At 44.8% G+C, this 71504-nt stretch overlaps 5 protein-coding genes and 5 pseudogenes across 5 annotated transcripts; 8 read left to right on the top strand and 2 right to left on the bottom strand.

The window, feature by feature from the left end:
* The first annotated feature begins 29450 nt into the window (after window positions 1-29450).
* LOC147609289 (uncharacterized) lies at window positions 29451-30068 on the top strand. Its single transcript, XM_086787580.1, has one exon. It carries the CDS (start codon window positions 29451-29453, stop codon window positions 30063-30065), a length of 615 nt encoding a protein of 204 aa, XP_086643706.1. The 3' UTR covers window positions 30066-30068.
* Window positions 30068-33424, top strand: LOC147609288 (uncharacterized; annotated as a pseudogene).
* A 120-nt stretch (window positions 33425-33544) lies between these two features.
* Window positions 33545-34729, top strand: LOC147609287 (uncharacterized; annotated as a pseudogene).
* Window positions 34730-38311: 3582 nt separating this feature from the next.
* Window positions 38312-40603, top strand: LOC147609286 (uncharacterized; annotated as a pseudogene).
* Window positions 40604-42178: 1575 nt separating this feature from the next.
* On the top strand, window positions 42179-43509 carry LOC147609285 (uncharacterized). Its single transcript, XM_086787672.1, has 2 exons — window positions 42179-42834; window positions 42943-43509. The coding sequence occupies exons 1-2, from the start codon at window positions 42179-42181 to the stop codon at window positions 43181-43183; spliced, it is 897 nt and encodes a 298-aa protein (XP_086643798.1). The 3' UTR covers window positions 43184-43509.
* Window positions 43510-51870: 8361 nt separating this feature from the next.
* Window positions 51871-53295, bottom strand: LOC147609284 (uncharacterized). Its single transcript, XM_086788039.1, has one exon. The coding sequence runs from the start codon at window positions 52912-52914 to the stop codon at window positions 52240-52242; it is 675 nt and encodes a 224-aa protein (XP_086644165.1). The 5' UTR covers window positions 52915-53295; the 3' UTR covers window positions 51871-52239.
* Window positions 53296-53548: 253 nt separating this feature from the next.
* On the top strand, window positions 53549-54172 carry LOC147609283 (uncharacterized). The gene has a single exon (XM_086787671.1). The coding sequence runs from the start codon at window positions 53549-53551 to the stop codon at window positions 54170-54172; it is 624 nt and encodes a 207-aa protein (XP_086643797.1).
* A 9534-nt stretch (window positions 54173-63706) lies between these two features.
* LOC147609282 (uncharacterized) lies at window positions 63707-64700 on the bottom strand (annotated as a pseudogene).
* LOC147609281 (uncharacterized) lies at window positions 63849-67284 on the top strand. Its single transcript, XM_086787739.1, has 2 exons — window positions 63849-66669; window positions 66743-67284. The coding sequence occupies exons 1-2, from the start codon at window positions 66132-66134 to the stop codon at window positions 66907-66909; spliced, it is 705 nt and encodes a 234-aa protein (XP_086643865.1). The 5' UTR covers window positions 63849-66131; the 3' UTR covers window positions 66910-67284.
* A 138-nt stretch (window positions 67285-67422) lies between these two features.
* LOC147609280 (uncharacterized) lies at window positions 67423-70469 on the top strand (annotated as a pseudogene).
* The last annotated feature ends 1035 nt before the right edge of the window (window positions 70470-71504 follow it).

The following is a 71504-nucleotide window of genomic DNA, read 5'->3' as shown; positions in this document are numbered from 1 at the left end:
TTTAGTCGATGTCAAACCAAAGGAGAGTAAGATGCATTTGTGAGGAGGTTTGGCTTTGGTGTAGGCACTCCTATAATATCAATGAAGCCATCCCAAATCTTGAGATATATAATAGCTTTTCCAAGGCTCCAAGATAATATATTGCAGTGTATGAGGCCAAAAGCAATGTGCTAAAATTGTTTTGACTTTGTAAGTCAACCCAATATGAATGACATCCAATAGATTTGTCGATGAAGCGCAAGTCCAGTGCAATGCATGTGCACAGGTTGGAACAATAAAGAGTGCCTAGTGTATACACTTGAAAGATATAGGTTATAACAATAAAGAGTGCCTAGTGTATACACTTGAAAGATATAGGTGCCAAAATGCTTCATGAAATTCAAAAAATATGCTATGTGAGAGAAGCATTTGTAGGGTAATCCAGGCGATGGGTCGTACCATATGCCCCCCCATCCAAAGATGTACCTGGATGGCATTCGTTGTAGAGGCATCTACCCTATGAATTGTGTGCATTGTGCATGTATATAGTTGCCGCCGTTGTTATTTTAATTTTATGATTTTATGATTTTTATGTTTTGACAAGATGCACTATTGAGAAAAGATGCAATAATGGAAATGCTCATGCATGACACTTTGAAAGACTATGCCTTTGACCAGAAATTCTTAGGCAACAATTTGACTCTTATGCAATCCTAGTTGGCGACTCTTCTAGCATACAAAAATATGTATAGCTGAATGATGATGCATTCAGCGCAAGACTATGCTAATGGCCAAAAAACCAGTTAAAGAAAAGAAAGATTAACTGGCAACACAAATTTGAACTCTTATGCCTATAGTTTTTAGGTTAGGCGACACAGGACTTACAAAAACTTTTGAGTAGCATGTTGCAAGTGTAACTATCATCGCAACTCCAATGAGTACTGAGTCCTCTTGAAGGCTTTGCATGGATTAACAGAAAGGATTCTAGGTGAATGATAGTAGGCATAAGAATAGCGATCCACCTTTAAGTAACTTTTCCTCCACTCTGCTGGTGTGTGCCCTCCCATCATGCAGCCCTTTCATTATACCTTGGTGGTATTGTATAACCTCCCTTCTTTCCACTGGATTCTCGTGTTTCCATTTGTCAAATGAATATTCTATATTAAGAAAGCAACACTATGTACATCCAACAGGTTAGCAAGGTGAGGGTTTTTAAATTGAGTGCTCCTTACTATACAGGCTCCCACAAATCTTTGTCTTTCCATCTATTTCTTTGTCTTTCCATCTATTTCTTTTAAAATGCTCAACCATGTCCCCCCCTCTAGGGAGGATAGGCCAAATATGGTCTTTTTGCATCATTTCTACTGTGGGTGTTTGAACTCCCAGAGTAGGGTCATATGGGCCTTTAGGATCAAAAGTGGTTACTTGCATAAGTGCTTCAAAGAACAGCTATGGCTATAACCAAGTATTGCCCTCTTTTATTACCTCTAGGTAGATTTGCTCATCCATGAGTTTGAATGTATCCTCCTCTGCAAACATTTCTACAGTTGTGTCTTGATTAGGTTGCTCAGAATGAAAGATGTTATGCATTGGTAGATCTTCAGGTGCTTCCTAGCCTTCATTAAGATCTAGGGGTTCTACCTATTCACCATCTGGTCCCTGTGCTTCCTCTTGCCACCACGCTGATGCATCATCTTTGTGCTGCCAAGTATTGTCTTCTTTCAAGAGGGGTCTTTCATAAGGCACAATCTATAATCCTCTTGTGTTCTAGGCTAAGCATCAAAGTTGCTACTTATTGCAAAGCATTGGTAAGTAATCTTTGTTAGTTTATCGTCATCCTCATGATGTTCTTGCCTTAGTTCCCAGATCCTGTTGTATATGTTTGTTAAGTTCTCCACCTCTACGGCATCAACCCTTGGGTAAATGATGAGATCCACTATCCAATATAAACCTCGGGCAACTTCTGTGAGCATCCCTTTGAGAAAATGATAGATTTCATAAAACAATTTGTTGACTACCCCCAAGGGGTGGTAGAGATCACATTGGGCATACCTAAGATGATTAAACACTTGCTTGACTTCCTGCACACCATACACCTCCAGCCACCATACACTATCTTGCATTCATTCTGATCAGCTTATGAAGTTGTAGAATTTCCTTGGTGCTTGCAACACAATCGGCTCCTCATCATCCCAGACATGTGTTAGTGTGATTAACCTTACCCAAGCCCTGAAATTAAGTACAAAAGGATGGAGAGGCCATAATAGTATGTCTCGGGAATCCCATAACCCAAATTCCTATACAAACATGCCAAAGGTAAGTAAGAGAAGGGATAGCATAATGAGGAAGATAAGATAAGATGAATTGTATTTCCTCCCTCCCGAGTAGCTTTAAGTTGTATTGTAGGGTGACCAATGAGAGACTTAGGCAACTCAACACCATCTTGATAGTCACAAATAGCTTCCTTGGGGCCACGGGTGCTTGTGTCAGAAAGTAATGGTCAGAAAGGCCAATGTCCCATATCAAACATGGTCTTTTGCTATGCGTGGTTTCCAGGAGTGCTCCAAGATTTGTTTGTGCCGCATAGCCACCACTTTTTGGCTATCCCATGCATTTCTCTCACCTACCATAGAATCTTGTATGGTCCACAACAAGCATTGGGAATACCTTGATGTAAGGCAACTGAGTTCAGTTTCTACCTTGGTTAACTGCATAAGTGACTGAGCAATCATTCCTTTGACAATGCTAACAAACTAATCCAAGGTAGCTGGTGGACTCCCTTCCACTCTTTGCATTAATGTCTTCATCAAATTAGTGAGCTCCATAAGTGCCCATTGTACTTCATAGTCCCAATCCTGAGTCTTTTTATGTAGGTCCTTCAAGCTCCTTAGTTTGACCAAGTGCCGAGGCTCCCTGATCCTCTTTCTGGCTACTCTCTCCTTGGTCACAAGTTTCCCTCAGATGTTCATCTATAGACTATTGAGTGAGTGGCTGAGCTGCAACATTTACGACAGATGTATACAAATAGGTAAATCTATCAAGATCTCTACCTTTACCTTCATCATCCTCTAGAGTGTTAGGCTTATCCTTGAAATATTGAGTTAGTTCACTTTGCCAGTGACTAGTTTCATTCTCCTCAATAGAAGGATAATTTATGTGTTGAATGTCAAAAGCCAAGGTTTGCCCCTATTTCTTAATGCTTTCTATGTGAGATGTTACTATATGGAGTAATTTTTATATACCTAAGGGATGATAAATACCGCTTTGTTTAGCCCTTAGATATGGGTAGCAGTTTCTCGCCTCATAAGGCCCATAGAGCTACATCCATGCTAGGTTCAGCTCTAAGTATTTATCTAATGTTGGTATTTCTAAGCCTATTCCCTCTAGCAAACCAAAGCTTCACAACTCACCATCCTCTGAGAAGTTTTGTGAGTTAAGGAGCACTCATACCTAGGCCCTAAAGTTGAGTACTATTGGATGTAAGGGACGCTATAGGAAGATATCACTTGAGCACTGTAGGCTAATGTCCATGAAGAATAGACATGATAAATGTAGGGGCATTTTGCCTAGACATTTTCTTAAAACACCCATTGCACTGCCTCGCTACTCACAGGAGCCTCAAAGTCCACATACCTTATGGCTATTAATAGTAGAAGGGTGGAGGTATAGAAACTTTGGGTTTTTGTAGGAGTCCTAGAGGAAACTGCTAGGGTTGCTAGTTTAGAAGCATGGTTAGAAATAGTATCTAGCAATGTACCTATCCATGGTTCCTCTGGAGAAGACTCTTCTTCAACCTGTTGGCTTTGCCTCAAGAGAGCAGCTTCTAATTCTAGGGCTATATTCTCAGCTTCCTTCTATTTCTTCTACACTCTTCTTGTGCCTCATGAGGCCTTCCTTCTCTTCCTTACTCTTTGAATGTAGCCTTTGCTCCTCCTCTTGTTGGTTTTGGAGCTGTAGTACAAGACTATCCTTGGCCTTTTGAAGTCTTTCCTCCATGCTACTACATTGCTCTGCTAGATCCTATACTTTGACTAGCAACCTGAGATTGAACTTGCTCTTTTTCGGCCAATGCCTTGGCTAACTCCTGTTTGGTCGCCTCTTGTTCCTTAAGAAAATTCACATTTTGTGCCTTTATCCTTTTGTATTGACTTGTAAGCTTGTTTGCATCTGCAACCCACTTACAAGACACCATCTTTTCCTCTTCTATCTGGGCCACTAGCTCACTTATCTACTCTGCTTGATGAGCTGACTCTTATAGCACCTGTGTATTTAATTGAGATATCTTGGAATTCTATTGATCAATTATTTCTTAAGTGTCCAAGCCCTTCTGTTTGTAAAATTCCCCAGCCTTTTGTGTGAGTACACTTGATAATTCCAATAGTTGCAGCCCTATCTCCTCTTCTTCATGTGCCCTATTTAATCCAAATAAAGAGGTCACCTACTCTTGAATTTGCCTCACTTTGGGAGTTAGAAATCCCATATACATTCTCGATTTCTTTACAGGAGGTTCATTGGAGAGGACAAATTACCCAATGCTGAAGTCAACGGGCCTTTTCCGTTTGGGTCCGGTGCGGCAGCAATAGTTAATGGCTTAATGACCATGGGTGTACCTTGAGGTAAAGATGAGGTTGCACTTGTCCCAAGTTGGTTGCTTATTACTACTAGTTTTGGAATTCCTTTATCTATCCTTTGAGCTTCTTGCCTTGTGAGAGTAGGGGTATTGATGCCTTGTTTCTTTAGGACCATGTTCACTCCATAATCCAAGATTTGATGTAATGGATAAGGATTTCCAATGGTATACTTGTGGTCTGTGCAGTATGCTGTAAGATTAAGAATGAGTGAATGAGCTCAATCCTCCATGTGCTCCTCGGCAATGGCAAAGGCAATTCTAGAGATGAACCTGTTTTGCCTGTCCACATACTTGATCTACGTTAGGAGACAAGCCATCCTACAAGCCATTTCTACTGCAGGGTCCATAATCTATGAAAACAATTCACCATGAGGTTCTTTGCTCTAGGTTTTCATGTGACTACTTAGGTTGATGGCCCCTACTCTTGTCTTGGAGTATGTGATGTTTGAGGGTAGGTTTAAGGCTTTTATGAGCATTTTCTTAGTTAGATAAATTTCTGCCTCATAATCTCCCACACTAACAATCCCAACCTATTTGTCTGCATCATAAGAATTTAGGAATTTAGTTATAAGGACGGGATCATAGTGTGGATTCCATGAGGTAGCCATTGGTCCTAATCCCACATCCTCCAATTTTGCCTTAGTATCCACGTCCTGCAGGAGGGTGTAGCATTTGGGTGCATGGTATGTGAATAGCCATGGTTCCTTATCTACTTCCCTCTAGAAAACTTGAACACGAATGTGTTGTCCATTATTTCTTGCTTCTCCTAGCCAACAGGATGTAAAATTGTGCTCTTTCACCCAACCACCCATGAGCATCCTGAGTGACTTCTCAGGATGTAAAATTGTGCTCTTTCACCCAACCACCCATGAGCATCCTGAGTGACTTCTCAGGCACTCTAGGGGTCCTTTGTGGTTTAAGATCCTTTGAGGTTGCTCCCCTTTTCTTCGTTACTTTTGACCCTCCAGCTTGAGCTTTCGTAGACATATCCTTTGTAAACAAAACCACTCCTATTAGCAATGATACAAGATTCAACAGCTTAAGTGTGGTGACCTAGTCAACCTTACCCTTCTTGCCTAGACAAGACATGGGTATTTTTGTTTGAATAAATAAATTTTCCCATCTAGGGCAAGTTCTTATGGCCCTTTCACACTTCCTTCTTGAAAGTGGTGGTCAAAATCCTGAAGGCTGAAGACCCTCAGGATACCCCTACCCCATCCGGGGCGAGTTCTTATGGCCCTTTTCCACTTCCTTCTTGAAAGTGGTGGTGGTCAAAATCCTGAAGGTTGAAGACCCTCATCAGGATACCCATACCCCTCCCCCTGCCTAGACTGGTCACACTCTTCCACGAGTGTGTGTGCATTATTGGAGCGTAGAAAGGGACTTTAGAGTAAGGAGCACAAATTTTCTAAAAATAGACAGTAAGAACTCCCAATATGGGTTAACAGGTTAGTAGAAAACCTAAGAATGTTTTATTTTCGTGAGAGCAATTTTCATGAAAAATTAGTGAGAAAATGTCTAGTTTTGCAAAAGGAGTTTAAAAAGTCCAATTTTGAGGAAAACTGGCTATCTGGCAAAATTAGTGAAAAAATGTCTAGTTTTGCAAAAGGAGTTTAAAAAGTCCAATTTTGAGGAAAACTGGCTGTCTGGATCCTAGCTACCTAGTGTACACCACATGTGAGCTTGTCGGATGGATCCATAACCTTAATGCCATGTAGAGGTCATAGATGGGACCTTATAATTATATACAGATTAAGTAACAGATAATTATAGGCCAAACTATGTCAAATTAAGCATCTCACAAGCCAAATTTTGGTTGTCTCTTGAGCCCCATATTAGGCACACATGTACCAAGTTTGGAGACAAGGCGGTTTCTAAGCTAAGAGATTTTTACAAATTACTAAAATTTTCTATGGCTAGAAATTTATAAAAATTTTACCAGAGTCTCCTTTGTATTGGAACCATTTTCCAAATTTTAAAAGAGTGTAAACAATTGCATTGCTAATGCTAAATCCAATAAAAATGAATATACAAAACTTTTGATTATAGATAAGCAAAACAATTATTGTTTGTTTTGTTCTTGTGGCCAAAAACATGTGATTTTTGTACTTTTACAGTAGAAATTGCTAGGCAAAGCTAACCTAATCATCATGGAGGGTTTAATTCAATAAATATGGATTCCTTTAAACATGTAATATCCCCTAATAATTTCAGCCCATGGTTTAGGTTTTGCTTTTCCGTTTTATGCACATAAAAGCAAAAGAAAAGAAACAAAAAGCATAAAAGAGACCTATTTGCATGTTTCAGGCTTACCCTAGATCGGTGAGAGGCGGTGTAGAGCTGTAAATTGATGCAACGGTGTGTGAAAACCTTGTAGCAAAGCCGTGTCTACTTTTAGCCCATATTCTTTTCAATATTTGAGAAAAAGCAGGTTTTCTCAAAACAAAGAAAAGGAGATTCCTACGGGCAGCCTCTGGCTTGTTTCTATCCTACGAGTAGTGGCATGCAGTTGATGCAGGTAGCAGTCAAGGAGAGGGTTGAGCTGAAGTAAAACATTTTGTTTTTGCTCTCTCGGTGAGTTTTAGAGAAACTCTCACTTTTCATGCATAAATACCCATTTTTGACTAGAAATAAGCAAAAAATTATAAAATTATGAAAATATTACTAAAAATAGCCAAAAAATCACCAAATAGTGACAGTATTTGGAATTTCACATGTGGTCATCTAGTAGATGCAATAATGATGATTTTTTCCTAAATTTCTCACAAATATGGCTAAATTTAGTAGTACGCTAATTTTAGTTATTTCTGCCAAATTGCCAGATGCTGAAGATATTTAAGGGTTGGGAAGCCCTTATCTAGTGGAGTTCAAATTTCAAATCTTGTGACCTTTGGAAATTGTAAGCCTATTCAAAATAGTAATTTTGACTTTCACGCGTAGGCGTACAGTAAAAATATGGGTTTTGTGCCCTATTGACCTGATCGAAAAACATTGTTAAGGTTGTTGTTTTGGGTCCAAATTTTGTATATCTATTAAGGGTATAGTAGAGATGTTGTGTACATGAGCATGTCCATTTTGAAGTGCATTTGACCCATTTATCAGACAACAAAAATACTAGTCTAGGCCACTTTGTATTATTTGTCTTAAATGCTAACAGAGCATTGTTTTACTATTTTTAGCTGGTAGAAGATGTATGTTTAACTTGGGACTTAACCTATGGCTAGTCCATTGTGTCATTCATGCATGTGTAAGAGTCCATAAGGTTATGATCACATTAAGATGCTAAAAATAGCAAACGTGGGCGCTAGAATAAGAAGCAACTAGCAGGCCAGTAACGACGTCCATGGCATACTTTGATTACTTCGGAAACATGGGTGCATGCATCGGAATAGACCAAGATTTGATATGCTTGTAGTCCAATGTGTGTACTAGGCTCAAACCAGGTGGCATGGCCATCTGAGGTCATTAAGGCCCTTTTTCTTCCAAACGTGGGCACCATTATAACTTGCCAGCTATCCGGCAACAGAGTACAGGTCAGATGTTTGTTTTATGTCTGTTGGATGTGCAAACTATGTCAAAATAGGTCAAGATTTGATATGCCTATGCCTGATAATGTAATAAAGCCCTCTGCTAGACCACCTAACCTTTGTCTAGGTAGAAGGACATTTTTGTTCAAAACATGGGCATTAGAGCAAGCTTTCCAGCCATATTGTCAAATCTTGACCAGGAGGCACTTTAGACAGCTCTGTTTGAATGCCGAAGTTGTCCGAAATGATTTGATTTTTGATATTCTTATAGTCCAAGCAATGGAAAATCTAAAAATGAAATCATACTACAAACAAAGGAGGTTAAGGCCCTCAAAGAAGCAAACGTGGGCATCAGAATGGCCATCTGCTGGTGTACACTCTTCTGCTGCAGACACCCCTCTTGCGATGGTCATAACTTTTGATTGACAGCTCCAATAGGGGCGATCAAATAGTCAAAAGTTAAAGCCACATTTGGATGGTTTGAGAATTACATTACACTATGTGAGGTCCACAGATGATTATGGTCTCTTTTATGAGGCTGGTGTAGAGTTGTTAATGTATGGATACACTAATGCAGATTGGGCTAGTAGCATCTCAGACAAGAGATCTACTAGTGGGTTTATGTTTTCTTTTGGGAGCACTGTTGTTACATGGAGCAGTAAGAAGCAGTCGATAGTTGCCTTATCAAGCATAGAGGCAGAGTAAAGGGGCATTGCGATGGCAACATGTGAGGTAGCTTGGCTTTGCAAGATACTTGGAGATTTGGGATTGCATGTGGATAGGTAGGTTGTCATTTATTGTGACAACCTTAGTAGCATATAGTTGGCCAGGAACCCAGTGTTTCATGCTAGGACCAAACACATTAAGGTCCATTACCACTTCATCAGAGAGAAGGTCTTGGCAGGTGAGATTGATCTTGTGTACGTCAACACAGAGGATCAAGCTGCTGACATTTTTACCAAGGCCTTGGGAGCTGAGAAGCTTCATAGATTTTGCAATATGCTTGGAGTGATGGAGATGGAGTTGAGCTTGAGGGGGAGTGTTGAGATGTCAAGCTCAACTAGAGCTGACACTCATGACGTGCCTGGGTGATCGTTCTACATTCACATCGACTGGCACGTTTGGTAGCCAACACGATAGATCTTCGCCAATGATTCTATAGCAAGACTACACTATCATATCTCTTGAACCATCCTTTGGAATGTCGCAGCAGGCACATTCCTTAAGCCGCGAACATCATCACATTGGAAGCAAATGCTCCCCATTCAGTGAGATGAAGGCTATCTTTTCCCTATCTTCAGGTGCCATTCTTACCTAGTTGTAGCCACTAAATCCATCCAAGAATGAGTACATCTCATGTCTTGCAACTGCATCAAGCATCATGTCAGTGAAGGGTATTGGAAACGGATCAAATACTGTTGCTGCATTCAGCTTCTAATAATCCACATAGACCCTGAGTTTTCCATTCTTCTTTGGCACAATCACAATTGGAGATAGCCAATTTGCCTTCTCAATTGGATAGATGAATCCAACTGCTAGTAATTTATCAATTTCTTCTTTGACTTGCCTAGCATAGTTTGAATTCATCCAATACCTTTGTTGTCAGATCAGAGCTGCATCTTCCTTCCGATGATGACAGAAGCTCGGATCTATGCCTTCCATGGCTGAGTAGCTCCATGCAAACATGTCTTTGTAATCCTTTAGTAAATCGTGCAGCTCCTCTTGGATTTTACCTTTCAGCTTATAGCACTGACCTTCATTATTTTTGGATCATCTCAGTAGTTTCGATGTCCATATCTGACAGCTCATCCTCCTTGACCCTGATGCTTTTTTCAGATAGCATTTGTTTTTCCTCTTCAGATTCAATCCATATTTGGAGTTCTTTGAGGGATTGTTCTTCACATCTCGGGATCATCCAATTGTGTTCTTTGATGCTCCATTTCCTTTATTGGCTAGATATTCAGCACACGGTGCATATTTGGACATGATGTCATCCACATTCACTTTGAATAGAGACACTAGGTCTAGGTTTTCTTGAAGGATTCTTTCTTTCTTGTCTTCTTCTATGCCGTCCAGCAAGTTGAGTCCTTCTGCATACAATGGCCTATCAATCTGTTTGACCACTGTTGTTGGTTTAACAGAGATGTGGAGCTTCTTCTTACCTTTGCGGATCGTGATCTCATTTGTTTGCTAGTTTTGCTTGATTTTACCATGCTTGAGCCATGGCCTTCCTAGTAGCATCTTGTATGCTCCAGCTATTTGCTCCATTCTGAGCACTACAAATGCCATAGGGAACTTGGATCCTTTGATGCTAATCTCTTCATGTCGAACTATTCCCAATGGTCGGGCTCTTCTCTAATCCACCATTTTTATTGCAAAAGGAGCAGGTTGCATTTTTATGATGCCTAGTTCTTTGGCCATAGTACTAGAGATAATGTTTACTCTGGATCCTCCATCCAATAATACACCTAGCATTGTGTGTCCTTGGATCTACTGTTACTTCTGTGACTGTGGTGTTGACTTCTGGCACCATCTCAGCCTTGACTGTTTGACATTCCACTTCTTTCACTTTGCTTGGTAAATGTTCCTTTGCATCTTGATCCAATCCTGAAAGTTTTTGAATCAATTGTTGCCTATAGTTGGGTGCTAAGGTGAGCAATTGATCTATAGTTATGCTTAGCTTCAGATTAATTAGCTCTTCCCATAAGTTGTATTCGAAAGCTTTTGTATTTCTTGATGTGCTTGCCTCGGAAGAACTCATGCTTCCGTTCTGCTTCCCATTTGTCAGGTCGACAGAGCCACTTACTTTTTTGGAAGAGCTTTTGCTTCCTTTTTCTTTGTTGGAAAGATCTTTTCCTCCTATACACCCCAAGTTGGAAGAGCTTTTGCTTCCACCTATGCCTATTTTCTCTTGGTTGCAAGAACTTTCACTTCCACTTTGTCCTCCATGTGGGATTTTTACTGCATTTCCTCCTGCTTGCACCCTTGGTGCATCCGATATTGTGTTCATCCAGTATTTTGGCCTGAACAAGGTTTTACTGCTCCGCTCTCGTCGGGCTTTACTCCTGCTTGCACCCTTGGTGCATCTGATATTGTGTTCATCCAGTATTCTGGCCTGAACAAGGTTTTACTACTCCCCTCTCGTCGGGCTTTTCTTCCTTGGCACACTGTCTTCTTCAGCTATGGTGTCCAATTTGAAGTGCACTTTTTTGGTTCTCTTGTTGTCAGCATGCTCGAGGGTTTGTCCTTCCTCACCATGCATTTTCAACTTTTTGAAGGCTATCTCAGCCTTTTTGATCTCTTCTGCAGTTAGTGTGTCGAACACACTGTTTTGGGTTGCCATGTCGGAATCGACATTCTCGGACCCTGTGCATCTTGCATCTTCTATTCTTCCTGCACTTCCTTTGTTGCTTCTTGTCTAATTTTGGCTTGCTCTTCCAAATCTAGTTGTCTGGCAATTTTCAGCTCTGGTGTGTTGGATTTTTTCAGCATAGACCTTGTCACACTGCATTCACTTCAGGTATTGTTTCCATCGGCTATATGTGAACTACGTTCATTGCTGTTGGGGTTGAGCTAATACTTGGCTGGTCGGAAGGTGCTACTTGGGGTTGAGCTAATACTTGGCTGGTCGGAAGGTGCTCCTTTACAGTTCATTGTTGCTGTGCTTTTGCCACAACGGACAATTGGATTTGCAATGACCTAGAGCCTTGCAATAGTAACATTGGAATCTGCCCTCCGCTTGCTGTCGGCCTTTGCCTCTTCCTTGATTGTAGTATGGTCTTGGGTAATGTGGCACTACTTTTGGAGTGGGGACAATAGCAATGACAGCCGTAGCACTCCTATTTTTTTTATTGCATCTGCACACTTCTGTACTGTGTGAATGTCTGGCAAATTGCACAGATCGGAGCCATTTTATAGTCCTCATGTATATGCCCTTCCTTCTTACAGCGTGGACCGAATACATCCTTTCTAAATTGTGATATTGATGCAAGTATTGACGTACCTCCAGAGTTGAGCTTTGCAACTGTAGCCACCAAATCCTTGATTGTGACATTTTTGACAGTCTTCTTGCCTTTCTTCTTTTTCACCTTTGGCTTTTCTTCTTCATCCAAATCTTCTTCCTCAGATTCTTCTTTGAACTTTGACTCTTCCTCATCGGATTTGCTGTCCGATTCCACGTTATTTTTGGACTTTTTCTTGGACTTCTTTCTGTCCACAGTATCTCTTCTGACCATTTTGCAACTTCCACAAGTTCATCAAAGCCAGTATCTTCCACATTGAGGCAACTGATGACTTGAGCTTTGACTGGAGCCCTTGGATAAACCAGTGTGACATGGTTTTATCCATTGGTCTTTCATTTAGGTCTAGCCTATTTCGGACTGATCGAAACTTTGTGGCATAGTCCTCCACTGGAAGATCATACTGTTTGAGCCTTTGCATTTTGTCCAGCAATTGTGAAGATGTCTTTACAATTTGGAACCTATGTAAGAAGGCCTCTTTGATGTCTGCATAGGTCTAGAAGTGGTCTTCATCATACTGAGAGTACCACTCCATTGGGATGTCCCCAAAGGTGAACTGAAAGGTGTTCACTTTCCTTTCATCTGCCACATTTCAATTGCAGTTAGTTTTCCAAGCGGACTCAAATTTTGCTATGTGTGTGTCTGGATCATCCTTTTTCTTTTCGTTGAATCTTGGCCACTTGACATGTGCTCCCTAGTGGGCCATTGGGTTGATCAAATGTGGTGGTGGAGCTGAACTCCTCCTAATCCGTTAGGTGCTTGTTGTTGTTGTTGCTGAGCTTGTTGGAACACATGAAAAAGGGCGTTTTGGACTATGCCTTCAGCAAGATGTTGGGCAAGCACTAGATTCTGAGGGTTATTCGACTATGCCAATTTGTTAAACTATAGGGTTTGCATAGTTGTTGGATAAAGAATGGTGGCAGCAAGACATTTTCTTTCAGAGACAGGTTGCTATGAATGATACTATAGAGTGAGTTTCAAGAGTGAGACTAGTGGGGTCTTTGGTTCTGATAACTGTACGGATTCTTCCTAGGCTTCTCCTCTAGGTTATCTTCTTCTTCTTACCACCGTTTTGGTGGCTCACAACAGTCTACTCCTGAGTTGTTGGCTCCTTGTTGGCTTGGATCTTTCAGCAGGCCATCTTCAATCCTCTCTCTGGCCCTTCCTTCTAGGCCTCTCTTTCCCCGGAAAATCTCAGTTTCCCCAACAAGATCGCCAAAAGTGTTGCTTGCTAGACAACATGACAGTGCAGTCTGACTTGTGATGGAAGAGTCGGATTTGTAGATGTCTGATGTGCCTTTGCACAACAGGTTAAAGACACACTCTCTCACTCTCTCAGTTCACTCACAAGCACTCACTTGACACTTCAAGACACAAGCACTCACTTGACACTTCAAGACACAAGCGTACACAAGATATGACAAACTGCAGTATATTACACTTGTTTACAAGACTCTTGGATGATGTCTGATAGCAAGCTACTCTGCTACACACTGTGTGTCCATGTGTTCTTTCCTATGTAGTATATCTTATGCTTTACGAAACAGACACATTCCGTTATATTAGGCCACTCTCCCACTACTCAAGGACTAGCCGACATTTGTCTGCATACTAGAAGACAATTACAAAGATTGGGTGTGCAGGCATCTTCATGGAATCATTATCAATTGTTGTTACAAAAATTTGTATCCCCATTAGTGCTTATGGGCAGTATGGGCGGCTCCTTTGTTGGGCGGCCTACCATTGGTCGGACGGCCTGGTCGATCGGTCAACACCAGCCGCTTGTGCAAGAGCAATTTCTCATCCCATTGTTGTAACAAAGCTATCCTCATCATCAAGGATGCTCTTCATTGGAATCAGTGGTGTGGGCATCGTGTATGACGTGAATGGGAGGGGAACTTATTGGAAAATAGGTACTTCCAGGCACATGCAAAGCATATGAAATTGGTGTGCCCACTATGAGTGTGATATGCGCTTGTCTCCTTGATTTTGTCGGAGTCATATGACTTCCAACACGGGTTGTTGTGGTTCCTCACCCACTTTTGGACAGAAAAAGTAACATTTTTGGATTTTTTAAAAGTTTTTTTTTAAATTTTTTAAAGTTTTAAATAATTCAAGCTCTTGCTAAAATAGAGATTAATAGAGAGATTAGTGCCTTACTATTAATCTTGATGAACAAAAATCAGCCCAAATCAAAAATTGAAAAGTGGAATGTGATGCTCAAACACTCCTTAATGGATTTCAAACATCAATTTCTTGAATAATTGAAAGAATAATTACCAAATTAAACATTTATAAAGGCAAAAATGAGGCAAAATAGTGAGCAAAATGAAGAGAGTTTGAACCATACTTACCTTGTTTTCTTTCGCTTCTCCCACTTGCATTGCTCCACATAATCATCAACTAAACATAAAAAAAATAGTAACAAAAAATAGAAGTTAATCAAAACTTAAACACTCTCACTCACACTCTCAAACATCCAAGAAGGTCTCCCCTCTTAGGCAATTGAAAGCATCAATCCAACTTTAGCACTCATCTACTAGATTAAGCTATAGAGGGTATTCTATTCCCCGGTAGGCGACACCAAAGTGGTAGCCTCTTTGCTACCCCTTGAGAGCTAGCCTACTCATAAGAATCATTGGCCAATTATAGCAACCCCTCTCCATAGCTACATGGAAGCAACCTAAGTAAGCTAATATATTGTTATAGAACTCCTGGAGGGGGTTGTCAATCCTCAAGGTCATTCCTAGATTCTCTTGGATAGGATTTTGCAACCAAGCTGAATGTTGGGCAAAGAGAAAACTAACTAATAACTTGCATGGGAAGGGTAAGGAGGAAGTGGGTCAAGAGTAAGAATATAAGTTTGTTAGGGCCCCTCTTCTCACAAAATTTGTTGATAGCCAAATTTCCCTATTTGGCTACTCCTCTTTTGCTTAGGTGAGATGTTTTCTAGATTTGAGCTCACTAGTTGGTTTGTGAGAGAGGTATTGCAAGCAAAGGCTATCAAGGAAGTCTTCTATCTTGGGAAAATATTATACAATGTTCTTTTCATTTATTCATCATCATGGGTTCCAAAGATATTGGCTAAAGCCCCTCTCTTTTTTGCATGAAGAACTTTGTCCATGTCTTACCTTGGGATTGATGCTTTGATGTGTCAATATTCCTAGTTGATTTTTTTGATCTCCCCCCATGGATTTGGCCTTACATTAGAGAGTTGGTATGTATGCTCAAGAGACCACTCTACATACCTTCAAATGCCTCTTTGGGTAAGATCTCAAAAAAGTTTTTCCATCATGTGGGACACTATTGTTCTGATCATGATAGTAATGGGCAGTGCAACAGTCAGAGGCATATGGGGAGATCATGATAAACTTGAAGTTTGGGTCATTTATAGGGGTTCTACCATGGAAAATTTGGGTCATTTGTAGGGGCCTACTTCTACTATGGATAAACTTGAAGTTTGGGTCATTTCTAGGGGTCATTTTTAGGGGCCTACTTTTACTATGGAAAATTTGGTCACTTTGCTAGAAGTTATACTTTAACTTGAAGTTTGGGTCATTTGTAGGGGCCTACTTCTACTATGGAAATTTTGGTCACTTTGCTAGAAGTTATACTTTAGCTAAGGCTCTGATGGGGCTGAGGGAGCAGAAAAGAGAGCCCCATGATAAAGCTGAGACCAGTGAGCCAAATAAAAAATCAAAGTTACAATTATATGCAAACAAGGTGTTCATGGGAGAGGGAAAGCCCACGAGAAGCCCACTCAAGATCTAGGAAAAAGTAGAGCTCGGGACACCAATACTCATAAGAAAGAGATTGAAAAACATGGTACTCCTAAACCCATAAGGATTGAGAGCTCTAGCACAACACGCAACTAAGAGCCATTCTACCTCAAAGGTGTGGAAAAAGTCAAATCAAAACCCATTGCTAGCTCAAAGGCCACTCCTTTGGATGTTAGAAAATATGTTTTAGCTAAACAAAAGGGGGAGGATGGTAAAACAAAGAAAGAGAACATGTGGCAATTTATGTTTAAGAGGAACATGTTCAAGGCAAAAGGGGGGATGGTAAAATAAAGAAGGCGTAAGAAGGTACAACATGTAGTGAAAACAAGAGAACACTCACAAGAGGTAGGATCTTTGATAGCACAAAACTTAAAACTTAAATTGCATAATAATAGAGATAGAGAAGAATACTTAATAATAATATATTGCTGAAGTTATAATACTATATAATACTATATTGCTGAAGTTATAATCCAATAGTTGCCAAATACTAACACTCATGTGCTCCTATGAAGGGAGCTTTGATGGTGGGGCTGATCTGGAATTGCTAAGACAGAGGCTGTGATGCTAATAGAAGGTAGGTAGTGAACTCATAGAGTGATGAATGATGAATTGTGTAGGGAGTAGCCATGTATCTATATAGTCATGTATATATGAGGCAGCCATGACATGATCGTGTAGGTCTGCAATCATAGTCGGTGCCACCATCCATGATGTGGACTCAGCCCATAAAGATGAACCAAACATTGCAACACAATTTCCCCACCTCCCACGACCATTCGAGATCATCTTGGGCCCCATAATGTGTGGATAGGAGGGTGTACATAAGTAATATCCACCTACTCCATGTGTGGACCATTATGGAGTACCATTATGGACTAACGGTCCACCACTACATGTAGCCTATTTGGTAGTGTGCCAAATATAATCTAAGCCATCTCTAGCCATCTTGCATCTTAGGCCACCATCCCATGTGAATATAGGAAAGCCATGCACCCAGGCTACTCAACCATGGCTACTCCTCATAATGGGGGTTGTACAACAACATGATCTAGCTGGTGCCTGGATAATACCATATGAGGGTGGAGCTTTAATATCCAAAACCCCCCTCAATGTCCACCTAAAGGTGAACTACCTCTATTGTTTGATATGCTAAGTCAGTGAAGATGTTGCTCCATCTGGTCCCTACTAATAGAATTCTCCATTATTGGGGGTACTGCACTATCTTGACCTCCTTGCACATGATGAGTTCGCATACAAAGTGATGTTGATTCTCGATGTGTTTTGTGTAAGCATGAAACACAAGATTTTATGCAATGGCCATGTAACTTTGCATCGCAGTGTTGTAGGCTAATTCTATCCTCCTAAGCCACAATGCCTTGCATGATGCAAAGCATGCAAATTTGTACTCAGTCTCTATTAAAGAGAGGACAACTGTGTGTTGCTTTTTGCTAATCCAAGAAATGCATCTCAAACTAAGAGAAAAGCAATAGTATCTAAATCACTAGCCTAGTCAGAGTCACAAAATCCACCACCACTGAGTACCTTGCCCATAGCATAGGTAATGCTACAAATGTACCTCAACACTTGCATTCCTACCTTCCAATGGTTCTCATGGGGCTTGTCAGAGAACCTGCTCAAAACACCAACAACAAAGAAAATATCTAGTCTAATGTTACACAAGAAGATTAGACTACCAAAACCAACTTCTTATCTAAGGTCTCATCCACAAGTTCTAAAGTTTCTTAAATAAACAACTTCAGATTTACATCTACCTCCATCAAGCACCAACTACCTCCATCAAGGTACTAACTATCTTGTATTCAATCATGCCAAATGCCTTTAGTGTCTCATTTGCATATTTTTTTTGAGAGATGAAAATGCAATCTGGCTTTTACAGACCTCAATCCCCAAACAATAATGCATAAGCCTAAGATCTGTCATCTCAAATTCTACACTAAAAGCATCTATGTGTCTATGAGATCCTTTTTAGGTGATCCCTTATCAAGATGACCATATACATTCCCTGATCATAAAAGACATAAAAAAATTTATTTGAAGGGCTATGTACAAAATGAAAACTCACAAAAAGCATCAATCCTCTAGTACCATGCTCTTGGGGCCTATTTCAGCCCATAGAGTGCCTTCTTGTAATGAAGGGAAGATGAATGCAAGAGAAAAGAGGAAATCATCATGTTTCCATGATGCCTAAGTGATTTTTACCTCTCACCAAGAGGATGGAAATAGCCTTCCACAAGCCTATGGGTGAAGCCATGAGCTCCAAGAATCATGTGATTCAATTTCCAAAAATGATGTCCAAAGTTACAACCATGGTCCAAGCCCCCTCTTTTATACATGGACTTGTCCCTTTATTAATCCTATTTAATAAAGTTCCTACTTCATTACAAACCATCCCTTCCCAAAGATTTTGTCCTCAAAATCTATAATGTGTACAATATCAAAGTATGAGACTCTAATGTAATCAATGGGAAGTGGTTGAGAGTTCTCAAGTACATCCATAACACATATACAATGGAAGTCCGGATGTACACAAGTCCACAAAGCTCCATGTCCAAGTAGTATGAGTGGGACTGTTATGACAGCCCTTCTAGTCGATGAAGTCCCTTGAAAATCCCTCATGTAAACTCCATAAAATGGGCTGAAAATGATATGTACACTCAGCCATATATGTCCCACATCATAGTCTTCCATTTTGATGCTGAATGAAGCTTGTTGAAGTAGAATGGTAGGCCCAATAGTAGACCTTCCCAAAGCTGTCCAAAAATTACAGCATGTATCCTTCTCCTCATATTACCCAATTTGCTCAAGTAAACCATACCACTTGGCCAAGAAAATCATCCACAAGTAAGCCATGTTGTTGGGCATAGTCCAATGATTGCCAAGTAGCCATATTCATGGGTAATTGCCTCCATTTGGCAAGGTAGTTTCAGCACTCTAGGCCCCACCAGCCTTTGTGTGCTTGGGTCCTTGCAACCCGTCAATAACTCTTGTGAGATAGAGCATATGCAAGCTGAAATTTCTGCATTGGTAGGCATGTCTCCATCCACAAGATTTTCCTTAACTCAACCTCCCGGGTCAAATGGAAACGTGATGCGACGCTATGGTAAAGGAGTTGTACCAACCAGATATCTTCTTGTAAGGAAATGTAAACTCAATCTTTTTGTAAGAAAACATGAGCCGGGTATACTTGTTTTTACTTGTGTTGAAATAAACATTGGAAGAAAGGTACATAGATAGGTATTTTTGTGCCTATATTTAAGTTTCTTGGACATAAAATGTGTGTTTATATGTAGGAAGGTAGGTATGTAGGTATGTATGTATGTATGCATGCATGTATGTATGTATGTATTGTACAAATGTGTGTATATATGTAGGTATATATGTAGGAAGGTAGGTAGGTAGGTAGGTAGGCAGGTAGGTAGGTAGGTAGGTAGGTAGGTGTGTTTGAGAATATACATGTATATATGTATGTATGTATGTGAATGTATTTATTTCTCTTTCATAAATACTTACTATATAAAAGCTCACCAAAATGTATCATTTTTCTTACAAGCTCACATAAAACTATCTTATCTCCAAAAAGCTCGCCAAATAAAGCTCGCAAAAAAATCAAACCCCCTTTCAGCTAGTAATGAATTATCTATTTCGTCCATATCTAGGAAGGTGGGTAGTTGTCTTCTTGGATGACATACTGATTTACAATAAGTCATTGAAAGAACACATACAACATCCCAGAATCTTTGTAATCTACACAAAATATGTGCTTTCGACTGAAGAGATGGATTGGTGTTTTCAAGCACTGAAGGATCTAGTTACCTTTGCGTCCATGTTGTAGATTGTGAATCCTTAGTAACCTCTTTGTGGTTGAGATGGATGCTAGCAATGTGGCAATAGGTTTTGCCTAGAGACACTATTTATTTGGGTCTTGATTTATTGTTTGGATGAATCACCATTCATTGAAGTATATTTATGAACAACTTGGCTTTAGAGGTCGAAAGGCTAGATGGGTTGAACTCATGCAGGATTTTCACTTTGAGATTGGTTACCATAAAAAAGGGAGCGACTAATTGAGTTGCTCATGTCCTTAGTAGGATTTGTGAGGTCAATGATATCTTGTTTTCTAAGATAATGACCGCCTTTTATTTATCTCTCAAAGGGCATTACCAAAATGATTCCCACTTTGGTCGAATCTGGCAATTAATCCAAGCCATGAGATCCAAGTTTTTTAGACATTGTGGTGGTGGAATGAAGCAAGAATCATTTTGGAAATTAAGCATCAAAAGCATGATTAATGAGCAATTCTTGGAATCAAAGGAAACATAAAACAAGAAGTAGGGAGATAATGTAGAGAGAGGATGTATCCATTATGTGCATATAGCAAGAAGGTATATGTATACACATGGCCTAAGTGAGTTTACCTCCCACCAAGAGGATGGCACACAATGCTAGTCATGAGCCCAATAACCATGAAAGGTTGTCTCCATAGGATCCATGAACAAAGTTAGTCAAATGATCAAAAGGTGTCACAAATGAGGCCATGACCCCTATTTATAGTTGGCCCATGTCCTAATGAAGTTGCTACTTCATTAAAAACCATCCCTTCCCAAAGATTTTGTCCTCAAAATCTATGACATGTAGAACTCAAAAGTAGAGCCTCAAATATGATCAATGGAAAGTGGTGAAGGCCTCTCAAGTATATCCTAAATATATATACAATGAAAATTTGGATGTAGATAAGTCCATGAAGCTTCATCTCCAAAATACATGTGTGGAACTATTATGAAAACCCTTGTTGTTGATGAAACCCCTTGAAAAATCTTCATGAAGACACCACGAGAGATGGGCTGAGAATGGTATATACATCTAGCCAAACATGTCTCACATCATAATCTTCCATTTTGATGACCATTGAAGCTTTTTGGAGTAGATCAATGACCCAAACAATGGACTTTATAGAATCTGTCCATCATATCCACCACCAAGATCAAATCGAAATTCACCATCCTCTTTTATGAAAGAATGGTCTTCAAGTGACTCCCCATGTGCCTCTTCAATCTTCAAATTCTTCTGCATCATGAGAGTCATCATTCTGCTCCTCCTCATCCATGAAGATCATAGTGGCCACAACCTTCTTTGATTTGCAAATATGCCCAGGTGACCACCTTTCTTTGCATTTGAAACATAGCCCTTTGCTTCTCAACTCCTCAATTTTTGGATCATCCATTCTTTGTGTCTTCTTGAAAGGTTGAGAGGGCTTTGTTTTGAAGTTGTTACCCTTATTTTCATCCAAATGAATTCCACTATTGGGTTGTCCACCCCCAAAAATAGTAGAAAGACTTGGAATAGATGAGGGCGGTCTTGGAAGCACGAGATGGATGCAATTTTCAAACTTTACATCCTTGTCACCGGACTTGAACTCTCGAGGCTTCTTCCTTCGATTTGCATCCCTATGTACATCCTGTTCATCTCCATGGCGATGATGCCATAATGAAGATTCATGATCCCTCTTCGTTCTCTCTTGAGCCACACTCTCCGAATGAGTGGAGAGATCCACAAGAGAACGGATATGTCTTCCTGTAGCAAAGCGGGATTGAGTAGAGGATTCCTCATCCTTACTCTTCTCTTGACCTGCATCAAGCCTAGCACAAGAGACTCTTGTCCTTTCAGCATTAGGCACTTGCTGTGCTCTTCCTGCTTGTTGTGCATCATGTGCACCACCACGAGCAGCCATAAGGGGTGGCTTCTTGAAAGCCAATCTACCATCTGCTTCGGTGTATACATCACCCTTAACCATTAGGTATGCAAGTCCAAGCTCTCGGGGTTTCTCAACATCCATTTCCTTTGCAATTGCTTCAAAAGTGACTTCATGGACCGAAGCCTTTGCCTTCGCAGCCAACACCCTTTGTACATCCGGGTCATTTTTCAATGGCCTAAGCTATTCGGTTTCAGCCCTATAGCGTCGCACTTGATGCCTCAAGGATTCCAAATCGGAATGCATAGTGTCATGAGTACCTGCATCTCCATAGACATCATTGCATGCAGCATCTCTTGCATCCCTTGTACCATGAAATTCACGGTCCTGTGTGTTCTCCACACTGTCAGAAATGTGGCTGTCCATGACACTCAAATCAGGTCACCAGTTATGATTCCAAGCCCCGGTCCGTTTTCCAATGAGGGGAAAAATTGAGCTCTGATACCAATGTAACGGGAGGCGGGCACGTGTATTGGAATCGTATAAATGTGAACAAGATTCTGAGCACTTAACACTTGAGCATTACAACCAAAAAGCTGAAAATGACAGTACACCACATAAAGGGGCCGATGATAGGCTGACCCCCCCCCCTTTAGGTTATATTACCAAAAGAGTCTGCAAAGTACAAGTTTATGGGTGCCTGGGGATTCACCACCAGCCTGCACCTGATTCTTCCAAATACATTATGAATGAAATCATTTCAAACAAGAGAATCTGTAGGTACATCCGCCCTACACACCGGTACATCCGCCCTGCACAAGAGTAACACAAGTCTCTTCACAGGTACATCCGCCTTGCACAAGAGTAACACAATCCTCACAGGTTCTCCGCCATGCACAGGATGTAAATGGATCTTTAGGCCCTGTTTCCACGCAAGAAACTTATCCAAAAACCTGTGTTCTCCGCGAGCAAGTGTCCCCAATGCTTGCCCTAAGCACGTGCTATGCCAGGAACCCTTGAAACACATCCATGCTCACATATACCATTGCTGTCCGGCCTGTTTTGTGCAATAACCAGTCCAAAACAGCAACTTTCTGTCGCGAGAAATCCACCTGTAAAGGGGCCTTCAGCCCTGTGGAGGTCCCTAGAGCTGTCCCGTACTGTCCAAGTTGACTTTGGACACCTATAACCAACCCAAAACTCGCAATAACCAAAAATTGAAAGTCTGAAATTTACCAACCAGCCCTTTAGAAGAGTGTGGGGATCAATGTCCAAGCTTGTGTGAGTCCGGGAAGCAAGCAACCAGCCCTGTAGCAACTCCCAAAGCTCCAACCAGCTCTCCAAGGTGTTGAGTAACGAGTAAAACAGCCCAAAAGGGCCTCTTGAGGGAGGCACCTTTTCCAGGTGCCACCTCAGGGGCCTGGTGGGTACACATGCTGGCTGACATGTGTCCCCATAAGGTGTCCAGGTAGGTGTCCAGCCCATAGTGCTCCCTTTGTCCTGTTTCTATAAGTTTAGGTCCAACCAAATGGGAAATGGCCATAAGCTATCCGGACTTCATTAATTTTGGTCCAACCAAATGCGAACGCATTATAAGTTATCCGGCCACTTATTAATGAGTGTGGACCTGCAAACCAATAAACCTTAGTAGTAAATGAAGGAAGCTGTAAATTGAGTGTGGACGCACTTACCACCTGCAAAACCCATAAGCCCACAGCTTTAGGCCCAAACACGAGTGCACACACGTGTCCACAAGGTGCCCGGGCGTCCCCGGCCCCTCAGACTTCACAGGCTAAAATAACAAGCTTTGTCCAGGCAGCAAGACAATGTAACACAAAGTAAAATCAAGTTATGGCATGCATCATTTATGCATTGTGCACATGTAAACTTGGAGAACCACCTATCATCATTCTTGTACTTTAAAATATTCCGCCTGCCATCATAACACACCATATGTGCATGGCCGGAATCCACACGGGCACCGCCCGAAAATCCACAAATGTCCTGCCATGTCCTTGGACACATATGCATCCACTCATATGATCCATACACATGGCCAGGTATAACACATACATGCATCCGCATGTTTCTAGGCCTGACACGCATCCGCATGTCCCTAGAATATAGGGGTTTGTGACACTCCCCCCGGCTTCTAATCAGCTCTGGCCATTCTTGCTCTGGCCATTCTTGCATGGTTATCTTATTGAGGGCACGGTAATCAACACACCCTGTAAGTGCCATCCTTCTTTTGAACAAGAAGTACCGGCGAGCAATATGGCGAGGAACTAGGCCGAATCAAACCCTTTTCCAAAAGTTCATTCACATCTGCCATAATCTCTTCTTGTTGACTAGCACTCACCCTGTATGGTGGTCTATTAGGCGGAGAGCTACTGAGAATTAGATCTATGCAATGATCTTCCGGCCTCTCGGGTGTCAACCTTGCTCGCAAAGCATCCGCAAAACAATCTTTGAACTCATTCAAAAAGTTAAGCTTGTCTTGATCTAATGTACTAACATCAACACTAGAATGTTCAATGGTATCGCGTACAAAAACCAAGTAAGAACAAGCTGATTTCTTTATTGCCTTATTAATTTATACATGGCTTACAAGAGGTATGGTACTTCCAGTAGTACCAGCATCAATAGAGTGCTCACGGCCTCTATGTACAAAGCTGATTTTCTTCTCTTTGTTAGCCTTAATAGGCTCTAAACGGTGATGCCAAGGCATCCCCAACAAAACATCACAACCTGTAAGAGGAGCCACTAAAAAGCTCTCATGGTCGAGGTAGTCCTGTACATGTACACGGAGCTTACCAATGACCGGAGTTACATCAACCTGTTTGCCCTTAAAGGCGGCATCTGCATTCATTTGCATTCCCATGTCTTCTACATTGAGATCTATGGCGGCAGCCATCTGTACGGATATAAAGTTATCTGTGGAAGTATCATCAAAAGAAACAAAGCGGACTGATCCTTCAATTTGCCCCAAGCCTTGCATATGACTCTACTCTTGGGCTCATGCCCTGTATTACCCTGCACATCGGGTACAACATTCACAAGAGGTTTTTCCACATTAGGCTCGGCATTCTTAAGATTCTATGGGCATTTAGGATATATATGATCTTTACTGCAACACTTAAAGCATTTTCCAGTCTTGCTGTACTCTTCCAATTGCTGTTTTGAGAGCCCAAAATTGGGGGATTTACCCCCCGGCTTCTTTTCGAAGTCATCCTTTGCATCTCGGCCATCTTTGGGAGCATTCTTAGGTGGCTGTCCACCCTTTTTTTGGTCATAACCAGCCCTGAATTTGCTCTTGTTTTGACCTGCAAATGGCTTATTTGTGGGTGCTTTCATGTGCAAGTTCTCCGCAATCATGGCTGAGTGTATAAGCTCCTGTATGGTCTTATATGGGTACACTCCCAAGCTTTGTTGGATGATGTGATGGAGCCTCGCTTCAAACTTCTCGTCCTCTCCAATCTTCATGAAGGGAGTAACCTTGAGAAGGACTTTCCAAAACTTTGCTATGTATGAAGCAACAGACTCTCCCTCATCTTGGGACAGCCAATCCCACTCCTTGCGTACATCCTTTGCAAAGTTTGGTGGTAAGAATTAATCATAAAATTGAATTTTGAATGAAGACCAAGTTGGGGCAGCACTTCCATCAAGTATTTTTGCAAGCCACCAATCACTTGCGGTAACCTTGAGATGCATTCCCACATGCCTGAGCATAGACTTTTCCGAAAAGTCTTCGTTGCAAAAAGCTATCTCAAACTGTCTAATGAAAGCAAGTGCTTTGGTAGAGTCCATCCGTCCCTGAAAGTTTTCAAACTTTACATCCTTGTCACCGGACTTGAACTCTCGAGGCTTCTTCCTTCGATTTGCATCCCTATGTACATCCTGTTCATCTCCATGGCGATGATGCCGTAATGAAGATTCATGATCCCTCTTCGTTCTCTCTTGAGCCACACTCTCCGAATGAGTGGAGAGCTCCACAAGAGAACGGATATGTCTTCCTGTAGCAAAGCGGGATTGAGTAGAGGATTCCTCATCCTTACTCTTCTCTTGACCTGCATCAAGCCCATAGTGCCAAGAAACGGCGTTTCGGGGCAGACCGAAACGCCGTACCGTTTCGGAAACGGAAACGGCACCAGAAACGGCGTTTCTGGTGCCTGCGTTTTTTTTTTTGTCCAGAGAATATCGTACCGCCCCCCCCCCGCCGTTTTATCTTTTCGCGATTTCGTTTTCGAGCGGCGTGCTGCGTTTCTTGGAGGCTCGAGCTGCGTGCCTGTAGGCTGGCCGTTGTATCACGTAAGTCTCCCCCCCCCCTCTCTCCCCCCCCTCCCCCTTCCTCTCACTGTTCACACACACACACAGTCGTCTGAGACTCCTCTCTCTCTCTCTCTCTCTCTCTCTCTCTCTCTCTCTCTCTCTCTCTTCTGAGTCTTCTCATAGTCTGAGTCTTGACACACATAGATGATAGTCCTTGAGTCCTGACTCCTCCTGACTCCTCTCTCTCTCTTCTCTTTCTCTTCCTCATGAGTCATAGACTATAGTACATACTACAGACATTGAACATTCTAACTTTTAAGCTCTCTCCCCCTCTCAGATTGGTGACCCACTGTCATCGTCCACGAATATGCAGGTGGTGGTGGCTCTAAGAGATGGAGCTGTAATTATTGTGGAATTACGAGAGGAGGGGCAGCCACAAGGATAAAAGACCATCTTTCAGGTGTGCCCAACAAGTGTGCGTGTGCGTGTAATGTGCATGTGTGTGTGTGTGTGTGACCATAAGAACCGCTATAAAATGGAAGAATTCAGCACCAAGGTACCTCTATCGCGGAGAATTCCGCTGTCATCGACTCCTTGAGCTAGTGGTAAGCTTACAAGACCATCTATTGGTGTTCGTACCTAGTAGGAAGGACAGGACTCCCTCCTTTGCTACCCTATGTAGTAATCTCTTGTCCTATGTGCTCTAGGGATTGATGGCTGCCTTGTTTGGCGGGCCAACGATGAGCAGATGGTAGGGAATATGGGCACATGAGAGGGTAGTGAAAGAGGGAGCTCCTCGTGGTGTCTCCATTGACAAAACACTTGTTTACAAATGTTGTTTTCATGTGCATTGGCATGGGAATCTGGCTTGGTATGTGCGTGAAGCTATGTATCATTTCTCCCAAGATTAATAACGCTATTTGAGGGAGGGGCTGGCCGTTCCGGCTCATTGTGTGTCTCTTGTCAATTGAGTAGTTTCATTTTGTATTGTGCTGTATCCTAAAATCTAAGAGTATTTAAGTGTATTAATAAGCATCGTGTTCAATTTAGTGCTCATATCCGAAACGGGGATACAATTATAGTCGGCCAGCCCCTTATGGCTTGGTTGGCCAGTTGGCTGGCCCCGACCATCAGCCTGGCCTGGTTTGCCAGCTGGTTGGCCCTGACCTGCAGCCTAGCCTGGTTGGCCATCTTGACCAGCCAAGTATGCTGCTGCCTACTACTGCACACCAGTCAGCCAGCGTTGCCCTCCAACATTCTACAGACTGCCTGATGCCTACAGGCCTCCTTCTAACAGCCCGCCAACTTGTCTACCAGCACCTGGATAGTCCCCATACAAGCAAAGTGAAGTGTCCTCTCTCTTGGGTGGGCACACCCACATAGCAGCCCTCACTCACAGATTCGGGCGATGCACATACAGTTAACAAAAGGGGCTTGAATTAGCACAACAGTTTGTTGAGCAGCTTTTCATACTTTATGGATTGCCTTCCGATACCATTAGCGATAGAGACTTTCCCAAAAAAAAAAAGTTAGAGACTACGCTTAGTACGAGTTCCTCTGATCATCCTCAGTCTGATGGGCAAACAGAGAGGGTGAATCAGGTTTTGGAGGATATGCTTCGTGCATATGTATCCAAGAGACCATTTGATTGGGAAAGGTACATCCCTATGGTCGAGTTTGCCTACAATAGTGCTCAGCATGCGACTATTGGATACAGTCCGTTTATGCTTATGTATGGGTTTCAACCTCGATCCCTTGTTTCTTTAAAACTCAAGGGTTTGCAATTAGATGCAGCTAAGGATTTCTTGCTTGATATGCAAGAAATGCTTATGCAGGCTAAGGATGTTATCAGGAGTGCTCAGGATAGGGCACGGTTTTATGTTGATAGACAACAATCGTCGAGAGTATTCTCTGAGAGAACGATTGTGTATTTGAGAGTACCGAAGTCTTCCGAGATGTTGAGAACAGGGAAGTATCCAAAATTATCCCCTAGGTACTGTGGACCTTACAAGATCCTTGGGCGGTGAGGATAACATTGATACACCTCAGGAACCTGTTGAGCATGAGGACTTGTCCTATGTTCCACATGAGCCGGAGCTCATCGTAGATTTTAGGGAACGGCAACTTAGAAATAAGTTGATTCTGAATATCTAATTAAGTGGAAAGATAGAGCCGAGGAGGACTCAACTTGGGAGACAGTTGTTAGTTTGAGACATAGATCCCCGGCTTCATTTTTGAGGACGTAAATGCTTGATGAAGGGGGGAAGTATGTGATGTACCTAATGCTAACCACAGGGTTAGTCGTCCTAATCCGGGCTAGGGGTGCCTAGGGATTAGGAAGCAGGCTGATTATAAGGGGCCAAGGTTTATTAAAGCTTATAAGTTAATTATAAGTGACTTCTCTATTTATAGCTTCAGTGAGGCCTATATAAGAGAGGAGGGGTGTGGGTATTGTTATCTTATTATTATGAGACACTTGGTCAGTACTCGGACCACGAGAGTGCCTGCTAGTCCATAGCAATGCAGATCCAAGACCTGGTGAAATGCGACGCCAGGGGCTTCGGTATGATTTGTCTAGGACAGGGACCTTGACCCTTATGCTTAGGGGTCATCTAGCGACTCTAGATCTACGGTTGGGTGGTGAGCGTGAGCCTGCCGCTTCTATTTGGTTTAATCTAATGTTTACTTGTGTTTAGGAGATTTTGGGAAGGTTTGGTTGCGACAAACCCTTGACAAGGAGTCACTCTAGTACTCGAGCATGTCTTTGGGGCGTGTGAACCAACCACACTGAGCACAAAGGAGAAAATTTTATGGTTGAATTTCTTCGCTAAGTAGCAAAAGCTTTTACACCTCCACAACATGCATAGCATGGCTCTTGTAGAGTAGGTATACAAGAATGCAAAGAAGAAGAAAGAGATGTGCATTGTAATCAGTTTATGTATATGAAATATACAAAGATTGATGACGCCTTGGATTTGTATTGACTCTCTAGGACCTACTGGACTGGATTTCAAAACTTGGAAGCAAAGAAATGACTTGGCTTGGACCTTGGCTATCTATAGTAGCCCCAAAAAATATCTAATTACAAGTTGGCCCGATGGACACTTTGTCCTCTAAAAATAATCCAAAAATACCATTGAAGTCTCCTTTTACATTTGTACAATATCTAGCTTGCTTGGCATAAAATAGTAGCAAATATGCTAGTGCTACAATGCTAATTCTAATTTGGTCCCAAATATCTAAGAGAATTGGGGTTTAAGCGTGTCCACATGGCACAAATGGTTGTGCATGTGACACACCACCTGTTGGGGTAAAGGCATTATGTCCACCCTTATAGTGTGTACAAGCCCATAAGTTTTATAGTACATAGTACACTTAGTACATTAAAAGTACTAAATGCACTATGTGCACTAGAGCAAATATACATGTGTGATAGGGGAGTCACACACTCATAGTTGTGAGTTGACTTATCTCCACATGTCTCTCTCTCTCTCTCTCTCTCTCTCTCTTGAAGAAGGTGAAATTCAGCCATCCATGATAGAAGAGCTCAAAGTAATCAAGGAACAAGTACGGGCAATTAAGGAAGAAGAGAAGCAACACGAAGCAAAGACTTCCTCATGGGTGGAAGTAATTACCAAGACTCAAAAGAAGATGGATGAAGCGGAGAAATGGATTAATGTTGCCAAGAAAGGGAAAGGTAAAGAAGTCACCCCAACACCTACTCTTATTAACATGACACTTGAAGAGGAACAAAGAAGGCGCATGCGTGCATTTCATGTGAGGGTGACTGGCCTCAAAGACATGAACAACGTGGACAAAGAGGTCTCCAACCTCATGTCCATGATGGGGGTGGAAAAACCCTCACATACAAAGGCATGGAGAGTGTGCAAGAGGAATGAAGGTTCTGGAGAGTCATCAAAGGAAAGAGCCCTCATACTTCGCTTCCCCTCTCTAGAGGAGAAGAAAGATTTCTTAAAGAAGAGGCCCACTCTCAAGAAGACTGGTATTTTTCTCGGAGACGACCTCACTCTTTCACAGCTTGCCCATATGAATGAGATGATGCCAGAAATTAGAGCAGCAAGGGAAAAAGGCAAGTTGGCCTTCTACAGAGATGGTCGGGTGGTGATTGTAGAGCGACGCTCTACATGACGGGAGGAGACCTATGGGACCACACTGAAGATGGCTGCGTGGAACTGTAATGGATCCATGCGGTTAGACATAGGTGCTTTTGAGGACAGCTTCAGAGATAGGGACATGGTTTTCTTCTCAGAGACACACCAAGCCCCTGGACAGTCGATGCCACATGTGACAGGTTATAGATGGGAGACAGCTTACAGGACAGTCACGAGATCTCAGCATGGAAGTAGAGGCTCAGGAGGAGTAGCAGTGCTTTTCAGGGAGGAGTTACAGCCATTGCTTCATATCGTGCGACGAGATGACCAGGCGAGGTACATGTGGGTGAGGCTGAGAGCGGACACAGGCCGATTTCTGTACATTGCCATATGCTACTTTCCCTCCAGTACGTCAGTCTATGCTACACCCAGAGGACAGTCGCCTTTCTCTATGCTAGATGATGACATATGGGAGTTCTCTAGAGATGGTGACGTTATTCTTCTAGGGGACTTCAATGCCTGAATGGGCAACTCTTAGACAGTCTTTTATGACACCTCAGAGGAGATGCTTAGAGAGCTAGATGTGGGTGAGCTGGGGTTAGAGAGGTGTTCACATGATAGAGAGCAAACAGTATGGGAGATACCTCACAGAGATGACTACTACACATGGTCTGGCCATTCTTAATGGCTTACAGAGATTTCCAGGATCAGCGAGGTTCACATGCTTTCCACATTGGCATGGTGCGAGTACAGTGGATTATGTTATGGCTCAGCTGAGTTTCATCCCTTGCATTCAGGATTTCACAGTGGGATCATGCTCTCTTGACGTTATCGGTCTCATTTCAGTATAGTACAGCCTAGACATTTGGAGGCATGTCACATACCCGGTATACATTTACACCAGAGATTGACTTGGTCTATACAGAGGGGATTTGGGATCGTCTTTGCACAGTCAGCCCAGGACTCTCGGTGGAGGAGATCACCACTTTACTGACTCAGACATTACATGATGCAGCATCAGAGGCATACCCACATACTCAGCCCGGTCGGAGGAGACATTCTGGGAGCATGCCTCAGAATAGCTGGTATGATGAGGAGTGCAAAGATGTGAGAGCCCAGCTTGAGAGAGATCTTCTTTTAGGAGTCATTACTCACAGACAGTCTCGGATTGCCTTCCGGCGCCTTGTGCGAAGCGAGCATTCCTAGCCCACATGGAGCGAGACTTGTATCAGCTGTTCTTGAGCAGAGATTCAGGAGAGGCATGGCGACTCTTTCATGAGCACTCTCCTCCCCCAGTGATTACTTCTCCTGATGTATGGGACCAGTATGCGACATCACTATATACGGTTTCTGGACAGGATCCCCTTCCAGACCCCACAGAGCTATGCCCATCTACGAGCACTTTCTTTACCACTGAGATGGTAAAGAGGGCCATTGACAGGATGAGGACCAGGAGGGCATATGATCATGATGGTCTAGTAGCGGAGCACTTTATACATGCTAGGGACATGCTGGCAGAGGTTCTTGCGGTGTTGTTCAACCGCGTCATGTGTGAAGGATTACCTGAGACTTGGAGTTTGTCTACTATTGTGCCTATCTTCAAGGCAGGTGATCCTATAGAGCCTGGGAATTACCGTACTATTATGGTTGGGCACACATTGGCACGATTGTATGCATCCATTCTAGAGCAGCAGTTGAGCAGTTGGGCAGAGAGTGAGGGTATGCGGGCAGTGGGTCAGGCCGGTTTCAGGAGGGGTCTCTCCACTCTTGATCATATTCTGACACTCAGAGCCGTCATTGAGGAGGGAAGGTCACATGGGAGACGGATTTATTGTAGCTTTGTGGATTTCCGCAAAGCATTTGACACGGTACCGAGAGCTCGGCTGATGCGCAGACTGCAGGGGATGGGGGTGCCCACAGTGTTGATTTGGGGCATCATGGCTCTATACAGATCAGTGGTGGGATATGTACGTACTCCGGAAGGAGTATCGGATTTAGTTCACTCCACTATTGGGGTGAAACAGGGTTGCCCATTGTCTCCTACTCTATTTGGTATGTATGTTGATGAGGTGTCTGATTACATTGACAGAGAGGGTGATAGGGGTGCCGAGCTGGCGGGGACGTGGATCCCATTGTTATTATATGCCGATGATATTGTATTGATCTCTGACTCACCAGAGGGTATGCAGCGACAGTTAGATGCATTACACAGTTTTGTAGCGGACAGTGGATAATCTGTAAACCTTGGAAAAACCAAGGTTATGGTGTTTAACACCACACCGCAGTGGATCAGGAGATCAGCACCTACTTTCACATATGGCCAGCAGACGGTGGAGTATACAGACGCATACACTTACCTTGGGGTGGTCTTCATTGGGCCGAGGTTTTCTTTGGGGAGAGCAGCAGAGATGAGACTGACTAGAGCCTATGCGGCTTTGGGAGGATTGGAGAGGATGTGTTCGCAGGTTCAGTTCCAGGAACCTCGAACAAAGTTATGGCTCTTTGATACTTTGGTAGCCCCAGTTATGTTGTATGGGGTGCAGATTTGGGGTCCTTCTGTAGGTCCAGATGGGTGGAAGCGTGCAGAGAGACCCTTGGTATCTATGATCTCTAGATTGATTGGGGCTAAGGCCTCCGTACCACACGATATCATTCGAGCGGAGCTAGCTGCCTCCCCTATGCAGATTGAGGCGCTTACCAGATCAGTCGCCTTTGTGCACAGACTATGGGACACTACTAGAGACAGATATGCTAGATTGGCCCTTGAGTCTTCCAAACAGTTAGCTCTTCGGGGGGACACATCATGCTGGTACACACAGATGACAGCATGGTTTCAGACGCAAGGCTTCACCATGGATAGGCTGCCTCCTTTCCAGTACTCTCTTCAGGCACCCTCGATGTCTCTTACACGGGTGGAGATTACTAGGCTCATTCGTCAGGATCTGATCCAGTTGCACACCAGGAGGACATGGACTGAGCCGACACAGGAGTTGGGTACGAAGATGGCTTTCTATAGAGAGCATCTTCTCCAACTCACAGGAGATGGGTTTGTGATTCGACCTACCTATATGGATACACATCTATCTCATGGTTTACGTTGTGCCATTGGTCAGATACGCACATCCTCACATCAGTTAGAGGTTGAGACTGGTAGATTCAGTGGGATACCAGCAGACAGCAGGATATGTCGCTTAGGAAATCCCTGCCAAGGGATGGCAGGAGGGCAAGTACTCCTTGCAGAGCCATGGAAAGCAGATGGTAATGGGAAATCCGGTTGCTCCTGCTAGTGGATCGGAAGATGGGTCGAACCCATGGGTCCATTGCGCCAAGAACGCCCGGGATGAGCGAAGGGCAATGGGGCTCTGAGCGAGCACCCTTTGAGCTACCTGCGGGGACTCAAACTCCACCTGGTAATAGCTGCGTCCCAGAAAATCAACGCTAACAATCCTGGCAGGCATGCCAATGAGTTTGCCTTGCAGGAGGTCGCGTAGCTCTCTCTCTCTCTCTCTAGCCATGATGTATGCTGCCGCGATATGGGCTCCAGGTCTATCATCAGCCACATGGATCTGGCTAGAGAGGCCACAGATATGTACGATATCCCGGCTGATTCGCAGCAAACCCACAGTACCTCATGATGTTGTCCGTGCAGAGTTGGCCACCCCACCTATGCTTGTAGAGGCATTATTCCAGACAGTGGGCTTCATTTAGAGAGTGCGAGAGCTACCTGCAGACAGGCTCACACGCAGAGCATTTGAGGCCTCTAGACAGCTCTCCGAGACTGGGGAGGGAGGCTCCTGGTATTCACAGGTGACACAGTGGTTTGAGGCACATGGGATAGACATGGAGCGACTACCACCTTTTCAATATGACATGGACTCCCCCTTCTCCCGCCTCATGCACAGTGAGCGGAACAGAGTACTCAGACAGGATCTATGGCAGCTTTACATCAGAGAGACCTGGGTCACACCTAGACAGCCTCTTCTCCCGAAGATGTACTACAGAGAGCAGTTCTTGACCATTCTAGCAGATGGGTTCATTCAGCGACCACGCTACATGGACACATATATGCCACACAGCTCACGGGTGGCGATTGGACAGCTCAAAGTTTCATCACACAGGTTGGAGATAGAGACAGGCAGGGCCGCTCACGTCACACGAGAGGCACGGATATGCAGGCTATGCTCAAAGGAGGTGGAGAGTGAGGAACACCATGTATGCAGATGCAGAGCACTTGAGGGTGTCAGGACCAGATATGAGGCGCTATTCTCCGGACAGTCGACATTGAGAGAGCTCATGGACTCTAGAGACCAGCGCCAGCTGGGACAGTTCCTTGTAGAGGCACAGAGACACAGAGAGAGTGCTCTACAGGCACCTACCACTGCAGCCACAGACGGGGGGAGACAGTCACAGCTCACAGATTTCTTCCAGCGGGCCACCACATTACCTGATCCACCGAGAGGGGTGACCCTCCAGCAGGCAGAGGAGGTGAGAGCTAGACGGAGACCCCACGCTCCAGGATACAGAGCCCAGAGACGTCATCAGCATCAGATCCAGGAGATCCAGACTCGACACTCTCAGGCCACACAGGCGCCTCGAGAGAGGATGATAGCAGACCCTGCAACGGTACTCAGAGGGCTCCTCACACCAGAGCCACCTATGTACCACATACTACAGCCTCTCTATGGCCTTGGATGGAGCTAGATAGTTTGATGCACCTCATGATTGTATCTCTTGAGCATATAGATTTTGCATCATATCCCCAGCAGTTTAGTACTACTAGATTTTATGTTTTGTACCTTTTGTCCTTTTACCGATACACGGAGGACACCACATCATGTACTTTGTTTTGTCTCATAGGCCGATTTCGGCCTCTAATAGACGTAAAAAATCTTTCTTTCTTTCTTCTTTCTCTCTCTCTCTCTCCCCGCAGCCCCCCGCCCCCCTCTCTCCCCGCCAGCCCTCCCGCAGCCCCCCTCTCTCCCCGCCAGTCCCCCCCGCAGCCCCTCTCTCACTCTCTCTCCCCCCCCCCCCCCCCCCCCCCCTGCAGCCCTCTCTCGCTCTCTCTCTCTCTCTCTCTCTCTCCCCGCAGCCCTCCCGCCAGCCCCACGCAGCCCCCTCTCTCGCTCCCCGTCAGCCCTCCCGCCAGCCCCCCGCACCCCTCTCTCTCCTCGCCAGCCCCTCCCGCAGCCCCTCTCTCCCCGCCATCCCTCTACTCTCTCTCTCCCGCAGCCCCCTCTCCCTCTCCCTCTCCCTCTCTCTCTTCGCTCTCCCGCAGCCCCCTCTCTCTCTCCTGTCCCTCACCCCCTCCCTCTTTTGTTTTTTCCTTCTCTCTCTCTCTCTCTCTTTCTCTCTCTACAAAGTAGTTCACGATTTTCACAGAATGTAGGATTTTCTCTCTCTATCTCCCTTTCTCTCTCTTTCTCTCTCTCTCTGGAGGAATGGCTCCGAGTCTCCAAGAGAAACTCGAGGCCCTCGAAGCGGCAATGAAGGTACTAATAAAGGAGAATAAAAAGACATCCGATTCCAACCTCAATGAGGTGGAGAACAAACTACACCGGCACATCATGGCCCTCGAAGCACGGGTCACGGGCCTTGAACAAGAGCACAACACTCAAAGAGGAGGTGAGTGCATTGAAAGTGGAACTGTTAGCTGTCAAGAACAGCGAGAAGGAAGAAGGGGAGATGAATGAGAACACTCTCACGGCCATCAAAGAAGAGATCTCTAAGGAGATCACAAAGGACATGGAGGGAAAACTCGAAGCCAAGCAGTCAGGATAGGTTGAGGTGGTAAGAACATCCGCAAAGAAGTGAGGGAGGAGACTCAAAGGGAAGAACATCAAATTATTCACACCACCATTGAGGAGGAGAAGATGAGGCATGCCCGCCGCCTCAACATTCGAGTCACAGGTATAGTCGAGACACCCAACTCCACTCCCGAGAAAGATGGACAGCTTCTATGCATGAAGCTAGGATACAGGGAAGAGTACCCTCTCCCCTTCACCAAAGCATGGAGAGCCGGGAAAGACTCAACACGCAAGCGAGCCCTCATCCTACAGTTTGCAAGAGAGATGGAGAGGGTCACCTTCATGAGGAAGAGGGTCATACTACGAGGCTTGGAGGGAGCTCCCATTTTCCTAGATGATGATCTCACGAGGATGCAGCTAGAGCATAGGAGAGCTTGCATGCCACGAGTCTTACACGCGAGGAGAGAAGGCAAGAAAGCCTTCTATCGAGATGGTCGTGTCATCATTGATGGCCGGCCCATGGATTAGCGGTTTGGGGCCTATGGGACACAGAACAGGCCACTGACAGAAATACACATAGCAGTATGGAACTGTAATGGTTCACTATGGGTGCAGCCTGGACGACTGGAGCATGTTATGGAGGGGAGAGACATCATACTTCTGACAGAGACACATCAGAGCCCAGAGAGAGGGTTACCTCGAGTAGAGGGATTCCAGTGGGAGTCAGCATACAGGAGGACCACACGCCAGGGTACTTTGAGAGGGTCGGGGTGTTAAAACCCTAAGATCTCTCTAGATAATTGTTATGCATAAAACATGCATAAATCAGGCATAAACTCAACCACCCAACCACCCCCGAGCCCAAGGGATGCACACATGAATAATGAATGAAATACATCATACCTCTATCTTGATGTCCCATACCATCAAGAGGTATAACACAATCCAATAGCATATAGCTATAGTGTGAAATGGTAGGTGAGTAGTTATGAACCTCTACAAAGAGAGCATAACATAGCCTTGGCCTCATGGAGCCCAAACCTCCAAGCCCCCAAGCTCCCTTGAGTGTGCCCCATGCCCCTATTATATAGGAGGGCCCTCAAGTGACTCTTGACTTTCCATTCCTCATGTGTGACCCTTGGATGCCTGACCCTAACCTTAAACCTTAAGGTTAGTCCTAACCCATGCTCCACTAGAGCTTGTTCCCATGCTCCCATGCTCACAAGCCTAATGTGGGTTAGCCTCCTAGTATATGCACACATAATGTGTATATAATATAGCACACATAATGTACATATAATACAAGGGGAGTAGCAGTTCTATTCAGACGGGAGCTACAGGGGAGACTGAGAGTGGTAGCACAGGATCCAGAGGCCAGATACATGTGGATCAGCTTGCAGCTCTCACACGACAGGGTTATATACATAGCCCTATGTTACTTTCCTCCATTAGGATCCTCCTATGTCATTACAGAGGACATGCCACAGGAGGAGGAGATGGGAGTCTCGCCATACACTTGTCTGTCAGAGGAGATTATGCATTATTCTACACTAGGGGAAGTATTTCTTACGGGTAACTTCAATGCCCACACACAGAGCAGACAGTGTGAGGTCTATGACTATGATGACATGGAGATCCTCCACCCTGTGGATCCAAAGGAGATAGGGGCTAGTCGGGCATCAGAGGACACTGGACCAGACAGAGGACATTATGGGGACCACTTACTAGAGTTGGGGCCAGGCATCGTCTCGTTATTTATAACGGGATGCTACAGTGGCCGGGATCAGGAGGGCTGACATGCTTCCCACATGGAGGTCATGCACGGACCGGAGGCACGGTGGTGGACTACATTATGGGATCTTTGGAGGCATCACTACTAGTCACCTCATTCTCCATCCCACCTCGTCCTATTGGAGCAGATCATACATACTTGGCATTTTCACTAGTCGGATCACCAGTATCACCAGCCCCCCACATACCGACGCCACACACTACCATCTACTTCACACATGACATGGCAGACATATACACTAGCAGAGTAGAGGATGGGCTCCTACTCATGGATCCCCTGGCACCTATGGATACCATTACAGCCCAGCTGGCATCACTCCTACACACGGCTGCATTATAGAGCTTCCCACATCGTGCCCACTCAGGAGAGCCTGCAAGATCTGGGACTATGCCCCATAACAGATGGTATGATGATGAGTGTAGAGCCCTATACTCACGGCTCCGCATACAGAGAGCCTTGGGAGCCATCACAGAGCAGGAGTTGAGGAGAGAGATGAGGAGACTTACTCGCCGCAAAAGGCAGGCCTTCGCAGAGATACAGGAGCTAGAGATCTTTCATTTCTTCATGAGTAGAGATAGCCCTATCTCATGGCGGCACTTTAGAGAGTCCTGGACACCGACACCCATTGCAGACCCACAGACGTGGCACACATATGCAGAGGGCCTATACCACGCCCCACAGCAGCCACCTATACCTCAGCCACAGGAGTCTCGACCTACCATAGCTAGCTTCTTTACCCACTCGATGGTAAAGAAAGCTATCCGCCGCTTACAGCATGGACGAGCCGCCGACCATATGGGCCTACAGGGTGAGCATCTCATATATGCAGTAGATTCTTTGGCTCCTTTTCTTGCACACCTGTTTAATAGGTCACTAGCAAAGGGTTTGCCTGCGGAGTGGACGATGCACACTATTGTGCCGATCCACAAAACAGGGGATATGCTCGATCCAAGCAACTACAGGACGGTTATGGTTGGCCACGTGTTGGCCAAACTCTATGGTGCAGTGCTGGAGCAAGAGCTTAGTTTATATGCTGAGCGAGCAGGTTTACGCTCATCAGGGCAGGCAGGCTTCAGGAGAGCTTTCTCTACCACTGACCATGTATTCACTTTGAGATGTATGATTGATCAGGCCAGAGTGAGGAAGAGAAAGCTCTATTGCTGCTTTGTGGACTTCCGCAAGGCATTTGACACAGTACCACGAGAGAGGCTCTTTCAGCGCCTGCAGTCTCTTGGCATACCAGCAGATATGACATGGGGGATCTATGCATTATATGAGCAGGTTTTTGGGCGAGTCAGATGCCCAGGAGGTATGTCCAAGACTATTGCTAGCACCATTGGTGTGAAGCAAGGATGCCCACTTTCCCCCACGCTATTTGGGTTATACATTGATGAGGTGGCTGAGTTCATTACACGGGGTGGCGGAGATGGAGTTGATCTAGCAGGTACCTCAGTACATATTATGCTTTATGCTGATGATATTGTATTAGTGTCTGAGTCTCCAGGAGGTCTACAGCAGCATCTACATGCACTCGATGATTTCTGCACACAGAGGGGTCTTACTGTGAACCTTGGAAAAACCAAGGTTATGGTCTTTCATACATCGAGACAGGGCAGGAGTCAGTTGACATTCACTCTTGCACGACGCCAGGTGGAGGTGGTGACATCATACGTGTACCTAGGGGTTACCTTCTCTGCAGCAGCCACGCGCTTCACCATGGGTTCAGCAGCTAGAGCCAGATTGACACGGGGATATGCAACATTGGCTATGCTAGAGAGACAGTGCCACCAGGCACATTTTCAGGAGCCCCGGACGAAAGGGTGGCTATTTGACACACTAGTCACACCGGCACTGATGTATGGAGCAGCGGTATGGGCGCTAGGACTTGCTACCCATTGGTGGACACAGATAGAGAGACCACAGGCCCTCATGATGGCACGCATGATACGCAGCAAACCGTCAGTACCTCATGACATTATCCGAGCAGAGTTTGCTGCGCCTCCTATGATGGTAGAGGCCATATTCCAGACTATATGCCTGCTAGACAGATTCAGAGAGATGCCACAGGAGAGATTGTCATACAGAGCTTTTGAGGCATCTAGACAGCTGGCTGAGGCGGGAGACAGAGGATCATGGTATGCACAGGTCACACATTGGTTCTCACAGCATGGCCTAGACATGGATCATCTACCACCATTTCAGTATGACAGGGATGCACCACATATCCGTCTCTCTCATAGTGAGAGGAACAGAGTATTGAGACAGGACCTATGGCAGCTCTATACACGAGAGACATGGATATCACCTACACAGCCTCTTCCACCGAAGATGCTATACTACAGAGATCACTTCATGAGTATCCTTGAGGATGGATTTATAGAGAGGCCTAGATACGTGGAGGGCTTTTTATCACATGGCTCCCGAGTAGCTATTGGTCAGCTTAGAGTCTCATCACATCGATTGGAGATCGAGACTGGTAGAGCAGCACGGATCCCCCGAGAGGAGAGGGTATGCAGATTGTGCAGAGAGGAGGTGGAGAGCGAGGAGCATTATGTATGTAGATGCAGAGCATATACAGCCATCAGAGAGAGATATCCCATTTTATTCAGAGAGCCACACTCCCTACGCCAGATCTTTGAGGCAGTAGACCAGCGCATACTGGGGAGATTCATTCTAGACATACAGCGTCACAGAGAGACATCATTACAGGCTCAGACAGCTCCAGAGGGGGGACGACAGACACAGATTACTACATTTTTTCAGAGATCCACCCCACTCCCAGCCCCTACACAGCAGGGAATTACTCTCCAGAGAGCAGAGACACTCAGAGCCCGCAGGCGACAGAGGACACCTGGCTTTCGGACACCACGCCTATACCAGAGAGAGATGACAGAGATCAGAGCTCAGTTTCATAGAGAGGGTGCGGAGCGACTTGCGTGCTTCAGAGCAGACCCAGGCATGTTCTTCAGGGAGCTGTGGACACCCCCTTCATTGATGTATACCATTCTACACCCCTAGTATGGTACAGGATGGAGCTAGCTAGGTTGCATATCATGATTGTATACTCCATGCATATAGTTTTGCACTCTCCTAGTAGTAGAGCTCCATCACCTCCCCCACTCATGGTACTTATTGCACACCCAGATTCAGCCTTTTTTTTTAGTTCAGTACTTTTTCATTTTGTTGGGATGACAGAGGATACCCCACACAGGTACAGTGATTTGTCTCATAGGCCGAGTTCGGTCTTTTGGAAGACGTTAATAAAATCTTTCTTTCTTTCTTTCTCCACATCGGACGGCTACCCACAATCTTGCAAACCAAGGAGGAGGCCTCAAGAGCTAACATTGAGGACGCGAATAGCTGTTGATTTGCATGTGAGAACTCCAGATGGAGACTGGTATCGGTAGTGGTAGACGGAGAGGCTTCCATGGAGTCCTCTTGAGGGTAAAAACGAGATACCAGAAACAACCATCGGGAGGGGCTCAGCCCTGGGGGAATGAACGCCAAGGGAGAAGAAGGGAGAGGGCGGGGAGGGAGTAGGATGGCGGGGAGAGGTGGTGGAGGGAGGGGGGAGGGAGGGGCAAAAAAGGGGAGGAGGGGGGCAAACGGAGGGGGAAAAAAGGGGGTGTTGTGCGTCAATTCTACCTCCAATAGTGCCCAAAGCACTTTTGCTGCTGCCTGAAGAAGACTCCTGTAGCCATTTGTTCCGCTCGCAGCTCGCAGCCATCAAAGGTCATCAACTACAGAAAACAAGTAACAAAAAAGTGAATTTGGGATTTTTCTTGCAAATCTGCTTAATCAGAGCATTAATCTCAAATACTTGAGCATTTTTAGAAATTGGGGTGCATTACTACCATTAGAGCTTTGCTACAGCCTATTGTGGCATCAAATCCAAAAACTTCCAAATTTTAGAAACCCTAATTTTTTAGAAATCCTAATATTTGAAAATTATTTTTTTTTGGGAAATTTGTAAGGGACTAGACTCTTGCATAGGGATATAAATCTGTGTTAAGACCTTCCCGTCTATATTTGTCCAAATGGCAACCCAAATAGAGAAAAAATTAATCAAGAAAATGCGGAAGAAGCTTGCAAAAGAAAAATTTGCAGAGTATGAAGAAACATGGGCCTTTTAAAGGTCTATGAGCAGAAGGTGGTTCGACATCCACATTTCCTCTACATCAAGGACAGAACTAGCCATTACACCTCAGTGAAAAGAGGGGTTGGACTAAGATAATGCTTGAGGGGTTGTTGGAATCAAGCCTTATAAAAAATACACCAGCAAAAAATAAAAAATTTGTGTTATGTTTTTTTTTAGTGTGTTATTTGTGTTTTGAGTTTGTGATCTGATCCTATGCGCACTCTACCGAAGGGAGTCCATAACTGGCATGTGACACGATGTTTAATTTTTGTGTGTTTAAAAATAGTTAAAAAATGATGTTGGCATCCTATTGGTAAATGTATTGTTTTAAGTGGTTTACTTTTATGATAAATGTATTGTTTTAATTGGTTTACTGTTAATGTCTTTCATTTGTTGAGTACTACTTTGAGTAGCTTTCTTATTTTTTTTAGGCTTTTCTTGCCTCTGTGAACGATTCTGTGGAGGTTTCCTACATCATGGCCAACAAGAGGAAGGTTACAATTCCTCCTGAGAGATTTTCGAAGGTGGCTGATTACTTGAAAGAGAAGGCACTCACTCCTGTGGAGAGGGAGAAGTTGACGGACCTTGATGATGTCACTCTCGACAAGAATGTGGCCGTCTCAGCATACGATTCATGGGCTCTCCGCCATGAATCTGAAACATGGGGTTTCAAGGAGGAGTTTTTAGGTGGTGCCATCATTGGCACGGAGCTTGCATCCGATCCTCATTCAGATTGTGCAGCTCGCATTGCCAAAATGATCAATGCACAAGATCCTTTGGACCACTTGAAAGTGGTGCAAGAGAACACACTCAAAATTGCAGCCACCGCAAGCCGACCAAAGCCCGATGTGCTTGTGAAGGTGAAGGGTGGTCATGTGTTAGGGCCACATGTTGTGACTAACAACACTTTTCCGGTTGCGGTCTTCGAGGTTGGTGTTAGTCAATCCATGCCGGATTTGATTGAAAAGTTAAATGTGTACATCCATGTACCAACACTTCAGGTGTATGGCTCCTTCAAGCGCTATGGTTCCGGTGGTATGCTCTTGGTTGTTCATGATCAGGCCAACAATTGGAATCCCCCATCTCATGTCATATCCTTTGGGACCAATAATCTACCATCGGCTGGCATGCAGTAAGTTTTCTTTTTGGTATTGTTGTGACTTTTGAAGTTATTTACATGTTGGCATGGTTGTTTTGTACTTAGCACGTTGGAGATGGCTGAGTGGTATTTTATTTGTAGTGTCCTTGTGGAGAATACTTGGGTTGATGCACATGGAATCAATCATTCTTGGATGGAGTTAGCTCAGGGAGTGGGATTCGGAGGACCAGCTTGTGACGTTGCTCAAATTCCATTCTATCAGTTCGTCCTGCCTGCGCACACTATCTTTCAAGGTAGGAATGGTGGGATACCAATAGGAGCACCTCCGAACTATGTTTTGGATCTCTTTTCTATTCAAGAGGAGCTTTCTGAGGAGATTTGATAATGTTGCTGCTTTATTTATGCTACACGCGAAAACTTTTCTAGCACTAGCTTTTACTCAAGTCATTTTTTTTCCACATAGAACTGAATATTTTCTAGCCTCTTTCGAATAGAGCTTTTAGTCAAACTGAAATGTGTTTGGGAATGGCAGTTGATGGAGAGTGAGTGCCTACAGTCCTAGCTGTGTAGATGCTCTAGAGTTAACAAATTAAGTTGTCTTTTAACTTTTGCTTCATGTCAACAAAGTGTCTGCCTCATGGTTTTGTACATGCGTGGGAGTTAATAACATAAGTGTTCTTTGACTTTTAGATCATGGGTTGGTATACACAAGGGAACCCTTTCGTGTTGATAGTATGGTACATGCAAATGTGCATGAGGTCTTGCCATTGGGGTTTTGCATTCTAATAAATTAGTCTCTTTGAATGAATTTTTTGAATGAGTCATGATGTCTTTTGTTATTGAGAGAGAGAGAGAGAGAGAGAGAGAGTGTTGAATAATTTGGCACAACGGGCTTCTTCCCTATTTTTCACTTCTCATTAGATTATTGGGCAAGGGCCACATTCATGTCTCGACACGCACAACTACTACACACGAGTCGTCACAACACGCACTTACCCCTTCAAGCACTTTTTATAGTTTGTTCTTGACTGCTTCTTATGTTATTGATTCCAATATCTATCATATTGAGAGGCACATTTTGCACACTCCCAAGCACTATATAAGGTCATCTGATAAGAAGTGACTATCCCTCATCCTGTCACATTTGAATGGCCTTCCCTACTGATCATTTCAATTTTCAAAGATATTGTTTTAAATGAACTATTGACATGGCAGTTAAGCGTAGCTCGATGTTACACAGCATACAGGTGAATAATTTGACTGAAATACTCAAATGTCTTTTGATATGACTACATTCACGACTTCTGACTAGGAGTGATGCTTAATCAATTATTTGGTTGTTGGTCCCTTCTCTAGTAAATTTGTGTAGCCTCATGTGTTAGGTAAATTTTTTTTGACTCATATAGCATGGAGCCAACTTCATATGACCTTAGCCAAACAGAGCTGAATAAGGTCGTTTAGACAGGACATTATCAAACTAGACACTCATAGGACTTGGTGCCCACCCATGAAGCCTCTCAGGTCAAAGATCACATTTACTTTTCTACAGTTCACAAAGGATAGATTTATGACATGTCCCCGATACATAGATACACATATTTTTTTTTGGGAAATTTATAAGGGACTAGACTCTTGCATAGGGATATAAATCTGTGTTAAGACCTTCCCGTCTATATTTGTCCAAATGGCAACCCAAATAGAGAAAAAATTAATCAAGAAAATGCGGAAGAAGCTTGCAAAAGAAAAATTTGCAGAGTATGAAGAAACATGGGCCTTTTAAAGGTCTATGAGCAGAAGGTGGTTCGACATCCACATTTCCTCTACATCAAGGACAGAACTAGCCATTACACCTCAGTGAAAAGAGGGGTTGGACTAAGATAATGCTTGAGGGGTTGTTGGAATCAAGCCTTATAAAAAATACACCAGCAAAAAGAAAAATATGTGTTATGTTTTTTTTTAGTGTGTTATTTGTGTTTTGAGTTTGTGATCTGATCCTATGCGCACTCTACCGAAGGGAGTCCATAACTGGCATGTGACACGAGAGCTATGTGATTTATCCTTGACCAGAAAATTTGGCATGAGAAACCATAAGCCTAGATTTATCCTTGACACAGTACGAGGTAATCCCTTGAGGGTGGGATTGTTGGGAATCAAGGTCTTACTTGTGTGTGAACAACCTTTAATCAGGCTAAGTGTGTTTGTGTGTGTGAACCACCTCTTAGAGGGGTCACAATAATATCTAGATGTTTATAAGATATTTATAAGATATTTGTGTGTGTGTGACATAAGCAATGATGTCGGTTAGGCAACCTCTGTACTTATAAAAAGGTACAAGTGTCTCATTGTAAATCAAGCAAGTATCAATCTATTATGATTATCATTTGAGTTTATCATCTCCCTTGTCATTGTCTCTCTCTAACTCTATCTCTCACTGTTTAGTATTATTAACAATGGCTTTCTTCATCTTTTTTGAGCCTCCATAGCTGTGCCAAACCCTAACCCTAACCTGCAATAACAACATTCTTTAATCCTGAGTTTTGTGAGTCTTTAGCAATCCACTTAATACACTTGAGTTTGAGAGAAGAGAGAGAAGGATAGAGATGAACACAATATTGGGTCGTGAATACCCACTTAAGCCTCCCCCTGATGACAGGAGTAGTTGCTTTATTAATCTTTGGAGAACTTGACTGAAAACTGAGAACTTCCTGACTGTGGACCGTGCTTGTTGGCTTGTCTGCAACAATAGGCTTCGTGTGCTTTGGTGAGGCGCTCCTTGACAAACTCAATGATCCCAGAGAAAGTCTTTGGGGTCTTATTGGCCTCCAATGATAGGGACACCATCCTCAGGAGCAAAGACGAGAAACGATGACCAAAAGCTGCTTCATATGGAGCGCGGTCGATACTGGATGAGTGTGTTGTTGAGGATGGCCTGCACCAATGGAAGATAATGCTCCCACTTTGATTGGTGGTCATGGCAATGCGACTTGAGAACATCAAAGGCTAGTTGATTGTAGATATCGGTCTTGTCGTGTGTCTGAGGGTGGAATGCACTAGATAGCTATAACTTGGTTTCAAAGTTATCAAACAATGTTCTCCAAAAGTAAGAAGTAAAATTGCAATCCCTGTCCTGATGTGATGGTCTTTGGCAAACCACATACTGGGTACCAATGAAGAAGAAAGAGACGAGTGATGTCTTCGGCTGTGGCCGTCTGTTTACATGGAATATGCATGCAAAACTTACTGAACCGATCCACAATTGTCATGCATTGTGTGTTTCGGGTTATAGTAGTAGTGGGGCGGGAAGAGGTCCTAGCAAAGTCCATGGTGATGTCTTACAAAGGTCTATTTGGAATGGGCAAGGGCTGAAGCAACCCTGCCTGCTTCGAATGTGGAACCTTTACTTTTTGATAAAGGGGCATGCTTGGACATAAGTGTAGACATCCTTGCGTATCTTTGGCCAGTAAAAGGAATGCCTTAACTTCTCCAATGTACTGTTGATACCTCGATGACCTCTAATGAGAGAGTCATGGGCATCATGAAGAAGTGCCACTCTCTTGTCCTTGAGTACACATAGCCGATTTTTGTAGAATAACCAGCCGTCCTGAATAGTATAGTGGATTGGATCTGAACTGAGAGCCAAACTATATTGAGTCCCAAATTCTTCCGAATCTGCATACTGGGCCTTCATTTTGTCTAAGTCTTTTCCTTGAATTTCTAGCACAGTGGAATCCTCGAGTGTTTGAATGCTGATCTTCCGACTCAAAGCATCTACAACGGGGTTGTTCTTGCTAGGTACATACTCGACCATTCCTCCAAACCTAAAAGAGCTGACTCCATTTGGCTTGTCAATCACTCCAAATGGGCACTAGGCATGGTTTGCAATCATTTAAGTGCGTGATGGTCTGTCTTGTCTTAGAATTCTCTTCCATAAAGGAAAGGTTTCCAATGCTTCAATGCTTTGATCACCCCTAATAGCTCTTTGTCGTACACTCAGTAGTTCTTCTCAGTTGTTTTCTTGCTATAGTAAGCCACTGGTGTACCATCCTGTTGTAGAACTACTCCACTGGCCACATTGCTAGCATCGGTTATCACCTCAAAGGGCTCATCCCAAGATGCCAGCTTTAGGACTAGGGGTTCGGAGGCGGCTTTTTGTAAAGCATGGAACACCTCGAGAGCCTTGCTTGTAACTGAAACTTTCTATGAACGCATCTTCACACCGTTGAGAAAGTTTGCAAGAGGTGCTGCAAGACTGGAAAAGTTGTCAACATGTGTGTTGTAGGCCTGGCAGAGATCCACAAAAGATCTGATTTCTTGGGCTGGCTTTTTTTTTTTTTCCAGAAAAGATCCTTTCATTAGTTATAGAAAAAACGCCCAAAGGGCTACAAAATCCTCTCCTGCTCGTAAGAGAAACCGAGCAGAGAGTACAACAGAGCAGTCCGGGAGACTCTCCCTAGGTGCTGCTGAATACAAGCATCAGTACAAAGACTGAGAGGCTAAATCATAAAATAGGGGGGGGGAAAAGCCAAACAGGTGGCCTATAGTGCCAACGGGGGGATCCCGTGTGTAAAGTGTAGAAGGGGCCGCTGCGCCAGGTGGTGTGGAAGGCCTGGCGTCGCAAGATCGCCTCGTCCGAGTCTCCCCGGATGCGGTCGTACTGTCCTCGCAGAGTGTGGATCAGCTCCTGCCATATCCCCCGAACAGTCTCTGCTGGAGGCTCCAGTCTCCCCTCAAAGGCCGTGAAACATCGGGCCCTCCAAGTGAACCAGATGGTTAGGCTACTGAGGAGCTCCCATCGTAGATCTCTCTCCTAAGTCCAGCTATCGGACGAGAAATCCGGTGCTGGAACCAGGCGGGGCTGGCCCCTAATGAATCTGATGGCCTGACTGTCCGGCTCCATCTCATAGCCCAGAGCGGGCCCTGTCAAAGTCGACCAAGCTGCGGCACCCCACGTGAACATACCCTCTGGAGAGAGGGGGGCCAATATACGCAGAATCCGCAGCCAAATCTGCTGTGCCTGAGGGCAATCCCAAAGGCAATGCCTCTGCGTCTCCAAAGGGTGGCCGCATCGAGCGCAGGCCGCCGAGCGCAGGCCGCTGGAAGACCGCTGTAAACAAGCCAGGTGCCAACCGCTGAGCCCCTGTGGGCGACCAGCCACTGAAAGATCGATATCCTGCAGGCCTGCCGACTAGCCCAGAGCCGAGCCCAGAAATCCTCCAGGAACTCCTGTGAGAGTCCCTGCAGCCGCCAATGCCCGGCTGCTACGGGAGAGATCATCCTCCTCGCCGTCAAAATATGCCTCCCCAGCCGAACAGTATACTGGAAGAAGGTGATCTCTGTGGCCTCAAGAGATACATAAGGATCATGCCACACGTACTCCCCTGGATCCCACTGTAGCCGGGCCAAGGGGCGTGCTGCATAAGCCCAGATGCGCCAATCCGGGAGCACATCTGCAGGATCGGGATCAATATGCCACTTCCGAGAAGCGGCGGCCACTACCCGGATCCTCTGGAAGGTGCACTCTGCAACCAAAGGCGACTCCGCCTCCACTCTCAGAAGTCTGCCGTCATCCTGAATCTCAAAGTAAAGGCATCTGCCATCCTCAGTGCTAGCTCTGACTGCAATCAGGATCTCCAACTGAGTAAAGGCTCCCATCCACCGTGGGGCCTCTGGCTCGACAGGCGTGAACCACTCCTGTGGGAGCGCCTCCTGAATATCATCCCGCATGATCATCCCCCCTCTGAACTGGCTCAGTCTCTCCACCTGGATCTCCTCTGGAAGACTGCAAAAGGACTGCCAGTCTCCAAAACTGCGTGCCGGGCCTGCTGCCAATGGGCCCCAGGCTAGACGAGGCCGAGAACCCAGCATATGACCCTGCTCTGTACGAACCGCAGGGCTCCAAACGAGCGGCTGTCTGGCCCGCTCCTCGACACAAGAAGGAGGTCGCTGAGAGAACCCCGGTCTCAGCAGCTCCCAAGCTCTCAGGATACTCATAGCAAATCTGTCCTCCCATCCTCTACTGAGGCCGGTCCTCCTCATCTCTGTGAAGATCCATCGAATCTCTGGCACCCAAGTACCCCCTGCTGGGGGAGCCCGAGCCTACAGCCGCTGCAAGAGGAGCCTGGAAGCAACCCGCGAACAATAAGCTTCCCCAATAAGGCTCTGCTCTGATCCCCTGGATCTATAATACCCAAGCCTCCCTGTGCCAGCGGGAGAGAGATCACTGCCCATGCAACCTTTGCCCGGGCCGACTGACCATCCCGCCCCGACCAAAGAAAATTCCTGATCAGTCTCTGAACCTGACTGATGCAAGAACTAGAGAAAATCCAACAAGACGTGATGTACCACATGGTCGCTAACAGCACCTGGTTTGCCACCACTACCCTCCCAGCCAAGGATAGCCGAGCTGTACTCCAATACAAAAGCTTCTTCCGTATGCTCAGAAGAAGCGGGGCAATCTGCTGCTCGGGTGACAAGTCCAAGCCAATCTGGCATCCCAAATACCGCACTGCTGTGCCAGGAGAAATCCATCTAAAACCGGTGTCTGGGCTCCATGCCGGAGTGGGAGCACTACTGATCCAAAAGGCCACTGTCTTGCGCCAATTGAACGATGCTCCCAAAGCTGTACAGAAAACCTGCAGCGACTGCTCTGCCCTGCGGAGATTGGCCTCTTGGCCATGCAAAAATAAGCCCGTGTCATCTGCAAACTCAGCATCGAGCAGCTCCTCCCCTCGGACTGGGAGCTGTAGACCTCTCAGACCAACCTCCTCTGCCGTCAAATACATACTCATAGCCTCCGCAAAGAAGAGAAAAAGAAACGGGGCAAGGGGACACCCCTGACGGACTGATCTGGACAGCTCAAAACTCGGCCCCCGTCCTCCTGCAATCAACACCTGGCTGCTAGCTGTGGAGTATAAAGCCGCCACCCCTCTGATCCATCCTGGCTCAAAACCCAGGCGAAGCATAGTGCCCTCTAAGAAGCCCCAGTCAACTCTGTCGTATGCCTTCTCAAAATCGAGAAGCATCACGACCAAGTCCTCACCAAGCAGTCGAGCACGGGCCGTAGCCTCCCAAAATGTAAACATGTTGTCAAGGATACTGCGCTCCTTGACAAATCCTGTCTGAGTAGCATGAATCAACTCCCCCAGAAAGGGCTGGATCCTCAAACTCAAGGCCTTTGCCAAGACCTTGTAGACAGTATTGATAATCGTAATAGGCCTCCAATGCCTAATGTCATCAGATACTCCCTCCCCCTTGGGGATCAGAAATATCAAGCCCTCTGAAAAGCTCTGCGGCATCACCCCAGTGTCCAAAACATGCTGAAAGCCCCTGCGGAGGCCTGGCTCCAAAAGGTCCCAATAGCGCATAAAAAAGGCCAGCGTCAAGCCGTCCTCCCCTGGGCAACTATGTCGCGGCAGAACCCTCAAGGCCTCGGCAAGCTCTATATCTGTCAGAGGCGCACCAAGAACTGTACGCATACGATATGTGACCCTCCTCTGCACATGGGCCCACACAGTCTGCCTGCAAACATCTCTGCCCTTAGTGGCTGGCTCTGCTGAAAGCAGATCTCTATAAAATGCAGTGGCAATGGCTCTGATCTCCTCGGACTCAGTAGCAACCGATCCATCCGGTCTGCTAAGCTGTCGGACTCCTGTCTGAGCATGGCGGGGTCCAGTGATCTCAAAAAACTCCCCAGTCACTCTGTCACCCAGCTGTGTCTACTGCGAGGCCTGTCGCCGGTAGTAAAACTCATGTGTATGCTCCTCGGCCTCTCTAATCTCCTGGCGTGCCTGGCTCAACTGAGTCGCCACCCACTCACATGCAGGCTGCTGCTCCTGAAGGCGCTGTAGCGAAGCAAGGCTGCGTCTCAGCCGCTGCTCCCTCTCGCGAATCTCTCCCAACCGTGTCAAGGCTGCAGAGTGTAGAAAAGAGCTAAGCTCGGTGAGTCCCTGGGCACACTGGCCTGCTGCATCCTGGTTAGAGCACTGACTATCATGCCAAATCCTCTCAATGTCCTCAACCAAACTGGGATCCGAAAGTACCCTCTCTGGGATCCTCAACTGCAAGCTGGGCTCCCGTGTCCTCTCCTCCAATACCAGGATAACTGGCGCATGATCCGAAAATGAAGTACCAGCGAGAATGCCGACGGAGCCCCCTCGCTCCACTAACCAGTCACCCACATAAAACCGATCAATCCGAGAAAGATTAGTCCCTCCCTGTCGGCGGTCCGACCGAGAGAAACTAAGGCTGCCCTGAGAGCGGGAAAAAGCCCCATGATGCCATGCATCTGTAATCCTCAATGACATACATAACCTGTCCCAAGCTGCAAGCTCTGTGCCATGAACAGTGGCATGACTGCCTCCCACCCGATCGGCAGGATCCTCAAGCATGTTGAAGTCCCCTCCGACACACCAATGTGCGGCCTTTGGCAGTGCATCCGTAACCTGGGTCCAGAACTCTGCTCTGGCACTAGCATGATTGGGTGCGTAGACGTTAAGCACGCCCAATAGCTCATCCTGTATCCTCAACATGACGTACTGTGCTCTACCAGGCACGATGATCCCTCGATCCACAATGGCCTGCCGCCAAACATCTGCAATGACCATGCATACTCCTCCCTGTCCACCCAAAGGACCAAACCCTGCAGACCAAAAGGTATCCCATCTACCAGGTAGCACTGAGCCATAACGCCGGATCCTGCTCTCACCCAAGTGATCTCCTGCATCATCAGAATATCAATGCTGCCTCCAACCAGGCATCTCTGAAGCTCCTGCCTCAAGCATCCACGGTAACGTCTAAAATGTGCACCGCCAGGCCCTGTACATTCCATGAGATGATCCTCATGGATGATCGGTGGAGGTGGATGCTGTCTCAGCCTGACGCCGGGCCTTCGCAAGCGGCTTGGATGGAGAATAGTCCCCATCCGAGCGGCTGCGAATCTGTCCACCCGGTGCACTACAAGAATCCCGGATCAAGCGCCAATGGCAGTGGCCCAGGGCAACTGCCTCCCGCTCTGACACAGCATCCTCGTGAATACATACATACCCAGGGTCCCGCGCTAAGTCTGCCACTATGCGCACGACCAAGTGTCGAACCCCTGAGTCATCCACACTCCCGGGATCCAAGAAAAAATGAGCCAGCTCCCAGAGCCGGCCTAACATATCTGTCACCTCCAGATCATTCACATGATGAGAGAACTCTACTGCCTGAGTCCTCAAGATGCTAAGCGCGAGATCTAGAGTCCACTCCCGGTCACCAGGGCCACATAGTGGGAACGAGAAGGCCACTTCTGAATCTAGGGCCTCCTCCCCGCGGGCCGGGGGTATCACAACATGTACTCTGATAGGTGCTGGCTCGTTGGGGCCCTCTGCTCCAAATAACCGAGTGAAGGTATAATCGAAGGCCTCCGACCGCTGACGAACACCGAGGCGACTCAGCCGACTATGGATAGAAGATAACCGTGAAGCACAGATCGGCATGGCAGGTCTCCTCAATGGTACTCGAGCGAGATCTGTGCTCAGCGCCCTTCGGGTTGCGGGGGACTGCCAAGGACTCCCGAGAAGGCGAGGCGGGTGGGGGTGGGGGAGGGGGGGGCGGGGGGGGAGGAGAGGGAGCCGCTACCGGAACCGGAGCGAGGGCAAGAGGAGGCGAAGGAGGAAGCGAGGAGGTGGGCGGGGAAGACGGTGGAGGGGGTGAGGTAGGGGGTGCTGGCATCTCCTGGTCCTCAGGCGCTGCTGGTGTCTCCTCCTCGAGGGGAGCAAAGCTGTTCCTCACGGGAACCCAGTGAGGCAGAGGCTGTGGTGGCTGCTGTTGCAGCGGCCTCTGTGCGTGCTGCGGAGGCTGTCGCCCTCGGCGGCGCCCTGGTCCAGGCTGCCACTCCGAGGTCTCGGTGGCCTGCGCAGATGCCCCAGGGGCAGTCTGTCGTGCCGAAGCTGAAGGCGGGCCATCAGTGGCCTGCTGGTGAGGTGGGGGTCGGGGTCTCCTGCGAGGGCAGGCCTTGGCCAGATGGCCGACCTGCCTGCATATAATGTTGGACGATTGCAGCTCCAGCCCTTTCTTACCCCTGCGTTTTCCCTCTGGACAGCAGGGCTGAGTGGGCGGCCAGCCCATAACCATTTATAACATAGTGTGAACATGTATTTAATCATTTATTCTTTTGTCCTCATTTATGAGAAAACCGACCAGCACCTTAGGTTGCTATATAAACATGAGCAAAGTCTCATTTGTAATCATCACACACTTCAGTATTTAATACATTCTTTTGGGCTTCCTTCAAGCCCTCCAACACTTGTGTGTTTCCGGCGTTTGTCTACTGTTCTATCTCTCCTTCTCTTTTGTGTTTGCTTCCGCTTCTTGCCTACTGTTGGCATTCTCACATGGTATCAGAGCCCTGAGGTTCACACAGCCTTCCTATTGCACAGGTATAGGTTTTCAGGAAGATAACAGTCAAACGCTGCCCATCGTCTTTCTTCCTCTTCTTCTTTTTCCCTCCCTCCCTCCTGCATTTTCTGCCCACAGCCTGAGCCTGCTTGCGTTTTTGCGTTTCTGGCCTCTGTGCTGAGCTACTCAAGTATATTGTACCCCATGTCACCCGGGCAGTAGTTAATCCATATAGTTGGATCAACATAGTGCCACTCCCATATCCCATACTTCATCGCGCATCGGGTACGCTCCCGTCTTCGTCGCTCTCACTTGAACGAGGCAATTGTTGCTTCATTTCTCGCCCTCCCTCCCTTTCAGAGGATTTTCCATGGCGTCTACCGTCATTTCTTCATCTATTCCCCAGCTTCCCAAAGAAGCCATCCTAGATGGCTCCAACTACCTCGACTGGGCTTTCCAGATGAAGACTCTTCTACAGTACCACCGCTTGTGGACTATCGTCAATGGGGTTTCCACGGAACCTCCCCTTTCCGCTTCTCAGGCCGAGATTGATGCTTGGCTGGACAAGGATGCCAGGGCACATGCCTTCATCTTGTTCAACATTAAGCCCTCTGTTGCGAGGCAATTTGCAGCTGATGATGCCGAGACTGCAGTTGAACTTTGGCATTCTGTCCAAACTCGGTATCATCGGGAGAACAGTGCTCAGAAGATAGCACTTGAAAATCAGCTGGCTTCCCTGAAGATCTCCGACACTGCTCAGATCATGGAGCAAATCACAGCGTTTGTAACCATTCAGAAGCAGCTCATCTCCCTCGGAAGCAGGGCTACCGATGAAGACTTCGTTCATCGACTCCTTGCCAAGCTTCCCGAACTGATTTTCTCGAGCAGCCACAACCGATCCAAACTCAATGGTGCAAAACTAAAACAAGGAGTACAAACTGTGCGGAAATTTGAAACGCCCGGCTGTTGGAAATCTGATGCACAAGGAACTTAATCTTGATGGGCATACCTTGAGTTACGATTTAGTTAAAAAGGGTGGTACATCAGCGCTTCCGCACAACGATGCTAGGCCGCATTTTGCTTTCAAGTTCCAAAGCAGTGAATTGAAAGGAAGGAGCCTTCAAAATTCACATGCGCGAGGCTTTCGACTTCCCCTGCCAGCTTTATGGTACTACATCACTGCTAGCTGCAGTGATGGATTTCTTTGAACAGGTCGAATATTCAGAGGCCGGGACGAATATGTACAGATAAATCGATTCCCTGATTGGCCAGTCGCATAAGTTCATAACCGGAAGCCTGAGACATGAGTGGCTGGACTCTCGGTTCAAGCTCCGAAGTCGGGGTTACAACAAAAGGGACAACAAAAGGGCCTTTAAGATCGTCTCGGTTAACATCGGGTGGTTGTTCAGTAGTTGAAGGAAGTGTGGCTTAGGGTGTAGTCGTTCGATTCCTTGCTCCCTATTCTTACCTTTCCCTCGCTCTTTTAGAGGATATGAGGGGTTAGTGGAGTACTTTGTTCACTTCTACTAGCTAACATTAAATTTTTTTTAAAAATTGCACCCTTCTAATTCCCTTTGTTTTTTAAAGATCCCTCTTGGTAAATTTATTCCTTAGTTTGAAATTTTCTTTTAGGCAAAACCTTAGTTTACTATAGTATTTGACGACAAAGAAGTTGTGGCTACAAACTTGATCATTGTTTTATCGTCGATCCCATTTGACAAGGATCTTTAAGATCCTTTGTTACTTAGCCTTGAGAACCATTATAAGAGCTAGTTTTAGAAGAACACTTTCAATGTGATGAGCTTTGTGATTACATTAATGTCTGTGACCTTGAGGGTGATGGATATAAACTCAACCTAAATTCAAATCTTGAAAAACTCTCATCTTCAAATGCTATATACTAGGGATGGTAAACTAACGGCTCAAGGGATACACTACATGAAAAATACTCATATCACGTGCGTTCAAGGGATAATAAAAACATCCCTACTTATATATGATTTTTTAAATATATTTACATGTGATATTAGATTTATATGTTCAAGTGGGTTATCTAGCTCTTATTGCCCAAGCCAAAGGATGACATATCATTTTTGTAGATCCAGATATAGAAATTGTGGATGCCATTTTGAGGTAATATACATTTCTATGAATACCTTCTATTACTATTGGAATAATCCAATATATTTAATTTTGAATTATGCTTATTTTGTCATTGTAGAGAAACTATAGATCTCATGTAACTATTTTTTTGGTATTGCAAGTAAATGAACTTTTATTTTAGAATTTTGTGTAGGATGAGAGATGAGAGATGAGAGATGAGAGAGAATTTTGTGTAGGATGAGAGATGAGAGAGAAACAAGAGAGGAAAGAGAGAGAATAGAGAGATAGAGAACGAGAGAGAAGGAGAAAAAAGAAAGAGGCATGCAGAGGAAGATGAGAATGACATAGAGAGAGAGATAGAGAGATAGAGAGACAGAGAGAAGGAAGACAAGAAAATAAATGAAGAGAGGGTTGTTGGTGGTTGAGCCCAAAGAGTTGACAATTACCTTAATATATTAGCTTAGGATACATATAGTCATAATTGTTCACATTTGTAACTATTCATATTAGCTCTTCGATTGGCTGTGTATACGGTAAAAGGTGATCTAACATGTAACGATTATCTTATCAAACAATCAATGGAAGCTTGTTTGAGTTTTTATGCCTTGTTGCCAATAATCATATTTTATGTATTCACTGTTAACATCATGATTCACTTTTATTGTTATATGTTCATCATAACACTCTTAAAATATGTTTATTTTTTATTTATGTAACTGATGTATGTTGCGGACATAATTAGAGAACACTCAGTTTGTTGTTGAACTAAACCCCAACAACACTTTGGTGACCCACGATGTTGTTTTTATAATGTTGTTTCCGTACTATTGTGCTTTGATTTGTGATTTTCTTTCATCTCAAATGGCCAAGGAGGCCCATGGATGAACGAGATAGATGGTATCTGCATGTCTCACTACTCAAAAGTCACTTGCGGCCTTTAGCTATGTGTCCATTTTGAGTGACTCTGAGGCTGATGATGTTGGCTTGGAGGGGGGTTTTGAGAATCCCCTTCTAGAGGGACCAGTGATGGGAGGGTGGGCCTTCAAAATCAACCTCCTTCCCAAATATCACTACCACCAGTCATCTTTAGGAATCCATGGATTCCTCTACCTTGTCTCCCACCATTTGTTTTCTATCGCTACATCTCAGTTGCACGGCGGCAACGTCAACTTTTTTTCTAGCCATGAATCCACTGCCTCTCCCACCAATGATGATCAAGTATCCCAAGTTATCTCGGTAGTATTCGAAGGATGCAAGTGCCCACATTTTGCTCTTTGACAATGGTCTTTGACAATCCTTCATGGCTAGTCATGCTAGTCAGTGTTCCAAGGGTGGTTGATCAGGCGCACTGAAGAACGCAACTTTTGTATCGACTTTGCAGAAGAAGGCCATGCTATGAATCGCGTAGTATGAAGCTAATAATTTTACAACTTATGATATGGTTCAGGATGTATTCCTTCACTATTGGTATCGAGAGGACAAGACGTTGGTTCATGTGTTAGATAAGCTATTCACAAGATAGACCATAAGGAGTTGAATGTGGAAGATTATGCTATCAAATTTCAAAAGTTATCACGCTGATTGGATGTGGTGAATCAACTAGCTCATGAGTGCTGAATTCTTACTTTGTTCAAGCAATCACATCATGGTGGGTGAAGCAATATATTGTGACAGCTGTTAGCCACTTTTGGTTAACACACTTGCTTAGTCACTTATATAACATCTTTTGTAACTAAGCAAGCTTTTTTGTAATTGGATTACCACCGAGCTTACGACTTGTGTAATGCAGTGAGGATGAATAAGATTTTAGACCATTGAGTATGCAGCATGTGCATTGCCAATGCCAATAAAATATTAAGTCTTGCAAGTTTAGAGCCCTTGGACATACCATGGGCGACCGGGCATTCTAAATATGAGTCAATGTATATAAGTCGCTGAAAGAAATATGAAAAGAATATATTCCCATTCCACAAATTTGTGTGTAGAGTGAGAGAGAGTGAGAGAGCTTGAGCTTGAGTTTGCTTGAATGCCTTGAGTGTGTGTGTGTTGGCTTGTTTCTATCCCTCTCCCTTCTAGCTCTCCCCCTTCTCTTTGCTCTTGCCATAGCATACATGCTTAGCTTGGTGTTGAGGGAAGCTTTCTAGCTTCATCTCCATCAAAGCTTCCCACCTCCATAGCTCCTCCACTTGTTCTTGAGTGACACAAGAGGAAGAGTGGAGTGGTGTAGTAGCTCGTGATGTCCTAAAAACGAGCTATCCCTTGTGGATGCCACACTCTAATCCTTGGTAATAACCCTTACAACCCTTCTTCTTTCCCTCTTGTTAGTTAGCTTTCTATGTAATGTAGGAGTTCCCATTTTGGTGAACATCTTTGGCGCCGCTGCGGGGGATTAGAGTCAATGGTGAGCTTAGCATCACCCTCTAAAAGTGGAGTTAGGAGAGTCCAATAGCCCAGTGTGAGGAGCACTCTTTGGTAGAGTTGATTTTTGGTTTTTTGTGCATCAAGTTGTATGTTTTATTGCGTTTGTCTATTTTTATTCTTTGGCACCGAGACACTTGGAGCAGGGAGTGCATTGGACACGAACTTCAAGCAAAAAATCGATAAACATTCAAACAAGTAAGTGCTCTAGTTCATGCTTTGTGTCAATTTTCTTATGCATAGTAGTGTTAGAGAAAGTGCATTTAGGGCTTTTTAATCAAGGGCCAAGGCATTAATACTAAAAGGGTAGCCAATGGTAGGCATTGGGTAAAGAATTGTATAGCTTAGACTTTTAGCTTTCCGTTGATCATATGCATGTTAAGATTAGGCATAAGAAACACACAAAAACCATAAAAATTATCAAAGGGCACAACTAAAAAAAATCCATAGGAACTCTGTTCTAGGATTCACGTGATTATCAATCAATTTACGAATGTGAATCTTGTTAATTAACGCATAAATCCTGAGGATTCACGCGTGAATCATGAGGATATACGTGTAGATCCTTTGCACATGCAATCTGAGCATTAAGGGTCATTTATGATCAAATCTTCTGGAGTCAATGGAATCTGCCAGAAATAGAGTGGCATTGAAGGAGAATAAATGATAAATTCTCCATCATCTGACAGAAAATTAAATTTTGATACTTTCGATTCACGCGAGAATCGTGCATATCAACACGTAAATCTTGATTTTAATCCATGTGTAAATCCATCAATTCACGTACATGAATCCTATCGATTAATGCGTTAATCCATAAAAAGATGCACGTAAATCCATGAATTTACATGAGCATCCCATCAATTTACGTGAGAATCCTGACGATTCATGCGAGCAACTAAAATCTTGATTAATGTCCGTAAATCCATCGATTTACACGTTAATCCTTAGGATACACGAACATTGAGGATACATGAAGTCACAATAATCCTATCGATTTTCGAACGTAAATCGATCGATTCACATGTGAATCCTATTAAATATATATATATATATATATATCTTCTTGAACTTCATACTATGACTGTTATAGGCCAGACCACACTCTAGCAGGTAACATTTGCTCTGAAGAAACAGAAAGAAGATAAAGCAAAAAGGATTGCTCAAGAAGGAGTTGTAAAGAAACAGATGCAAGAAACACTCCGAGAAGAAGCCCGCAAGCCAAAGGCAAAGTTCGACAAAAAAGCATCAGCAGTAACAAAAGAATCTACTCCTAAAAAATAGCATGTGTTCACCAACCCCCTTGCATACTCAAACACACTACAAGGAGCTAACAAATGGCAAGATGCCTTGAATACTCTGCAAAATCTGCATCCGACATTTGTCGGATAGATACAACAGAAAGAAGAAGAAGGAGCAAAGCTGAAAGTTAAAGTCCAAAAGCTCCAGATGCACGTCAAAGTAATGGACAACTTCAAAGATGATGTAGAGAAGCTCCAGACTGAAAGCCAACAGAATGCACAATTGATAAAGGAGCTCGATTTTGCATACCAAACCATTAATGCTGACAACATGAAGCTTATGGCACAGGTGGTAGAATCGAAGAAAAGAGTGCAACAAAGTGAAATTAGAATAACAGACATGACCATCTGGACAAAGAAAATTCTCCAAGGAACGCTTGAAAGCCTAGAGAAAACTACTTCTAAGGAAAGGCTTGAACTATTGAAGGCAAGAAGAGAAGTAGCACTCCTAGAGGCGGAAGAAGAATTAGAAGTGATAATGCTGCCCAAGGAGATGCTAGAAAATTGGGAAGATTTTGCACTAGCAACAATGCAAGAAACATGGGACCAAAATATGGTCGAACTCAAGAAGCTGCTAGAGGTGCCTATAGCCACCTGTAAGCCTCTAGGCTTACCAGCACCCGGAGATGACAAAGATGCTGAAGACCAAGGGCAGACAGAGTTGAAAGCAGGTGATCAGACACCCAGCACCAATGGACATGCTACAACAAGTTAGGTGTGCCACATCCGACAGTGGTCGGAACATCATCCGAAAGTAAACCATCGGAGGCTGAAGTTATTCTCCAAAGCCAATTGAAAGAAGCCCTAGAAAGAATCAAATTTCTAGAAAAAGGCAAAAGCAATATCACAGAAGAGAGCCCAAAGAAGAAGGCACTCGTCCTCCAACCTAGCGAGCTCCCATCATCCATGGCACTGGTGTTATGTCAAACAAAGAACTCAAGGAGCAGATCTTGATAATGGGGAGAACTCTACAAACCATGGAAGACCAGGCCACAGCATTCGAGCTGATGGTGGAAGACTACAAGAAAGAGAGAGAAGAATTTGAAATTAAGCATGCAAAAGATGGGGAGACTATCAAGAAAATGAAGGCTCTGAATGCAAATCTCCTTCATCTTCAAAAATCCCTGAAGACCAGAAGTTCCACACGAACCAAGGGTGGCATGCAGAAATCCGACCCCATCCAACTGTCCGACACCACCCAAGACTCAGGCAAAATTGAAATGCTCCAAGAAAAGATCAAGTAGCTCAGAGACCAAGGCCAATAGCAACATACATTCTTCAAGAAGGAAATGGAGAGCAAGGATGCATAGCTTCTTGATTTTCAGGAGTGGGCCAACCGGAAGGAGATAGAAAATGTCACTCTAAGGGCCAGAGTGGAGGAGCACAAAAAGGTAATTGAGAAGCTATCAAATTAGATAGATAATCAAAAAGACCAAAACGCCGCTGCTGCACAACTCCAAACTAAACTCCTCAAAGCTAAATCTTACATCGCAATCTAACTTGCAAGACATTGATCCCACGTTTTATTAGCACATGATTAATCTCATGGAGAATGTTGTTCTCGTCTGCCAGAAGAGGCATTAGATGAATCCAAATTATGCCAAGAAGGTGAAAGAAGAGCTTGATAAGCTATTGAAGGTGGGATTCATTTATCCAATTGATCACGTGACATGGTTTTCCTCGATTAGTAGTGTGCCAGAATAGAATCAGAAGTCTCAAGTCTATGTGGGAATTACTGCCATAAATTGAATGCAGCCATGATCATAGATCTGTTTCCTCCTTTATTCATTAATTCTTTATTGGATGTTGTTGCAGCCATGACATGTATTCTTTTCTAGATGGATTTAGTGGGTATAATTAGGTCAAGATGGGTTTGAAGGACTGGGAAAAGATGACTTTTATCATAGAATTGGGGGTTTTTGCCTCCAATGTCATGACATTCGGCTTCAAAATGCTCCTGTAACTTTTCAACGTGGATGGTTAAGGAAATTTTTGATGAATACTTGCTGAAATTCATGAGGAAGCTCATTGATGATTTCAGTGTTTTCGGGTGGAATTGGTAGCATCTTCACCACCTCTCACTGGTTGTTGAAATGATGATCTTCCCGAGACTGAGTCTTAATCCAATGAAGTGTGCCTTTGTTGTACAAAGTGGAATGTGTTTGGGCCGCCATATTGTTTCAGAGGAAGGGATTGTAGTGGATGTGACAAAAGTGGAGGTAGTCCGAAAGGCTCCAGTGCCATTCAATGAGAAGGATTTAGGCCAATTTTTGGGGCAAGTTTGGTGGCATGGGTGTATACTCTAATATCTAGCTCTAATATCAAGTCCGGTGGCATGGGTGTATACTCTAATATCTAGCTCTCATGTGGCTTCTTTGTTACATCAGCAAGGTGAAGCAATTCACTCTTGATTCGATGGAACAATGTGCCCTAGCATGCCGAAAAACTAAAGCTGATGTTTACAATGGCGCTATTAGTTCAACCACCATTTTGGGATCTACTGTTCCATGTTTTTGTTACTACCTCAGATGTGGCAATTGGTAGTGTTTTGATGCAGTAAAAAGAGGAGAAATGGTTCAAACCATTTTATTATGCTAGTAGAAGACTGTCCAAGGTGGAACAAAACTATTCCACAACCAAAAGAGAAGCATTGGGGATGATATATTTGGTTAACAAGTTTTGGCGCTTCATATAGACAATTTGGCCTTGTTGTATTTGGTGAATAAGCCAAATGTAACTATCAAGTGAGCACGATGGATGCTTCTTTTGCTAGAGTTTGAGTTTATAGTGAAATATACCCCAAGAATTGGAGATGGGAGAACCTCACACAAGAGTGGCCTGATGATTTTCCACATGCGGAATTGTTTGAAGCAGTGGACATTGCACAAACATGGTATGATGAAATGATACAATTTTTAGACACTATTATAATAGGTGAGAAGTTAACATAAGATCAATGGAAGCGTCTGGCTGTCCAAAGTCAAAATTTTTAGGCCATAGGAAGACAATTATACAAGCAGGGTATTGATCAGGATCCGTAGGCAATGTGATGCGCCCCATTAGCAAGAAGTTATTTTATAGGAATCCCATCAAGGCATCAATGGTGGACATTTTGTTGGAGATGTGATGGGGTAGACAGTTTAGCAAGCTAAGTTATGATGGCATTCAATAATCAGAGATGCTTATTGATTTGCCAAACAATATGATCTTTGCTAATGGCTTAGACAGCCGACTGAACGGGGTCAAATGCCACATAATGTGATTTTACCACTTGAGCCTTTCCAAAAATCGGGTTTGGATTTTGTGGGTCCATTTAAACCACCAGTCAGATGGATGGGTAATAGATATATCTTGGTGGTGATGGATTATTGTATAAAGTGGTTAGAATCAAGGGCGTTAAGAGACAATGCAACTCGGTTGGTGGCCAAATTCCTGTATGAAATGATCATCTTAGCAGTAGATTTGGATGCCCGATTAGTCAGTGATCAAGGGAAGCATGTTTTGAATGAAGTCATCCATCAGTTCGTGAAGCAACATCTAATCATTCATAAGAAATCTATGGTTTATTATATTGGGCTGCCCACCCTTTGTGGGAGCCCAAGGCAAAGGCCTAATGGGCTGCCCACCCCTTGTGGGAGCCCAAGGGGCCAAGAAGGGCTGCAACGCAGCCCTTCAACCCTTAAAGGGGCAGTTAGGGCAGTCGGCCAGGCCTCTGGACTGACCCGACCAGCCCTAACCAAGCAACCTTAGCCCATGTTGCTGTTCAGCAGCATCCCGACCAGCAAACATGAACCCGACCAGCTATAAAACAAAAAAACGCAGCATTATAAGTGAATTCAGCAAAGCGTGGGAATATTCCAGGTCCGACCCGCTTAAAACAGGCCGACCAGCATATGGGGTTGCTATATAAAGATAGCTTCAGTCCCCATTCATTCATATCTCATCCAAGATATTGAGTATCTCACACCTTGAGTATTCAGCAGTTCAGTCCACTTCATGTGCTTACCTTGGCAGCATCTCAAGTCTCTTCAACATTCAGCCACATCCTTCACTTGCTTTCAGTCATAAAGCTCGTGTGCATCGGCTACAGGAAGAGGTCTTGTCCCGTGCCTTCAAAGACGCACAACAGTTCGGCCTATGCTAAGGGATTCTAGCCTTGCGCTTGTCTTCCTCAGTTAGACCACCGCAGTCAGTTGGAGTCAGTCACAGTCATCACCATCATTGTAACTTTTCTCCAAAGATCAGTAAAGCAAATACTCTGCTTAGGCAGGGGGGGCCCTTCAGTGGGTATTCGGGACCCCATCTGGTGTCGTTGCTCATTTCTCTATCTCTCCCTCTCTCTATCTATCTCTGTGAATTGAAGTATAATGCTAACAACACTCTCTCTGGACTAAGAAGACCACCGTTACTTGACAACGCCGACTCTCGGGCTAGCTCATGCTACATAACGTCTGCTGGAGGCCGAAGTCGGCCTATGAGACAAATCGGATGTACATGTGTGAGTGTCCTCTGTCCATCAATGAAAGGACAAAAGGTACAAAAGATACAAAACTGAAAGAAAGAACATGTAGCCCCTGAATGACCGAGGTACATGGCATATGGTGTAGTGATACTGGGTGTGGGGGGCATGGACCTCTATCACTAGGCTGTGAGATGCATGACTATATGCTGAGGGTAATACAATCATGAGAGATGCATAGGACTAACTAGCTCCATCCGGTACTGATATGGGGGTGTAGTACATGGTACATGGGTGGATCTGGGGCAAGGGCCACTCGTATGAAGGCCATAGGGTCCGCCATTATCCGGGCCCGCCTCTCCTGGACAGCATGGTAGTGTCGAGTCCGGATCCTGGATCTGTCAGTGATATAACCTGGGAGTCCGGTAGCCCGGGACTCGTGGCCGTCTCCGGGCTCTGATCTGCTCAGCCTGTGGAAGAGTAACCCCCCTCGGTGTAGTGGGAGCTGGTGGGACCGCGAGTCGCTGGAAGAAATCAGTGAGGTGAGACTGTCGCCCACCCTCGGCTGTGGTAGCTGCCGGCTCTAGTAGTGTCCCTCTGTATCGCTGAATCTCTGAGATAAAAAGGCCAAGCTGGCGCTGATCTCTAGACTCCATAAGCTGTCATAGCATGGGCTGTCCAACGAATAGGGACTCATATCTGCCTCTGATGCCCTCATATGCTCTACATGTGCATACAAAGTGCTCCTCACTCTCAACCTCCTCTCTGCATACTCGACAGGTCCTCTCGGCTCTAGGGACTGCTGCAGCTCGACCCGTCTCTATCTCTAGTCTATGTGATGACACTCTGAGCTGACCGATCGCTACTCTCAAGCTGTGTGGCATGTATGTGTCCATGTAACATGGTCTCTGTATGAAGCCATCTGCTAGTAGGGTCATGAACTCATCTCTGTAGTACATCATCTTCGGGGGAAGAGGCTGTGTAGGTGTGATCCATGTCCCTCTGATGTATAGCTGCCACAGGTCCTGTCTGAGCACTCGGTTCCTCTCACTGTGTGAGAGGTGGGTGTAGGGTGAATCAGGGTCGTACTGGAAGGGTGGTAGCCTCTCCATATCCAGTCCATGTGCTATGAACCACTGTGAAACCTGTGAATACCAGGACCCCTGCTCTCCTGACTCAGCAAGCTGTCTGGACGCCTCAAAAGTTCTACATGTGAGTCTGTCTGGTGATAGCACTCGCATCCTCTGTATGAAACAAACCGTCTGAAAGAGCGCCTCGACTAGCATGGGTGGGGCAGCTAACTCTGCTCTGACAATATCATGTGGTACGGATAGCTTGCTGCGGATCAAGCGTGAGATCATACATATCTGTGATAAAGCAACTTCAAGAGCTATTTGATGATAGCCACATTGATGAGTCTGAAAAGCACTTTTTAGCAAGGAAGGAGCAATGTGGCACATATTGGAATATAAATATGGACCCATTCTTGTTACATCATAGAATGGCAAAAATTGCTCCTATCCCCTACACTGACTGGCCCAACAAACAAGGCTTCCAGGTGTATCCTTACACACCTTATGTTCATGGCATGAAAGCACACCCACAGGGTAAGGCCTGACAAGAAGGTTTTACTTGGGCATGGCTCAGATTTCAAAAGGATGCTTTTGTGACACAATCTCACAGTTTTCATGGAGATCCACATGGTCACAAAAGAACTCAAATATCTGACGAGACACTGGTATAGAGAGTATAGGGTTTTAATCAGATAAATTGAGAAAATTTAACTTTAGAAAATGTTGAGATGTCGAGCTCTCCATGAGCTGGCACTCATGATGGGCCTTGGTGACCGTTGCGGGTCTTCACGTCACCGACACGGTTGGTGACCGACACCATATCTTAGTCAGGGATTCTACAGCTGGCATACCTATCTAGTCAGCATAGCTACCTAGCGGGTTCACCCTATGGACCGCATCTCTTTCAGTTTGTACTACATATGTACTAGGTTTCTTTTATGTTATGCACACTTAGTTTTGGAGAAGAAGAAGAAGTAGATTTCAGCCCTCTTATCTTTTTGTGAAGCTTCTCCATTGTTTGTGTGTGTGTGTGCTTGCAAGAGCTCAAGCTCTCCCTTCCTTCCTCCTTCTTTTCATGGTATCAGAGCCTGGTGTAGGCAAAGGGAGTTGTGAGCGGCAAGCTTGAAGCGGTAGCCCTACAGGAGGTGTCGGCCGGAAGCTCGGATTGAGGAGCTTCCTTCGCAAGCTCGTGCGGCTTGGATAGGTGCGTAGTACTTCGTACTGTGACTGTGCGGCCGAAACTGCGTTTCGGGTTCATCTCGACCTCCGTTTTTTAGTTAGAGTGCGTTCGCGTGCTCTCGGGATATTTTTGGGTTTCTGCAGGTATGTGATTTTCAGAGTGCAGACATCAGGTTTGTGCATACAGACAGTGTTGGCATTGTACAGGAGTGTTACAGGTGCTATCTGATATATGTTTGCTTATTGTGGTTATTAGCAGTGACATACTGCGTGCTTTGGGTACCGCTACAGAAAACTAAGTACATTGTGCAAGTATTATGGCAGTGTCATTCAAGCAGATTGTCAGTGATAAGCTTGACAGGAACAATCATCCTGCATGGAAGTTTCATATGACCAATTTCCTACAGGGAAAAGGTTACTATGACTACATTGATGGAGACAATGAGATATCCCGAGGAGAATGCGAGTGCAGCACAGAAAAAGGCATTTAAGGACTGGACTCAAGGCAAGAGTAAAGTCATGTATTGGCTTTCTATGAGTGTCACAGATAGCATGATGGGCTATCTACAGAGTGCAGCTACCCCCGCCATTGCATGGAAAAACTTGTTGAAGCTGAATGAAGAAAACACCAAAGTTCGGAAGTTGCAACTGCAACTCAAGACAGAGTTGAATACAGTCAAAAGGGGAAATCTCTGCATCAATGATTATGCCTTAAAGATCAAAGGCATAATTGAAGCTCTTGGTTCTATTGGCGTCACAGTTGATGATGATGATGTTGTGGGTGCAATGTTGGAAGGACTTGGAGATGCATACTCTAACTTCAAGTCTTCCATGAACATTAGGGATGATATACCTGGTTTTATAGAGTTGACATCTATGCTTATAAATTATCTCACCCCAATATTCACAGCAGGCAATGGACAAGAGCTTCGCCTTCTGGAGGGGAGCAATGTAGCTGGTAAGTGGTGCTGCTATTTTCCTCTTAAGCAATAACAGATTAAAAATCAACTTTGGCCTCATGACTCATGCAGGGGAAGGATCCGGTACTGCTGACAAAACATCCTACAGGTCAAACAGTAAGAGAGAAGGCAGGGGATCTTTTTCTGTTAACAATCGTTCCGATTCCCCTCAAGATGGTGAAAATGGCAGCGATGGCAGGTTCGAAGGCTTCCCTCAAACAGTGTGGAGAATGAATTAAGTAGGCAGTATTCAGATAGAGATGCTAATAAAGAGCAGTCTGATGGAACATCTACCCCAAGAAATAACCCTAGATAACCGATTGCAGGAGGTCCATGAGACACAATCTAGCTCCTGCTATCTGGAAGACTCCACAGGCACAATATTTGTAAGGGTGGCTAACAAATTGGCAAGAATCCTTCAGATGCTTCAGAAGAGGATCCTTCAGTAAAACATACTCTAGTGCATTTACTGCAAGTTTTGTAGAGTTCTATATACATCTTAGATGGCTGAAGCTATCCACAAAAGCACATTATGTATCTACAAGTCAACATCATATCAACTATCTGCTGTAAATGTATACCAATTAAGTATATTGTACATTCAACAGAGCAAACTGATGTGTTTTGATTGTGAGTGGTTGCATGCTATCATGTTCTGTATTTGAAGAGCACATTTTCGACCAAGTCTCACTGCACGAGAGTTTTGAACCGAGCTAGAAAAAATCTACATGGAAGCCACCTATCTTATCTTCTCTCCTCATCAGTTTTTGTTTTATGGCAAGATTTTTCGGTAGCTGTTTTGTTTAATGGCAAGAAGTGATTAGCTCCTCTGACGCTGCACGAGTGTTTTGATTTGCGTCAAGCTTTTAGCATCAGTTTAACCTTTACACAGCTTAGACACTGATTCCTAACTTCAAAAATCCTCTTTTTTTTTAGTGCATTTTTAAAAGTGGAATTGGTTCAGTAATCCTTCATTTTCCAATCGCTTTTGTGGAGGAGCTCACACACACATTCTCCCCACTCAAGCATACCTCGGGATGCACAGTGCCAATTACTTTGGCGGTGACACCTTTGATAGTTGGTAATCGTGGGGATTGAACCCAGGGCACGGCCCCCCAGAGGGAACGACGTTAACACTAGGATAAATCCCGTTGGTTAACTTCAAAAATCTTTACTGTAGCGTGGATCAGAGAAAAAGAATTTATTGTTTAATGTGCATCCTTTCGAAGCAGACAGTTTTAGTTTTCTATACTCATATCTGGTGGAACCTTTTCGGATGAGTTGCTCCCTGAAAAAACTCTTTTTTTTCACAAAAGTACCCTCTATGATATTACATTGCCCAGCATGCGTATGTTCATGCACACTCGCATGCATGCATGGGCTCTGGTGCTCACCTATACCTAACATCTTTGGACGTGGTCGTATCTATGTTGGGTGTTCATGGGTGCTCTGAAAGCAGAGCTCTCTCGGCTCATGGAGGCTCTTCCATGAGCACTCACCTCCTCCTTGCATCACCTCTACGGAAGTCTGGGTCAGTATGCGACATCTTTGTACACGGTTCCTGGACAGCCACAGCTCCCAGATCCCTTAGAGTCATGCCCACATACTTGTGCTTTCTTTACTGCAGAGTTGGTAAGGAAAGCCATTGACAGGATGAGGACTGGGAGAGCCTATGATCATGAGGGCTTAGTAGCACAACATTTTATACATGCCAGGGATATGCTTGCAGAGCTTCTAGCAGTGATGTTCAACCGTGCAATGTGTGAGGGTCTACCTGACACTTGGAGCTTGTCTACTATTGTGCCTATCTTCAAGGCAGGGGACCCTATGGAGCCTGGGAGCTATCGTACTATTATGATTGGGCACACATTGGTACGGTTGTATGCATCCATTCTTGAGCAGCAGTTGAGTAGATGGCAGTGCTGGCATGCAAGCACTGGGACAGGCAGGCTTTCGGCGTGGATTTTCTACTCTTGATCACATCTTGACGCTTAGAGCTATTATTCAAGAGAGTAGATCACATGGGAGGAGGATTTATTGTAGCTTTGTGGATTCCGCAAAGCATTTGACACAGTGCCTAGAGACAGGTTGATACGCAGATTACAAGAGGAGATGGGGGTACCCACAGAGCTGATTTGGGGGATTATGGCACTTTACAGGTCAGTGAGAGGACAGGTTCGCACTCCAGAGGGGTTATCTGATGTAGTTCACTCCACTATTGGGGTGAAGCAGGGATGCCCACCATCTCCGACGCTCTTTGGCATGTATGTGGATGAGGTTTAGGAGCTCAGTTGGCTGGGACGTGGATTCCGTTGTTATTATATGCTGATGATATTGTGCTGATTTCTGATTCCGCTTCAGTACCACATGCGATTATTAGAGCAGAGTTGGCTGCATCTCCCCTCGTGGTCGAGGCACTCACCAGATGAGTTTCCTGTATACACAGTGTATGGGATCTCCCCGCACACAGATATGCTCGCTTGGCTCTTGAGTCTTCCCGACAGCTAGCACTGCAGGGAGACACTACTTGCTGGTATGGACAGATGACGTCATGGTTTCAGTTACACGGTTTCAGTATGGATAGATTGCCTCCTTTCCAGTACTCTTTGGATGCACCCTCTCTATCTATTACACGCACAGAGATCACCAGACTCATTCGCCAGGACCTCACTCAGCTTGACACTAGGAGGACTTGGATTCAGCCGACACGAGAGTTGGGTAGGAAGATGGCTTTTTATCGAGAGCATCTTCTCCAATCGACAGAGGACGGGTTTGTGGCTAGACCTAGTTACATGGATACACATATATCTTCGGGGATACGGTGCGCTATTGGTCAGTTGCGCACCTCTTCACATCAGCTTGAGGTCGAGACTGGCAGGTTTAGAGGGATACTTGCAGAGGCTAGGATATGCCAGCTATGCCACTTAGAGCCCGAGGCAGAGTTGCATTACATATGTCACTGTCCAGTGTATTATGAGATACGTGGGTGATCTCATTGTCTCTTCAGAGAGGGTTTTGGACCATTATCCAAGGTCATGAGATATCAGGATCAGAGATGTCTTGGGCTATTTTTACTCGAGCTACGCAGACATAGAGAGAGCTCGGAGACCAGCAGAGACAGTCTCAGAGACAGATTACAGATTTCTTTAGGCCACCTACTGGGCAGACAGAGGAGCAGACCACTCAGCATAGCCCAGGTATCACCCACACCGGAGGTATGTTGGTACGTTGATCGATCAGGCTAATGAGCTAGGGAGATCTAGACGCCCGCGACTGGGGGGTACCTCACAACATCGACGGAGACTACGACGGAGGATACAGATCACTTTAGCTCGACATGCGAGACGCCCAATACGAGTACTTACCATGGCGGACATTGACAATATTCTACAGCGACCGATGCAGCACATCCTCGGATAGCGCCCAAGGCCGGACATCCTCGGACACTGATGTCCATACATCGAGATTGTACTACGCACTGTGTCACAGCCACACACTTTATAGTGCTACACACTTCTGAGCTGCTTAGATTCATGGATTCATGACTGTAGCCATTTAGTCTCTTTTTATTCCATCTTGTACCCTGACATTGTATCAGATTCATGAGGATTGTACTAGTTTGGTCTCATAGGTCATTTTGGCCTTTTGAAGACGTTAAATATAACATTTCATTTCATTTCATCTCTCTCTCTCTCTCTCTCTCATGTCCTGCCCCTCCCAGATGCCACGAAATGGAGCCACCCTCAGATCTATGGCAGTGTGTACAACTCTCAACATCCGGTCGACTGCAAAGAGGCTCTGTTTCCTCACCATCTATTACACACCAGCATAGTGCCCGCTCCAGTCCAGCCCACATTCTGTTCTGAAGTCCTCCAAGGTTTGCGTGCCTCCCCCTTTGCATTTTGCTTTGGTTTAACCCTAAGTGGTCCAGAGGGGAGTCATCTCCCGCAAATACAAAGACCAGAAAAATGGCATGTACCCCCACCTCATAGGGGTATAAAATCTTCATCCTCACTTCTCCAACAAAAGCAGACTGGATAGTCTGTGTGGACACTGAACTTGAACAACTTCATGAAAATAAGTTTCTCAGTGTGTCCAACACACCCACGCCGATGAGGCCTTATCACTTTGTCCAGGCGAAGGAGGTGGAGACGAACCTTAGCACTGCCATGGCCTGTGTCCTCGATGACCATTCCAGAGCACGTTCACTCTCAATGGACTTGGCCATGAATTTGTACCGCTCGCTGGAGAAGGTATTCCTCATGTTGGGAATTGGAGGGCTACCCAAGCGATGGGAGTGCGGCAGGTGACACCCTTGGCGCTTAGAAAGCTCCAAGAGGCCATTCAGCATGTCTAAATTGAGTACCAAGCCATCACTAGTGTGCAACGAGCGACATCTCCTCAGTCAAGTGACCCTGACCGGCTCAACTTCGTGCACTAGTAAGAGTTAACACCAACACAGCTCAAGGTAAAGACGACAGAGATAGTCCATAATCCTCTCTAGGGGTCCAAATCCATCATGAAAGAGGCAGAATACACTATGAACCTACATATATAATGTTCCTCAATCTTTGGCTCCTGGTGTCCTTAGGGTTTCCCTATATTAAGCCATCTCAATCCTCAATTGGTGGGAGGTGAGAATTTGGCATATTGCACATCTCAACCAAGATCAGGGTTTGGGAAAAGATGGGTTCGCTTTAGCCTCGAACTCGTTCAGCTTGGGGAAAGTCCCTCTCAAATTTTTGTGAGAAGGAAACAAAACCCTTTCAAAATGTACAAATTTTAGTTATACTTTTTAAATTAACAAAGAAAATAGGCTCTCAAAAATGGCAAT

The sequence above is a fragment of the Cibotium barometz genome, chromosome 51 (assembly GCF_041138505.1).
Source record: "Cibotium barometz isolate CiBa-2024 chromosome 51, ASM4113850v1, whole genome shotgun sequence".
In the NCBI taxonomy this organism is placed as follows: Eukaryota; Viridiplantae; Streptophyta; class Polypodiopsida; order Cyatheales; family Cibotiaceae; genus Cibotium; species Cibotium barometz.
Note: the sequence above shows the minus strand (reverse complement) of the source record. Positions and strands in the feature narration are given on the sequence as shown.

What these genes read in the sequence shown, in the direction of transcription:
- LOC147609283 (XM_086787671.1), top strand. Translation starts at nt 53,549, where the DNA reads ATGGCGTCTACCGTCATTTCTTCATCTATTCCCCAGCTTCCCAAAGAA.
- LOC147609281 (XM_086787739.1), top strand. Translation starts at nt 66,132, where the DNA reads ATGACTACATTGATGGAGACAATGAGATATCCCGAGGAGAATGCGAGT. An exon ending in GGAGGGGAGCAATGTAGCTG is followed by an intron (nt 66,670 to 66,742) that starts GTAAGTGGTGCT and finishes TGACTCATGCAG; the next exon opens with GGGAAGGATCCGGTACTGCT.
- LOC147609289 (XM_086787580.1), top strand. Translation starts at nt 29,451, where the DNA reads ATGATAGAAGAGCTCAAAGTAATCAAGGAACAAGTACGGGCAATTAAG.
- LOC147609284 (XM_086788039.1), bottom strand. Translation starts at nt 52,914, where the DNA reads ATGGTTATGGGCTGGCCGCCCACTCAGCCCTGCTGTCCAGAGGGAAAA.
- LOC147609285 (XM_086787672.1), top strand. Translation starts at nt 42,179, where the DNA reads ATGGCCAACAAGAGGAAGGTTACAATTCCTCCTGAGAGATTTTCGAAG. An exon ending in CTACCATCGGCTGGCATGCA is followed by an intron (nt 42,835 to 42,942) that starts GTAAGTTTTCTT and finishes TTTTATTTGTAG; the next exon opens with TGTCCTTGTGGAGAATACTT.